Source organism: Coregonus lavaretus (genome assembly GCF_964263955.1).
Source record: "Coregonus lavaretus genome assembly, chromosome: 23".
Classification (NCBI taxonomy): domain Eukaryota; kingdom Metazoa; phylum Chordata; class Actinopteri; order Salmoniformes; family Salmonidae; genus Coregonus; species Coregonus lavaretus.
Window position 1 is genome coordinate 37,662,094 of NC_140010.1, and position 72,089 is coordinate 37,734,182.

A 72,089-nucleotide genomic window follows, 5' to 3' on the forward strand; every position below is an offset into this window, starting at 1 on the left:
CGGTCCAGACGGAGGGGTAGGGGTCTCCAGTACCTCATTGACTGGGAGGGCTATGGACCTGAGGAGAGGACCTGGGTGCCAGCTAGTCGGATTGTGGATAGGACTCTCATCACCGCCTTCCACCAACGGCATCCTGATCAACCTGCAATCCGTAGGGGCCGCCCCAGAGGGGTCCCTAACCGTCCTGCCCGCTCGGCTTCCTGTCCTGTGCCTGATCCTGTCTCGGGACCTGTCCCATCTCCCGACCACGGCCCTCCGGCTTCCTCCGAGGATGAGGACGTTCACTCGGACCGTTCGGAGGAGTTCTAGCCCTCCTCCGGCTCCCCTCCTCCCGCCCGGCGTGGTGTTGCTCTTGGGACTTCTGGGGCCGTCCCTTGGGGGGGGGGTTCTGTCATGAGCCCTCTCACTCCACCGGGTTACCACCTTAATTTGTTTCCACTATCTTCCACTCTGCTCACCACTCTCTCTACTCAGCCTAACTAGCTCCACCTGTCCCTGCTCTGCTCTGCTCTAATTACTCTGCCAGCTGCGCTGCATTACCCACTACCTCTCCCAGTATTTAAAGCCCTGTCTTTCAGCTCTCCTTTGTCAGATCGTCTGCAAAGCTCACACCCGGAACCTGTTTGCTCGCGCTTCTGGCTCACCCTTGTTTTGTGACCCCGGACCTGCCTGATTCTTGGATACTCTTCTGCCCCAGGAAAACCAGACCTGCTTTCTGCCATAACGACTCCTGACTACTCTTCGATCCCGGTAACTCTGACCAGCCTTCTGCCTTGCTACAACGTATTTTGGATTTCCCTTGAACTGTACTTCTGCCTTGTTTCATCCGCCCCGTTGTGTCTGTGTTTCCCCCCCCCAGGATTTCTGGACCACCCACCACCAGCGTCATAGGACGCATCGCTGCCACTGGGGGGGGCACAGACCCAGCACATTGGACGGAATCCCTGTTATTCCCAGTAACCTCTGGAGCCTTCACTCACTCCCTACTTCCCTTTTCCCTTAAGTTTTAATAAACTTTCTGGTGTGACGCAATTGTGGTCCTCTGGTCGTCTGTCTGAACCGTGACAGTACGATCTGACCATCATGGACTCAGCGCACACTTCCCCCGACATGGAAACCGACGAACCTGAGCAACCCACCGCCATGCTACGCCTGGAACACACTGAGAGAGGGCTAGCCCGCATGAGCGGCGACATCACCTCTCTGCTTCAGGTCGGCCACCAACAGCATCAGCAGTTCCAGCAGCACCAGCAGCAGTTCCAGCAGCAGCAACAACAACTCGCCATGATCATCCAACTCCTCACCAACCTTACCCCAGCCAGTCTGCCCACCAGCCCTGCCCCCGAGTTACCTGCCCCGGTCATTGCAGCCGCTGCTCCGGAACCCAAGATTGGAAACCCCGAGCGGTTCAACGGCGATTCAACCCAGGTCCGGCCATTCCTGACTAGCTGCCGACTTCAGTTCTCCTTGCAGCCAAGGACCTTCGCCACGGAGGGGGCTAAAGTTGGGTATGCCATCACTCACCTGACGGGCCGAGCTCGACTCTGGGGAACAGCAGAGTTCGAACGTCAAAACCCCGCATGTGCAACCTTCGACCTGTTTGCTGAGGAGATGCTGAAGGTGTTTGACCTGGATTCACCAACCGCAGAGGCGTCTCGTGAACTGTTCAGTATTCGACAAGGCAGACGTACAGTCGCAGACCATTCCATCGACTTCCGAACCCTGGCAAGACGAAGTTCTTGGAACACACCATCGTTGGTGGACGCGTTCTTCCATAGCTTGGCTGACTATATCAAGGACGAGTTGGTCTCCCATGAACTGCCTTCCACTCTTGATGAAGCCATCGCACTGACTGTCCGGATCGACAGAAGGATACAGACCCGTCGTCGTGAGAGGGGGCGCCAAGGTCCACCAACTACCGGCATTCGGAGAGATCCGACTGGGCTCCTGTCATCTACTGCCACTCACCCAAGTCAGCTTGATCAGTCTGAGCCTATGGAGATTGGGCGAGCCTCTCTCACTCCTGCAGAGCGCCAGCGCCGCTTCACCTCAAACCTCTGCCTCTATTGTGGAGGTGATGGACATCGTGTGGTAACCTGCCCTTTAAAAGCCGAAGCTCACCGGGCATAGGGGGAGTCCGGTTGAGCTCAATGACCATCCAGTCCTCCGACCGCAAACCCCTGCTGCAAGTTCACCTCCGCCTCTCTGACTCAACTCACACCCTGGCTGCTCTGGTGGATTCTGGCGCCGAAGCCAACATAATGGACATCAAGCTGGCACGCCAACTGGGACTGGAGAACCTCCGTTTGACACCTCCTATTCCTGCCCGGGCACTGGACGGACACTTACTCGGATCGGTCACTCATGTCACGGCCCCGGTCTCGATGGGTCTGTCCGGAAACCATCAAGAAACTATCCAGTTTCACCTGCTCCCCTCTCCAGGCCAACCCCTCATCCTGGGTTACCCATGGCTCCGCCGGCACAACCCTCAGCTCGACTGGGTGACCGGGGTGATCAGGGAGTGGGGAGAGGACTGCCACCGAACCTGCCTGCTTGCTGCCGCACTACCCCCTCGGCCAGTACCTACTAACTCCGCTCCTGACCTCTCCAATGTCCCAGAATGCTACCATGGTCTCAGAGAAGTGTTTAACAAAGCAAGAGCCACATCTCTGCCCCCTCACCGACCGTACGACTGTGCCATCGACCTCCTCCCTGGAACAGCCCCTCCAAAGGGCCGTCTTTATTCGTTGTCTGCTCCTGAAAGAAAGTCCATGGAGGACTACATCAATGACTCTCTGTCCGCAGGATTAATCCGTTCATCTTCATCTCCTGCTGGTGCTGGCTTCTTCTTTGTGGGGAAGAGGGACGGATCTCTTCGCCCCTGCATCGACTACAGGGGACTCAACGACATCACAGTGAAAAACCGTTACCCTCTGCCTCTGCTCACCTCTGCTTTTGAGTTGCTCCAGGGAGCCACTGTTTTTACCAAGTTGGATCTCAGAAACGCTTACCACCTAGTGCGGATCCGGGAGGGAGATGAATGGAAAACCGCATTCAATACACCAACAGGCCACTACGAGTATCTGGTTATGCCTTTTGGCCTCACCAATGCTCCTGCTGTGTTCCAGGCTCTAGTGAATGATGTACTGCGGGACATGTTAAACAAGTTTGTCTTCGTTTACCTGGATGACATCTTAATCTACTCCAGAAACCTGTCTGAACACACCCGCCATGTCCAGCAAGTCCTTCATCGTCTTCTGGAGAATTCCCTCTACGCCAAGGCAGAGAAATGTGAGTTTCACGTCAAGACAGTGGCCTTCCTGGGGTACATAGTGGCAGAGGGAAGTATCCAAATGGATCCTGCCAAAGTATCAGCAGTCACTTCATGGCCAGTTCCGGAGAACAGAAAGAAGCTGCAACAGTTTCTGGGGTTTGCTAACTTCTATAGAAAGTTTATCCGGAACTACAGTACCGTTGCTGCCCCTCTCACTGCTCTAACCAGCACCAAGCAACCCTTCACCTGGACCCCAGCAGCCGACAAAGCCTTCAGTACCCTCAAGGTAAGGTTCACCTCCGCTCCCATCCTCCAGATGCCTGATGTGGACCGGCAATTCATTGTGGAGGTGGACGCCTCGGATGTGGGAGTTGGTGCTGTGATTTCTCAGTGGGCTGCGGAGGATAGGAAGCTCCATCCCTGTGCCTTTTTCTCACGTCGGTTGTCCCCCTCTGAGTGCAATTACGACATAGGGAACCGAGAGCTGCTGGCTGTGAAGCTTGCCTTGGAGGAGTGGCGTCACTGGCTGGAGGGGTCCACCATTCCATTTCTCGTTTGGACCGATCATAAGAACTTGGAGTACATCCGCACGGCCAAACGGTTGAACTCCAGGCAGTCCCGCTGGGCCCTGTTCTTCACCAGGTTTAATTGTGGTCCTCTGGTCGTCTGTCTGAACCGTGACATATGCAGATATGCTTGAGTTGTCTAACTTTGTAAGTGCAACAAAATGTAGAGTTCGGGGGGCCCTAATTCACAAGGCATTTGCACCTGTTGCTTTCATTGGGAAATGAGACATAAAAAGTTGGGGAAAGGACAAACGTTGCTATAAATGAGGGAAGATTAAAACCATTAAATTAAGTGAGAAGTAGATCACAATCTGGTGGTAGACTATTGGTAGATTGTTTGCTTTTCAATAGGCAATATGAAACATGTTAGAGTTCCTCTTGTGTTTTTGGCCTTTATCAAAGAAGCTCAGACGTTAACTCAGGCTATTTCGTCATCAGGTTGAGAATCCAGTTCAATCAGGTCAAGAATGTTCTTTAAATAGACTGTTTTAGGGGTTAAAAATAAACTTCAATGGATGAAGGCTATTTCATCATCAGGTTGAGAATCCAGTTCAATCAGGTCAAGAATGTTCTTTAAATAGACTGTTTTAGGGGTTAAAAATAAACTTCAATGGATGAAGGCTATTTCATCATCAGGTTGAGAATCCAGTTCAATCAGGTCACGAATGTTCTTTAAAGAGACTGTTTTAGGGGTTAAAAATAAACCTCAATGGATGAAGGTTTGGTGAGAAATGTCTGGAATGTAATATATGCCGTTTAGCAGATGCTTTGTACTCTGTTGTGTGACATGATGTAGAACAGACATTCAAATTATGTAAACTGTAAATGAACAGAACTATACAGAGGTGTATGTTTGCAAATTGTAGGCAATAAGCAACCTACACTTTGAAACTGCATAAGGAAAGGATGGTGCATTAACTGCATGAAAAGCAGAGTTTCTGGGTGAAATCAGAGCTGCTATATTCCCATTAAATTTGAGGTGTACGGTTGTGGGTGGCTTCCTGTAGACTTCCGTGCATCCCCGAACACTTGCGTGATACGGGAATTTCTGTGACAGTAAATTCCCAACTATGCATTAATACGTTTCTGGACATTTCCAGACCGTGCATGTCACACGTATCTCATGTGTCGGAAGAGAAGCCCAGTGAAAAGAAGCCAACTCTCCATGTCTCCTTATTTATCCTGTTTTTAGGTTTGTAACAATTATAAGCACGGTTTCAAAATCTAGAGATAACATGTTTATCTAAACTTTGATGAGTCTTCTGGTCATTTTTATGTATCATTTAAGTGTTTTGACGGAATGAAAAACATGCAAGATTTTCTCATCAAATTGTTCTGTCAGTAAAGAATTTGGAAATGTAAGAAATATTAATGTGTGTGTGCACGTGCGCGTATGTGTGTTAATGTTCTGAAGGTACAATGTAACTAGTGGGTTTAATGTAGAGTAGGCAAAACAAAGTAGGTCCAAAATAGAATTGTTTTATTATGGCAAAGTACAGTGGGGAAAAAAAGTATTTAGTCAGCCACCAATTGTGCAAGTTCTCCCACTTAAAAAGATGAGAGAGGCCTGTAATTTTCATCATAGGTAAACGTCAACTATGACAGACAAAATTAGAAAAAAAAATCCAGAAAATCACATTGTAGGATTTTTAATGAATTTATTTGCAAATTATGGTGGAAAATAAGTATTTGGTCAATAACACAAGTTTCTCAATACTTTGTTATATACCCTTTGTTGGCAATGACACAGGTCAAACGTTTTCTGTAAGTCTTCACAAGGTTTTCACACACTGTTGCTGGTATTTTGGCCCATTCCTCCATGCAGATCTCCTCTAGAGCAGTGATGTTTTGGGGCTGTCGCTGGGCAACACGGACTTTCAACTCCCTCCAAAGATTTTCTATGGGGTTGAGATCTGGAGACTGGCTAGGCCACTCCAGGACCTTGAAATGCTTCTTACGAAGCCACTCCTTCATTGCCCGGGCGGTGTGTTTGGGATCATTGTCATGCTGAAAGACCCAGCCACGTTTCACAATTGGTGGCTGACTAAATACTTTTTTCCCCACTGTACATCATAGTTTACTCAATACCTGCAGTGCTAGCATTTAATTAATCTTTCAACCTCCCTGCAAAACTGATACATTCTGTAACTTTGTAGTCAAGTCAAACACTTCTCTTTGACAATATGTCGTCAGCAAGCATGAATTGCTATTCGTTACTGCTAATAAAAGCATAATAGTATGGCACTTGCTTCATAATCATTGTCTAAGGACCAAGAGGTTTTGCACATGTATATGTAGTAGCCTATGTATGAAATATACAAAAGGTTGCAGTCTGGCTGCAGTCTGAAATGTGGTCTGTTCTCTTGTGATATTCCTCTTAAATTCAAGTATAAGTTATCTCTGATCCAAAAGCAGTTAGCCTATATATGCCGACTGGAAAGAGTGTGTGTGTCTTCAATCCAGATTCCAGATCTCCACTTTTGTTTAACCAGACACATACTTTTCCCAACACAATGACATTCAATGTCAATGTCTCTTATCCCAGGTCTCGCACTATGTTTCAGTCACTGTCTGGTATCACTTTTGGGAGTGATACGTCTCTGAATCTCAGCTGCGATAGCTGGCTTTGACTGTGTGTCTCAGACCTCCAGCAGCAGTAGAACACAGGTCCTTGTAGTAGTCAGACTGAATGAATCGAGGGTACGCATCATATTCCATAAGGCTATAGGCCTTCCTCTTGGCGCCGTCAAAACAAGATGGCATTGGCTGGTGGAGATTCTGAGCAATGGTGTCTCTTGTGTAGAAATCAATGTTGACTTGATAGAGAATAAAATGCTACGATCACAATCTACACAACCTTTAATAACACTATTATCATACATGTCAGTCATTCTTCATCTAATTTGGTTAACATTTAGGTTATATTTATACACTTTTAAATCTATTATATGTTTTTTCATGTCATCCTGGAAGGCTCAAAGATTTCATTCTCTCACTGTGCGGTAATTACAGAGTTACTCATGGTGAATTTCTAAATATTATTCTTATGGATCTGTATAACTTGCAAAAAAAGTCATTCATCTATTATCACTGTAAGGAAAATAAAGTAATATAATGTTATTGTCATAATGATAACTTTATGTGTGTTTACCTCCATGGGGGAGTCATTTTGGATGAATTCTTCATAAATGCTGGTAGCTCTATAGGCAAGCTTCTCTGGACTGGTGATGGACTTGAACTCTTCACAGGCGAGCCAAAACTCCAGATTCTCCTCACAGAACTCAGACTTCAGGAAGACCTGAAACGCCGCTTGGCCACCTAGAAGTGATATGGAGGGAAAATATTTGAGTCAACTTGGGTGAACTATGCAGACTGGTAAAGTGTGTTTTATATACAGTACCAGTCAAAAGTTAGGACACACCTACTAATTCCAGGGTTTTTCTTTATTTTTACTATTTTCTACATTGTAGAATAATTGTGAAGACACCAAAACTATGAAATAACACATATGGAATCATGTAGTAACCAAAAAAGTGTTATTTTATATTTGAGATTCTTCTTTGATGACAGCTTTGCACACTCTTGGCATTATCTCAACCAGCTTCATGAGGAATGCTTTTCCAACAGTCTTGATGGAGTTCCCACATATGCTGAGCACTTGTTGACTGCTTTTCCTTCACTCTGCAGTCCAACTCATCCCAAACCATCTCAATTGGGTTGAGGTCGGGTGATTGTGGAGGCCAGGTCATCAGATGCAGCACTCCATCACTCTCCTTGGTCAAATAGCCCTTACACAGCCTGGAGTTGTGTTTTGGGTCATTGTCCTGTTGAAAAACAAAAGATAGTCCCACTAAGCGCAAACCAGATGGGATGGCGTATCGCTGCAGAATGCTGTGGTAGCCATGCTGGTTAAGTGTTTCTTGAATAATAAATAAATCACTGACGGTGTAACCAGCAAAGCACCATCACACCTCCTCCTCCATGCTTCACGGTGGGAACCACACATGCGGAGATCATCCGTTCACCTACTCTCCGTCTCACAAAGACACGGCGGTTGGAACCAAAAATCTCAAATTTGGACTCATCAGACCAAAGGACAGATTTATACCGGTCTAATGTCCATTGCTTGTGTTTCTTGGCCCAAGCAAGTCTCTTCTTATTATTGGTGTCCTTTAGTAGTGGTTTCTTTGCAGCAATTCAACCATGAAGGCCTGATTCACGCGGTCTCCTCTGAACAGTTGATGTTGAGATGTGTCTGTTACTTGAACTCTGTGAAACATTTATTTGGGCTGCAATCTGAGGTGCAGTTAACTCTAATGAACTTATCCTCTGTGGCGGGCCTCATGAGAGCCAGTTTCATCATAGCGCTTGATGGTTTTTGCGACTGCACTTGAAGAAACTTTCAAATTTACCGGATTGACTGATCTTCATGTCTTAAAGTAATGATGGACTGTGTCTCTTTGCTTATTTGAGCTGTTCGTGCCATAATATTGGCTTGGTCCAAATAGGGCTATCTTCTGTATACCACCCCTACCTTGTCACAACACAACTGATTGGCTCAAACATTAAGAAGGAAAGAAATTCCACAAATTAACTTTTAACAAGGCACACCTGTTAATTGAAATGCATTCCAGGTGACTACCTCATGAAGCTGGTTGAGAGAATGCCAAGAGTGTTCAAAGCTGTCATCAAGGCAAAGGGTGGCTACTATAAAATATATTTTGATTTGTTTAACACTTTTTTGGTTACTGCATGATTCCATATGTGTTATTTCATAGTTCTGATGTCTTCACTCTTATTCTACAATTTAGAAAATAGTAAAAAATAAAGAAAAACACTTGAATAAGTAGGTGTGTCCAAACTTTTGACTGGTACTGTATTTACTACAATATTTAGAATATATGTTATATATTTACTGTATATAAACAGTTTTTCTATTTACATTTATGAGTGAGGAGTTTCTCTAAGGATTGTCCCTACTGTTCCGCCCCATCAACAGATTGTCTGCAAAGAAAGAAAATAACAACAAAAAAGTTTGAAAGCTGGGAATAGTGTAATTGAATATACATACCAGAACAAATCATAACAAATCATTTCAGTATCACATACCTGTGCATTTTCTTCCTTGAGGTAGGTGAGGGACTATGGATGGAAGTTGTGGAGTCTGGATTTCCAGGGTTTATGCCTGCAGAATAAATTAGAAGAACACATGAAGAATGTTCACAATGTTCTTTTTAAAAAGTAATTATAGCTAGGGTTGCAAAGGGAGGTTATATTACTGGAAATGTTTAGCAGTAAACTACCAGCATTTTGATATCTTTCAAGGATGTTATGCTATCTATCACAATACCTTTAGTGGTCCTTTTGGGTACTTCAGATTATCACAGGTGTCTGTAATTATCTCTGGCCCTCTGTGTGGCCTTATCACATGTCAAATATATGAAATAATTCAATAAGATGATTTTAAAATAAGTTGTGGCAGTTGTGAAAAAGAAAAGTAAATAGTGATGAGTGGCAGATGTAACTGAAAATAATGCCATTGTTGATTAGAGTCTTTTTTCATTAATAAGGCTATTTTCTCTTTAACCATATGGTCTATCTACTAGAAACTCGTGGACAATATGGACACAGATTATTTAAAAGTTACTTAAGTATAAATTATCAAAGTTACGATAGATTGCCTTAGATTTTCTCTGGTAAATTACTGGTAGCTTTGCAACCCTAATTATAGCAAACTTAAAGAACAGTGACATAATCTTTTTCCAAATATGTGCTGAAATTATGCAAATATAATACAAATAGAAAACATTTGAACAAATACGGTATGTGCTCATAAAGCCTATAAGAACTTTTTATTTATTGGTGAAGCCATCTCACAGCAAATATCCATTTTTGATAATTTTTGTTCAGTGGCTAAGTACTATGTACATAGCACCCTCTCATCCCTGTTCCTCGAGTTTACGGACCCAATTCTCAAGGAAGCTCGGTGGACTCTTTATGCTCTCGGATACAGCCAATAATACCCAAGCTCCACCTGCATCTCAATCCTGATTGGCTCTTCTGCATAATCAGGGTCAAATCTACCATTCCTAAACTGGCGGCCTCCTCATAACACTTATAACAGTTTCCCTTTCTCTGCATGGGCCGCGGCTTTTGTGGAGCGATGGGTAACGGTGCTTCGAGGGTGACTGTTTTCGATGTGTGCAGAGGGTCCATGGTTCAAGCCCAGGTAGGGGCAAGGAGAGGGACGGAAGCGACACTGTTACATTGATGCTGTTGACCCGGATCACTGGTTGCTGCGGAAAAGGAGGAGGTCAAAGGGGGGTGAGTGTAACCGGTGTGAAATGGCTAGCTAGTTAGCGGTGCGTTCTAGTAGCGTTTCAATCGGTGACGTCACTCGCTCTGATACCTTGAAGTAGTTGTTTCCCTTGCTCTGCAAGGGCCGTGGCTTTTGTGGAGCGACGAGTAACGGTGCTTCGAGGGCGACTGTTGTCGATGTGTGCAGAGGAGCACATGGAGGCTCGCCCTTGGCCAAGCTGGATGTCTCCTGTCAGTACTGTGCCTTATTGTTTTGAAAACACTATTGTTGATCTTTGAATTTTGAATAGGCTTGTTCATTTTCCTCCAAATGAGATATACCCCCCCCCCACACCCCTTTAACCCATGTGTGCAGAGGGTCCCTGGTTCAAGCCCAGGTAGGGGCGAGGAGAGGGACGGAAGCAAAACTGTTACACATGGCCCCAAGCTGTAGCGATTGCTCAACAGAGGAGTGCTTTTATCTCACAAGCATTACTCCAATTCCTCGCATTTTTAAACCCGTGTTTCGCTTTAACCTGTGTTTACTTGCAAGGCCTTTTGTGGTATTAATAGTTGGGGGCACATGAGCGCAAAGTGTGTCAGAACTCATGCTCCTCTTTATTATTAGCTAATTACATAACAATGCATTACATTCTTCTCTACTGTGTAAGACTGGATATCAGCTGACTTGATTGTCATTGATCAAGCTGAACTAGAAGCGATAACAACTTTATTAAAAGAAACACAAGGGTATCAACATTTGTATTTGCCACATGCTTCGTAAACAACAGGTACAGACTAACAGTGAAATTCTTACTTACGGGTCCTTTTCCAACAATTGCAGAGTTAAAGATAAAGCTACAAAATGAAAATGTATAAATAGAAATAGTGACACGAGGCAAAGGAAATTATCAAAGGAGTTGTGGTTATGTCACCATTTTATTTGTGTGTGACTTTTAGATTTAGATATTAAGGTAAATGGGAGAAAGATAAAATAGAAGTGGATGGACATACTTGAAAGTTGCAGATCAGGATTCAAACCAGACCCACTGGGCACAGACGTCAATTTAATGTCTATTCCACGTTGGTTCAATATAATTTCATTGAAATGACGTGGAAACAACGTTGATTCAACCAGTGAGTGCCCAGTGGCGTTGGCCATGCATGGTCCAGAGTTGGTTGTGTAGAGTAGACCACCATTCCAAACTCCAGCACATCCAACGATTGTTGAGCGAATACGTGTGTATCTGCATGTTCCCTTTAGGATTGCAAATGCTCCCTATGCAGATATGCTTGAGTTGTCTAACTTTGTAAGTGCAACAAAATGTAGAGTTCAGGGGGTCCTAATTCACAAGGCATTTGCACCTGTTGCTTTCATTGGGAAATTAGACATAAAAAGTTGGGGAAAGGACAAACGTTGCTATAAATGAGGGAAGATTAAAACCATTAAATTAAGTGAGAAGTAGATCACAATCTGGTGGTAGACTATTGGTAGATTGTTTGCTTTTCAATAGGCAATATGAAACATGTTAGAGTTCCTCTTGTGTTTTTGGCCTTTATCAAAGAAGCTCAGACGTTAACTCAGGCTATTTCGTCATCAGGTTGAGAATCCAGTTCAATCAGGTCAAGAATGTTCTTTAAATAGACTGTTTTAGGGGTTAAAAATAAACTTCAATGGATGAAGGCTATTTCATCATCAGGTTGAGAATCCAGTTCAATCAGGTCAAGAATGTTCTTTAAATAGACTGTTTTAGGGGTTAAAAATAAACTTCAATGGATGAAGGCTATTTCATCATCAGGTTGAGAATCCAGTTCAATCAGGTCACGAATGTTCTTTAAAGAGACTGTTTTAGGGGTTAAAAATAAACCTCAATGGATGAAGGTTTGGTGAGAAATGTCTGGAATGTAATATATGCCGTTTAGCAGATGCTTTGTACTCTGTTGTGTGACATGATGTAGAACAGACATTCAAATTATGTAAACTGTAAATGAACAGAACTATACAGAGGTGTATGTTTGTAAATTGTAGGCAATAAGCAACCTACAATTTGAAACTGCATAAGGAAAGGATGGTGCATTAACTGCATGAAAAGCAGAGTTTCTGGGTGAAATCAGAGCTGCTATATTCCCATTAAATTTGAGGTGTACGGTTGTGGGTGGCTTCCTGTAGACTTCCGTGCATCCCCGAACACGTGATACGGGAATTTCTGTGACAGTAAATTCCCAACTATGCATTAATACGTTTCTGGACATTTCCAGACCGTGCATGTCACACGTATCTCATGTGTCGGAAGAGAAGCCCAGTGAAAAGAAGCCAACTCTCCATGTCTCCTTATTTATCCTGTTTTTAGGTTTGTAACAATTATAAGAACGGTTTCAAAATCTAGAGATAACATGTTTATCTAAACTTTGATGAGTCTTCTGGTCATTTTTATGTATCATTTAAGTGTTTTGACGGAATGAAAAACATGCAAGATTTTCTCATTCATATGAGTGTAGCCAAGCTAAGCTAGCTAACTTTGTATGTAAGTTAATGAGAACAAAATGGCATCTCAGATTATTTTTATTTCTCTTATAAACGTTTGTACATATGAACAACACTAATGCTATGTATTTTAGAAGTTTACTTCTTATGAAATTTGTATCTAACGGTTGCATGCTAATTGTTAACCTCTAACGCTAGCTAGCGCAGCGCTAGGTGCTAGCTAGCCTACCATTTCTCCCTACTAGCTAGCTATTTTTAGCTTATGTTGTTGTTGTTGGCTAGCTGTTCATGGGTTTTTGTTACATTTAATACACAGGCCTCTTCTATAATTTGTTTGTACTGTTGTTCATGTCTGGGGAGTTTTCATCAAGGCAACCTATATCACACGGACCAATCAACACTATAGCACCCCCAATGGAGGCTCGCCCTTGGCCAAGCTGGATGACTCCTGTCAGTACTGTGCTTAATTCTTTTGAAAACACTATTGTTGATCTTTGAATTTTGAATAGGCTCATTCATATTCCTCCAAATGAGATATACCCCCCCACACCCCTTTAACCCATGTAAGCAGGTAAGCACCACATTTGAAATTCAAAGATTAATTGAAGTGTTTTCAAAAAAATTGAGCAGAGTACTGGCAGGAGTCATCCAGTTTGGCCCAGGGCTAGCCTCCATGGGGGTTACTTTAGTTTCAGGCCCTGCTTAGCCTAAATGCAGATGCTATTAACCACTTTCTCCTGCTCTACTGAAATTAATTGTCATCATTCAAGAAGTGTATTTGTGTGTTTTATTCAAGGAACTAAGAGTTGTTTCAGTATAGTGATGTCTTGAGGTGCTGGAAAAACCTTGATAGTGGTGCTTGAATTTTATTTCTGAAAAGGTGTAGGAACCCTGATGTATAATATTAATAATAATACAAATAATTTATTCATTCCTAATTCACTGTAATTCATTCATTAATTGAATAATTAATTGTGTTTTTAATATATCAGTGACAGTCACTAACGCAAGCTAGCAATGACTAGCATTAGCATTCAGTGGGGTGAATAAGCTTGCACAACCTTGAGCAAGTTCACAGCCATTTACTGACATTTATGGGAGAGACGGGGCGGACGTGGAGGGAGACGTTAAAGGTGTGCACTGGAATTTCAAGATGTGTCCTGGTAAGTGGGTGGACGTGTGTGGTGGTTTACTGAACCGTTTCTGGACATACTGTATACACGTCCGTGAATGTCAGAGCACAAAAATTGTCAGTTATCTGAGGTTTATGGGACGTATGCAGGGCCGAACACTGTTGGACATGTGCCCGCAAATGTCCAGAAACGGTACATCTTCGTACTTGTGCACTGGAGTGTTTGACCTGTAAATTTGCCTTTTCATACAGTGATAGGGCATTAGAATTAAGGAAAACTATCTTGTGATGCAGAAATAATTATCGTGGTTGGTTTCATAATCGTCAGTCAGTATATTGAAAACATAACTTCATGATGTAGTAGTAAAATAACCTAACATCACCATACTCCATATTATAAAATGGGTTGTTTGGATCCTGAATGCTGATTGGTTTATAGCAGGGAGTTATAGCACCACAATCCCTGCATTCCACGGTTAATGCCTGTTAACATTTCCATTAGATTTATCAATGCGCATCCACGGTTCCACAGACCAGCCAGTCAATTGATAAACCTAATCTCTCCTGGAAAAAAGTGTCTAGACAATATTTCCCCATGCTACTAGCCTAGCATTTGGTTTGGTACAGCGGGGGTTAATATAAGCCTTGCTATGTGCCTATCCGACCTGTGCAACATCTCACTGGGCAAAAACATTGTTTCCACGTCATTTCAACCCAAAAAACCAATGTGATGACGTTGACAGAACGTGGAAAACGTAAAAAGTCATCATCAATGTAAGGGAATTTCGTCTTTTTTTTAACCCAAATTTTAACCTAAATCCAATGACATGGTGACATTTATGGTTGAATTCACGTTAGTTGACAACTCAACCAAATGTAAATCAAAACTAGACGTTGAACTGATGTCTGTGCTTAGTGCAATGCATATGAACGTAACGAGACTGACAGCTACTCTGATCTAGGCAAATTCATTTATCAGGATCATTATACTGGATATATCCAAAGAATTGGCAATATAAAAAACAAGGTAAAACAAACAAAAATGCACATAGTTTGATGTCATTTCAGCTCCTTGATGTTATTGTGTGTTCGCTGTAGTTGGCTAGCTAGATGGCAAAGGAGAAGTAACATTAGCCTAGCTATCCGCCATAACGATCTTATTGACTTGACTCGATCAGCTGGTTGTTGCCTATTTATAAATGATTTATTAAATCAGTTATTGTCTCTCTTGTAATCATTGAACTTCTGCTAGCTAGCTACATGCGTATGATTTGTTTAGCATAGCAACATGGAATGAATAGAATGAACAACAGGGTCAAAACATGAGAATAGAATTAACAACCACCTGTTTGGTTAGCAACTTCAGAACCTCAGAACTAACAACTGGCTTTTGCCCGGACTACAGTTGAAGTCGGAAGTTTACATAAACTTAGGTTGGAGTCATTAAAACTCGTTTTTCAACCACCACAAATTTCTTGTTAACAAACTATAGTTTTGGCAAGTCGGTTAGGACATCTACTTTGTGCATGACACAAGTAATGTTTCCAACAATTGTTTACAGACAGATTATTTAACTTATAATTCACTGTATCACAATTCCAGTGGGTCAGAAGTTTACATACACTAAGTTGACTGTGCCTTTAAACAGCGTGGAAAATTCCAGAAAATGACGTCATGGCTTTAGAAGCTTCTGATAGGCTAATTGACATCATTTGAGTCAATTGGAGGTGTACCTGTAGATGTATTTCAAGGCCTACCTTCAAACTCAGTGCCTCTTTGCTTGACATCATGGGAAAATCAAAAGAAATCAGCCAAGACCTCAGAAAAGAAATTGTAGACCTCCACAAGTCTGGTTCATCCTTGGGAGTAATTTCCAAACGCCCGAAGGTACCACGTTATTCTGTACAAACAATAGTACGCAAGTATAAACACCATGGGACCACACAGCCGTTATACCGCTCAGGATGAGACGCCTTCTGTCTCCTAGAGATGAACGTACTTTGGTGCGAAAAGTGCAGATCAATCCCAGAACAACAGCAAAGGACCTTTTGAAGATGCTGGAGGAAACAGGGACAAAAGTATCTATATCCACAGTAAAACGAGTCCTATATCGACATAACATGAAAGGCCAAAACCACCATAAAAAAGCCAGACTATGGTTTGCAACTGCACATGGGGACAAAGATTGTACTTTTTGGAGAAATGTCCTCTGGTCTGATGAAACAAAAATAGAACTGTTTGGCCATAATGACCATCGTTATGTTTGGAGGAAAAAGGGGAGGCTTGCAAGCCGAAGAACACCATCCCAACCATGAAGCATGGGGGTGGCAGCATCATGCTGTGGGGGTGCTTTGCTGCAGGAGGGACTGATGCACTTCACAAAATAGATGGCATCATGAGGAAGGAAAATTATGTGGATATTGAAGCAACATCTCAAGACGTCAGTCAGGAAGTTAAAGCTTGGTCGCAAATGGGTCTTCCAAATGGACAATGACCCCAAGCATACTTCCAAAGTTGTGGCAAAATGGCTTAAGGACAACAAAGTCAAGGTATTGGAGTGACCATCACAAAGCCCTGACCTCAATTCTATAGAACATTTGTGGGCAGAACTGAAAAAGCGTGTGCGAGCAAGGAGGCCTACAAACCTGACTTAGTTATACCAGCTCTGTCAGGAGGAATGGGCCAAAATACTAATTGTGGGAAGCTTGTGGAAGGCTACCCGAAACGTTTGATCTAATGCTACCAATGCTACCAAATACTAATTGAGTGTATGTAAACTTCTGACCCACTGGGAATGTGATGAAAGAAATAAAAGCTGAAATAAATCATTCTCTCTACTATTATTCGGACATTTCACATTCTTAAAATAAAGTGGTGATCCTAACTGACCTAAGACAGGGAATTTTTACTAGGAATAAATGTCAGGAATTGTGAAAAGCTGAGTTTAAATGTATTTGCTAAGGTGTATGTAAACTTCTGACTTCAACTGTATATCGTCTGGTGGAAGGATACAAACGTTTTTAATGAAAATATGTTCTTTTTATAAAAGCAATTAGTTATCATGTGATAACTCCCTCCTGTTTCCTGGACTTTGGCTTCGCCTCTGGCCTAAGAACAGTTATCACACGATAATCCCCGGGTTCTCATGCTTTATTGCTGAAATAACTTAATTGTCTATTGTCCTCAGATGGAAAATTTTGGCCTCAGCTTTAACGTTATTATGATGCTACTTAGCTTTAGGGAACTGTGTGACTGCCTGAGGTTTGTGTTTATTGGATCATGTGGTACAGTAAATGAGTGTCACAGAAACATTGGGGTGGTAGTCTGGGTACCTATCTATTTTAGCCATCGTCTTGTCCTTTTCGTCTTGTTTTGTTTGGCCATACATGATGTAATGTTGTTGAGTGGAAAACCAGTCAAGTATCTATGGGCTCTGTGTGTGGACGTCAAACTAGTAAATCGACCAACTCAGCATAGAGGATTCGTTGTTTCGAATTTGCATTGGCTAACTACTGTATAAGCTCAGGGAATGGAAAAAGTATATATTTGCATAGAGCAGCATATTCATACAGCAATACAAATAAGAGATGTGTGATGGCTCAGATATTCAGAGGTTATACTGACAAAATTTAAAATTTTAAATGATTTACGAAGATTATAGCCAACAGTAAGTGTATTCAGCCTTGGAATAGTCTAACACCAGGGACTGTATTCACAAAGCGTCTCAGAGTAGAAGTGCTGATATAGGGTCAGGTCCTTTCTCCTATTCATTATGATTTAAAAGCCAAAACTGATCCTAGTTCAGCACTGGTCTGAGACTCTTTGTGAATACAGGCCGAGAAATGTAGCCAAAACATAGACATTACTTCATTTGTCCTCATGTTCTGAAGGGCCTGACTTTTCTTTTTTTCCACTGTTACATATGCGGAACATTAATAAGTAGGTTACTGTGCATATACTGTAGGTAGATAGCTATGTAGTCAATGGCAATGTAAGAAAAAGTATAATTTGTGTGATGACCCAGTTGTCTCCAACACAGAGGAGGTGAGAACCTGCTGATCGAAACAGATTACAATCAATGGAAACACTCACATTGTTTTCCTTCAATGAAGCAAGCATTTTCACCTTTTTTTGGTTTAACATACTGTACAAGGCTTCCCTTATGCATTGTGTGGTAAGTTAACATGGTAAGTTAACCTAGAATCACACAGTGTTTGTCTATAGATTCCCATATGATTAGAAAATAGTGATGTTCGTCTCATGACTTGGACTGAAGCAATGCATTCTTGATTTGGTCTGTGGTTTTGTTCTGAACCAGACCATAGATATAGTGATACATGGAGACTATAGACATCATAGATAGGTAATAAATATGCACAGGTGTCCAAGTGAGTTCCATTTGCATGTACTGATGCAGTGTATTGTGTATAAGCAATACAAGGGATCTTGCTTTGTCACTTTGGGTTATTCGTGCATGAAAAGGAAAATGTTTTCGGTAACACTTTACATGAAGTTATGCTTTAATAAGTATTGAACAGTAGTTTTTATAGGAATTTTGTAACTGCTTATTATTAGCTTGTATGTTGTTTATTCATCTATACAAAGCAGCTATAACACATATGCATATTTTTCTTCTGACGAGACAGAAACACTGACACGACTGTCATAAGGCTTCTGACTGTCACATAACCCAGAAGCTAGTTAGTAATATACAGCGTTGTCCAAACAAGGAAAATATGACTGGTTGTCATGATGTGGTTTTGTCTCACTGCCTCAATCAACAACCAAACCTATCCGAAACAGGAAACTGGTTTAGGAGGTGACAAACAGGCACTGTAAAGTGAGATTCTCTCCCACCAAAATCCTCTGCTGATAACACTTAACTTAAAGTATCCAGCTGTAATGCTTTATAACTTGTTTTAAGCATGTAAGATTCTTTTAATGTCTTATAACAAGGCTTACAATATCTTATCTCTCTTTGCACAACATTTTCAACTGTCTTAAACTGTCTGTTATTTTGTCAGGATACATAATGCATTATATCTGGATGATTTAAGTAAAGTGTTACTGTCACATTAGTGACAGCCAAGCCTGTCAAGATCACGGTGCGGAAATGGACCGACGAGGACATCCGGAGTGCGTTAAAGCACTGGCCCACAGATTGGGAAATATTCAAGCAAGACAATGCAAACATTCACCAACTACAAACAAAAGGCACCTAATGCAGCAGACAAGCCCATACTGCCGAATATACCAGTTCGACTGCAGATTTGAATCACAAAGGACCCACATCCACAAGGAACCAGGACACCCCCCCCCCCCCCCCCCCCAGAGTTTCATTTTACTGTAAATGTTTATATTGTATATTCTGTATGTTGACTTTGTGTCTGTATTCTGTTTGTACATTGTCAATTGCTGGCAGCACCTATTCACTAAGTCAAATTCTGGGTATGTGTAAATGTAATCAATGAGATTACAACCTATTTTCACCCACTCAAAAAGACAAACGTTTGTTGAATTCCCAATGTTTTATCACTAAGCTTTCATCCATCTAAAGCAGGGATGGGCAACTGGGGGGCCCCCTTTTGTAGACCAGTGGATAAATGTCCACAATGTTTTAGGAACTCAATAGTAGAATATAGGTGCAATTTAAAAATGTGGTTGTGCATCAGCAGTTTTCCTCTTGTTTTGTCAGTCACTGACAGTCACTCAATTAGCCCATGTCAGCTAACATTTTTTTGATTGGTAAGTTAGCCTAGCCAGCAGTCTTGTAGTAAATGTACCAGTATCGAGACCAGGGGCGGACTGGGACAACAATTATTATTTCCTGGCATTCGAGCCACAACAGGCAACACACAGGCTGACACATAACATAGGTAACTATAGTACAGCGTTTCTCAACTTTTACTGTAGCAGTGACCGGTGAAACATAATCCTCCTTTTTTTAGCCATGTCACAAGCTGGGCTTGAACTCAGGTCTCAGATGTGGAGAGTTGGGTGTTCTACCCCTAAGCCACAGAGGAGGTATAGTAGGACCCAAACGAAACACCCAAGGCAATACTCCAGGCAAAGTAGATTTAATATAAAAAAAGGTATCTTTTTGCACTTCAAAAATAATCCAACAAAAGTTATTCTCAGAAAGAGGTATACTAACAGAGGTACAGTAAACAAAACAGGAGGACAAAACAAAATAACTCCACGAGGGGAGAAAAACAAAATAAAGATAACTTAGAAAAGCTTACTCGGAAAGACTCTGTGGGACACAGCAGGAGACACATAGCCAGGACTCAAAAACCAAGTGAGGAACAAGGGGAAAAAACACACCTAAAATACTCTAGGGGAAACAAGGCACAGGTGACCTGGATAAAGCTAATAAAGACACACGAGGAAGAACTAAGGCAGAGGGGAACACAGATGACCTCTAGAGGCCCGGAGACAAACAGGAGGCAGGAAGCTGACAGGACCCCCTCCTCTAGGAACGACTCCTGACGTTCCTTCCAGAACACCCTGGCCTCAGGGTGCGAAACTCTTGGATCAAACCTGGGTCCAGGATGTCCTTGGCTGGAACCCAAGAGCGCTCCTCTGGCCCGTAGCCCTCCCAGTCCACCAGATACTGCAGAGAGTTCTGGACCCTCCGGGAGTCCAGTATCCGGCGCACTGTGTAGGCTGGCTGGCCGTCAATGATCCTGGGAGGTGGCGGGGGTCTGCGTGGGGGGGCAAAGGGAGAAGACAAGACAGGTTTTAGTAGTGAAACATGGAAAGTGGGGTTAATTCTAAGGGAGCGAGGGAGAACCAAACGATAAGAAACAGGGTTAACTTTCCTTGCTATGCGGAAAGGGCCGATGTATTTCTGGGAAAGCTTCTTGGATTCGACCCGGAGGGGCAGGTTCTTGGTGGCCAACCAAACTCTCTGACCAGCTCGGAAACTAGGGGCCGTCCGGCGGCGGCGATTAGCCTGACTTTGGTATCTCTGGGAGGTCCGAAGGAGGGTACGCCTGGCCTTCTTCCAGGTCCGCCTACAGCGTTGGACAAAGCGCTGGGCCGAGGGAACACCAACTTGCGCCTCTTCTTCTGGAAATAATGGAGGGGTGTATCCGAACTGGCATTCGAAGGGGGACAATCCGGTGGCTGAGGACTGGAGGGTGTTGTGGGCATATTCCGCCCAAATGACATAGGTGGCCCAAGACGTGGGATTACTGGCCGCCATACACCGCAGGGTGGTCTCCAGATCCTGATTAATCCGTTCCGTTTGGCCATTAGACTCTGGATGGAACCCAGACGATAGGCTGGCTGTGGCCCCAATAAGCCTGCAGAAGGCCCCCCAAAACCGGGACGAGAATTGGGGACCTCGGTCGGAGACAACGTCTAGGGGAATTCCAAATATCCGGAAGACATGGTTCATGAGGAGCTCAGCAGTCTCCTTGGCCGAGGGCAGCTTGGGCAGGGGAATAAACCGGGCAGCCTTAGAGAACCGGTCTACAACCACTAGGATGACTGTGTTGCCCTGGGATGGAGGAAGTCCCGTAACAAAGTCCAGAGAAAGGTGTGACCATGGCCTGCGAGGAACAGGTAAGGGATGGAGCAGTCCCTGGGGTCGCTGACGTGTCGACTTTCCCTGGTTGCACACAGGGCAGGCCTCAACATAGACCTGCACGTCCTTCTTGATGGACGGCCACCAAAACCGCCGCTGGAGGAATTCCAGTGTGCGAGCACTACCCGGATGGCATGTCAAGGGCGACTCATGACCCCACTGCAAGACGCGGGCCCGAACAGAGAGAGGAACGTACAGGCGTCCGGCAGGACCACCGCCTGGATCGGGCTCATGGACAAGGGCCTCTCGTACCCCTCTTTCTAGTTCCCACTGAAGAGGTGCGACGATCCTAGACCTCGGAATAATCGATGCCAAGGGCTTCTCTTGTATCTCGGGAGAATAGGCTCGAGACAGGGCATCCGGCTTGACGTTCTTGGTGCCAGGTCTGTAAGACAGGAGAAACTGGAATCGATTAAAAAAAAGGGACCATCGTGCTTGCCGAGGGTTCATCCGCTTTGCCTGTTGGAGATATTCCAGGTTCTTGTGGTCTGTGAGAACCTGGAAAGGATGCTGAGCCCCCTCAAGCCAATGGCGCCACTCTTCCAAGGCCAGTTTTACCGCAAGCAACTCTCGATCCCCCACGTGGTAGTTGCGCTCGGCCTCAGACAGGCGACGAGACATGAAGGCACAAGGGTGTAATCTCCCATCCTCACCCCTCTGTGACAGGACGGCTCCCACCCCCACCTCTGAGGCGTCCACCTCCACCACGAAAGGTCTTTCTGGGTCAGGGATCACCAGAATCGGAGCAGAAGTGAAGCGGCGCTTGAGATCCTCGAAGGCCCCTGCTGCTTCCGGACCCCAGTGAATCTTGGTCCCTCCTCCCTTGGTAAGCGTCGTCAAGGGGGCTACCACAGAGCTGAAATTCTTAATGAACTTCCGATAGAAGTTAGAAAAGCCAATGAACCGTTGAACCTCCTTGACCGTGGCAGGTGTGGGCCAGCTGTGGACCGCTTTGACCTTCTTGGGATCCATCTCTAGGTGGCCGGGAGTGACAATAAACCCGAGAAACTGAGTCTGGGAAACATGAAATTCACACTTCTCAGGTTTAACGTAGAGGTGATTGTCAAGGAGCCTCTGGAGAACCCTGCTAACATGCCCCTCATGCTCCTTCAGTGACCTCGAGAAGATGAGGATATCGTCCAGGTACACGAAGACGAACAGATTAAGCATATCCCGGAGAACATCATTAATCAGGGCTTGGAATACTGCGGGGGCATTGGTGAGCCCGAACGGCATCACCCGATATTCATAGTGCCCCGTGGGCGTGTTGAATGCCGTCTTCCATTCGTCTCCTGGCCGGATCCGCACGAGATGGTAAGCATTGCGGAGATCCAGTTTAGTAAAAATGGAAGCCCCTTGAAGCAGCTCAAAAGCAGTGGCCATGAGAGGAAGGGGGTATCGATTCCGAACCGTGATCTTGTTGAGTCCCCGGTAATCAATACAAGGCCTAAGACCCCCGTCTTTCTTTTCAACAAAAAAGAAGCCCGCCCCAGCCGGGGAAGTAGAGGCACAGATGATGCCGGCTGCCAAGGACTCCTTAATGTAGGTGTCCATAGCTGAGTGCTCGAGGGAGGATAAGGAAAAGATCCGACCTCTAGGAGGGCAGCAACCAGGGAGTAGATCAATGGCACAGTCATACGTGCGGTGAGGCGGTAAGGAAGTAGCCCGGGACTTGCTGAACACTGCCTTGAACCGATGGTAAACACTGGGGACTCGGGAGACGTCAACAGACTCTTGAAACTGGGTACTAGGGGCTGAGGGACTCTGAAGCATGCAGGTGAGTTGGCAAGTGGGACCCCAGCTTAGAATGGTGCCAGTAGGCCAGTCGATCTGGGGATTATGTCTGCATAGCCAAGGGTGACCCAGGATAATAGGATACTCGGGGGAGTCAATGAGATAGAAGGTCTCCTCCTGCTGGTGTTGAAAGATGGTAAGTCGCAGGGACTGAGTCGCCTCTGTAACCTTTCCTGGTTCCAGAGGTCTGCCATCTAAGGCTGTAACTGCCTGGGGTTGAGGAAGTAGTTGGGTAGGGATCTTAAGTTCCTTAGCCAAGGTTAAATCCAGGAAATCACCTGCGGCACCGGAATCGATCATAGCCTGGACCCGATGCTGGTGGCCCTTCCAGGACAGAGTGGCTGGAATAGCTAAGACAGCGTTAGTAGGAGGAGCTCTAATTTTCCCCATCACAGCCCTCCTGTAGCTAGGCGGGGACAGGCGTTTCCCGAAAGCTCGGGGCAAGTGGAGCGGAAGTGGCCGGCAACCCCGCAGTAGAGGCACCGACGCTCCCTCATGCGACGTTCCCTTTCGTTGGGAGAAAGCCTGGAACGGCCTAACTGCATGTTCTCCGGGGAATCCTGGAGCAGTTCAGGAGCCGGGGAAGCTCTGAATGACGGAGCCCAAACAGGAGAAACAGAGCTGCTCAGAGGAACTTGGGACTGAGACACCTGGCGGCGAGCCGTTCTCCGCTCTCTTAGACGATTGTCCAGGCGGATGGCCAAGGCTATGAGGGACTTGAGATCCCCAGCTGGTTCTCGGGTGGCTAACTCATCTTGAAGGGGCTCAGATAACCCTCCCTGAAAACAGACCCTCAGCGCTTCATCATTCCATCCGCTCCTTGCTGCTATGGTCCGGAATTCAATGGCAAAATCTGCCGTGCTTTGGGGACCCTGACGGAGAGACAGTAGGCGCTTGGAAGCTTCCCGCCCACTGACAGGATGATCGAACACCCGCTTGAACTCTTCTACAAATGCAGCGTAGGAGTCACAACAGGCCTCCTGGGACTGCCACACCGCAGAGGCCCAGGAGAGCGCCTTGTCTGAAAGAAGGGTAATGATGTAGGCAATCTTGGAACGGTCTGTGGGAAAACTTGAGGGTTGGAGCTCGAAGGTGAGGGAGCATTGGGTGAGGAAACCCTGGCAAGAGCTTGGATCCCCAGAAAAGGGCTTGGGAGGTGGTAGTCGGGGCTCCGCCAATGGAGAAGGCCTGTCGTCACTGGGGGGTGACCTGGAGTAAGGGGAAGGACCAGGGAGGCGTTCAAAGAGCTGGCGGAGGGAACTCATCATATCGGCCAGGAGTTGAGAATGACTAGCCATCAGCTCTTCCTGTCGGCTGAGAACGGCTTCATGGCGCTGGAAAGATGCCTCATGTCGAGCGATCACCGCCAACAGGTCCTTGGAACTGAGTGTTTCTGAGTCCATGATTGACTTGGTTTTTCTGTCACAAGCTGGGCTTGAACTCAGGTCTCAGATGTGGAGAGTTGGGTGTTCTACCCCTAAGCCACAGAGGAGGTATAGTAGGACCCAAACGAAACACCCAAGGCAATACTCCAGGCAAAGTAGATTTAATATAAAAAAAGGTATCTTTTTGCACTTCAAAAATAATCCTACAAAAGTTCTTCTCAGAAAGAGGTATACTAACAGAGGTACAGTAAACAAAACAGGAGGACAAAACAAAATAACTCCACGAGGGGAGAAAAACAAAATAAAGATAACTTAGAAAAGCTTACTCGGAAAGACTCTGTGGGACACAGCAGGAGACACATAGCCAGGACTCAAAAACCAAGTGAGGAACAAGGGGAAAAAACACAGCTAAAATACTCTAGGGGAAACAAGGCACAGGTGACCTGGATAAAGCTAATAAGGACACACGAGGAAGAACTAAGGCAGAGGGGAACACAGATGACCTCTAGAGGCCCGGAGACAAACAGGAGGCAGGAAGCTGACAAGCCAGTTATTTTTTAACCAGCTCATGTTCAAGACAAATACAATACAGTGGCTTGCGAAAGTATTCACCCCCATTGGCATTTTTCCTATTTTGTTGCCTTACAACCTGGAATTAAAATGGATTTGTACATTTGATTTACACAACATGCCTACCACTTTGAAGATGCAAAATAATTTTTTTGGTGAAACAAACAAGAAATAAGACAAAAAAACTGAAAACTTGAGCGTGCATAACTATTCACCCCCCCCAAAGTCAATACTTTGTAGAGCCAGCTTTTGCAGCAATTACAGCTGCAAGTCTCTTGGGGTATGTCTCTATAATCCAGGCTCTGTCGCAGCCGGCCGTGACCGGGAGACTCATGGGCGGCGCACAATTGGCCCAGCGTCGTCCAGGGTAGGGGAGGGAATGGCTGGCAGGGATGTAGCTCAGTTGATAGAGCATGGCGTTTGCAATGCCAGGGTTGTGGGTTCGATTCCCACAGGGGGGCCAGTATAAAAAAATATGTATTCACTAAACTGTAAATCGCTCTGGATAAGAGCGTCTGCTAAATGACTAAAATGTAAAATGTAAATGTATAAGCTTGGCACATCTAGCCACTGGGATTTTTACCCATTCTTCAAGGCAAAACTGCTCCAGCTCCTTCAAGTTGGATGGGTTCCGCTGGTGTACAGCAATCTTTAAGTCATACCACAGATTCTCAATTGGATTGAGGTCTGGGCTTTGACTAGGCCATTGCTTTAGCAATATGCTTAGGGTCATTGTCCTGCTGGAAGGTGAACCTCCGTCCCAGTCTCAAATCTCTGGAAGACTGAAACAGGTTTCCCTCAAGAATTTCCCTGTATTTAGCGCCATCCATCATTCCTTCAATTCTGACCAGTTTCCCAGTCCCTGCCGATGGAAAAACCTCCCCACAGCATGATTCTGCCACCACCATGAATTTCCTTCAATTCTGACCAGTTTCCCAGTCCCTGCCAATGGAAAACATGGGATGGTGTTCTCGGGGTGATGAGAGGTGTTGGGTTTGCGCCAGACATAGCGTTTTCCTTGATAGCCAAAAAGCTCAATTTTAGTCTCATCTGACCAGAGTACCTTCTTCCATATGTCTGGGGAGTCTCCCACATGCCTTTTGGCGAACATCAAACGTGTTTAAAAATAATAATAATTAAGCAATGGCTTTTTTCTGGCCACTCTTCGGTAAAGCCCAGCTCTGTGGAGTGTATGGCTTAAAGTGGTCCTATGGACAGATACTCCAATCTCCGCTGTGGAGCTTTGCAGCTCCTTCAGGGTTATCTTTGGTCTCTTTGTTGCCTCTCTGATTAATGCCCTCCTTGCCTGGTCTGTGAGTTTTGGTGGGTGGCCCTCTCTTGGCAGGTTTGTTGTGGTGCCTTATTATTTCAATTTTTTTATAATGGATTTAATGGCGCTCTGTGGGATGTTCAAAGTTTCAGATATTTTTTTATAACCCAACCCTGATCTGTACTTCTCCACAACTTTGTCCCTGACCTGTTTGGAGAGCTCCTTGGTCTTCATGGTGCCGCTTGCTTGGTGGTGCCCCTTGCTTAGTGGTGTTGCAGACTCTGGCGCCTTTCAGAACAGGTGTATATATAGTGAAATCATGTGACAGATCATGTGACACTTAGATTGCACACAGGTGGACTTTATTTAACTAATTATGTGACTTCTGAAGGTAATTGGTTGCACCAGATCTTTTTAGGGGCTTCATAGCAAAGGGGTTGAATACATATGAACACACCACTCGTCGTTATATATTTTTTTGAATTTTTTGAAACAAGTTATAAAATAACTGTGCAGCGATGCTCCCCATCCAACCTGACAGAGCTTGAGAGGATCTGCAGAGAAGAATGGGAGAAACTCCCCATATACAGGCGTGCCAAGCTTGTAGCGTCATACCCAATAATACTTGAGGCTGTAACTGCTGCCAAAGGGGAAAAAAATATGTAATCCATTTTAGAGGAAGGCTGTAACGTAACAAAATGTTGAAAAAGTCAAGGGGTGTGAATATTTTCCGAATGCACTGTATGTACATGTAGGCAGGGGTAAAAGTTACTAGGCAATCAGGATAGATCATAAATAGAGTAGCAGCGTGTGGCGTCAATGTGCTTGAGTCTGTATTTTTGTGTGTGTGTGGGAGAGTCCAGTGAGTGTGCATAGAACCCGTGCAAGAATGTCAGTGCCAAATAAAAGTGGGTCAATGCAAATAGTCCAGGTAGCTATTTGAATAACTGTTCAGCAGTCTTATGGCTTGAGGGTAGAAGCTACTCTGTAGGCTTTTGGTCCCAGACTCGCTCTCGTACCAGTACCAAGAGAACAGTCTATGACTTGGGCGGCTGGAGTCTTTGACCATTTTTAGGGCAGCTGTAGAACCTTTTGAGGATCTGAGGGCCCATGCCTTTTCAGCCTCCTAAGGGGGAAGAGGCGTTGTTTTGCCCTCTTCACGACTATGTGTGTTTGGACCATGATAGGTCCTTACGGATGTGGACACCGAGGAACTTGAGGCTCTCGACCCGCTCCACTACAACCCCGTGGATGTGAATGGGGGCGTGGTCGGCCCTCCGTTTTGTTAGTCACTCTCACTCAGATATCATATTAAAAACCGAAAACATTCGTCTCCACCCTATGGCAAAATGTGTAGAATTGCAGGAAATTAGCTGTAAAACGGAACAGTTTTCTCTCCGTCCCATGGCAAAATGAGTAGAATTGCATGAAATGTGTTATAAAATTGCAAAATCTTTTCTCCGCCAATGGTGACATGTAGAATTCCAGCAAACTTGCCTTAAAACTGCAAAATTTTCTCTACGCCCCATGGCAAAATGTATCGAATTTAAGGAACTTTACTCTAAAACGTATATTTTTACTCTCCGCTGTCAAGAGGGGTGCCGCTAAAATGTTTTGCTTGCTAGGGCTCTGACTGCATGTGTGGGTATGGATGTCGGTATGCAGACCCGCGATCCACCGTGGCCCTTCCTTCCTTTGTGGTCCCCACCCCCATCAAATTTGCCCATTCCTGATCTAAAAGCACAACCAAATTCCAATGGAAAATGTAAATGTCCGATTTTTCGTTTAGTTTTCACCTTAAATGTGTTATCACTGCGCTTTTAACCATTTAAAAGCACAACAAAGCTCAAATGGGTATACAATGTGAGATATTTTGAATATTTGTACGACACCTTTATATGTTATCACTGTGCTTCATCTAATAGCACAACCAAATGACCTGGATTGCAGTTGAGATTACATTAAAGTACATGGTGCAAGTGATCAATGCCGTTGCAGATTATTATAGCATTTGTGAAGATTTCCACAGACCTGCAACCTTTGCATGCTATCTTGAACATGCATGCTTTCTATGACAAAATGTGGCCATGATGTGTTACTAATTTTAAGGTTGAATAAATACTGTTACATTACTTTGTAAGATAGCCTTAACTATAGGCTATTTACTGTATTACAATGGTAATATTGAGTTTGGTTGTATTTGGTTGACAACACAAACAAATATCAATATTTAAAGAAGATGTATCTACTGCTTGGATAGTTCCATCTGATCCACTGGCTTAATCCTATTCTTGAACTTTTCTTTTTGGTTGAGATGGAGAAGTGAATCCAACATATAATTTGTTAACTTGTTAACTGGCTATTTACTGCATTGTAAAAGTGATAATGAATATTGTTTTGTTGTCAACGCAACCAAATATCAACATTTGAAGGAGATGTACATGTTCCATCTGTGCCACTGAGTCTGGCTTTAATTCTAGTTTGTCTACAAATTAATAGTTGATATGTTGGATTCACTTCTCCATCTCAACCAAACATCTAAGTTAAAGAATGGGACTAAGTCAAATTTGAAATGCACTTTAAATACAGTTTGATTTAATTTAGTCCTATTCTTTAACTTAGATTTTTGGTTGAGGTGAAGAGGTGAATCCAAAATATGTATTATTAACTTGTAAATTCCATTTGAAATCAACCAAAGCTTGAAACAGTGGGCCTACAGTGAGGGAAAAAAGTATTTGATCCCCTGCTGATTTAGTATGTTTGCCCACTGACAAAGAGTAGGTTTATTTGAACAGTGAGAGACAGAATAACAACAACAAAATCCAGAAAAACGCATGTCAAAAATGTTATAAATTGATTTGCATTTTAACGAGGGAAATAAGTATTTGACCCCCTCTCAGTCAGAAAGAATTCTGGCTCCCAGGTGTCTTTTATACAGGTAACAAGCTGAGATTAAGAGCACACTCTTAAAGGGAGTGCTCCTAATCTCAGCTTGTTACCTGTATAAAAGACACCTGTCCATAGAAGCAATCAATCAATCAGATTCCAAACTCTCCACCATGGCCAAGACCAAAGAGCTCTCCAAGGATGTCAGGGACAAGATTGTAGACCTACACAAGGCTGGAATGGGCTACAAGACCATCGCCAAGCAGCTTGGTGAGAAGGTGACAACAGTTGGTGCGATTATTCGCAAATGGAAGAAACACAAAAGAACTGTCAATCTCCAACGGCCTGGGGCTCCATGCAAGATCTCACCTCGTGGAGTTGCAATGGTCATGAGAACGGTGAGGAATCAGCCCAGAACTACACGGGAGGACCTTGTCAATGATCTCAAGGCAGCTGGGACCATAGTCACCAAGAAAACAATTGGTAAAACACTACGCCGTGAAGGACTGAAATCCTGCAGTGCCCGCAAGGTCCCCCCGCTCAAGAAAGCACATATACATGCCCGTCTGAAGTTTGCCAATGAACATCTGAATGATTCAGAGGAGAACTGGGTGAAAGTGTTGTGGTCAGATGAGACCAAAATTGAGCTCTTTGGCATCAACTCAACTCGCCATGTTTGGAGGAGGAGGAATGCTGCCTAAGACCCCAAGAACACCATCCCCACCGTCAAACATGGAGGTGGAAACATTATGCTTTGGGGGTGTTTTTCTGCTAAGGGGACAGGACAACTTCACCGCATCAAAGGGACGATGGACGGGGCCATGTACCGTCAAATCTTGGGTGAGAACCTCCTTCCCTCAGCCAGGGCATTGAAAATGGGTCGTGGATGGGTATTCCAGCATGACAATGACCCAAAACACACGGCCAAGGCAACAAAGGAGTGGCTCAAGAAGTAGCACATTAAGGTCCTGGAGTGGCCTAGCCAGTCTTCAGACCTTAATCCCATAGGAAATCTGTGGAGGGAGCTGAAGGTTCGAGTTGCCAAACGTCAGCCTCGAAACCTTAATGACTTGGAGAAGATCTGCAAAGAGGAGTGGGACAAAATCCCTCCTGAGATGTGTGCAAACCTGGTGGCCAACTACAAGAAACGTCTGACCTCTGTGATTGCCAACAAGGGTTTTGCCACCAAGTACTAAGTCATGTTTTGCAGAGGGGTCAAATACTTATTTCCCTCATTAAAATGCAAATCAATTTATAACATTTTTGACATGCGTTTTTCTGGATTTTTTTGTTGTTATTCTGTCTCTCACTGTTCAAATAAACCTACCATTAAAATTATAGACTGATCATTTCTTTGTCAGTGGGCAAACGTACAAAATCAGCAGGGGATCAAATACTTTTTTCCCTCACTGTATATGTATTGTCTATTTTTAGTTCAATCCTGGGATGAATTTAAACAATAGCTGTTGATGACTTCCTGCTATATAGGCCTAAATAGCATCATTGATGATATATGATTGAAAAAGTATGGTTACATTTAATTTGCTCTGTTAAACCTACCCTTTGGAATGACTTTGATAGCAACAGTGAATCTATTAAGTGGAGATTTCTCAACAATCCTTCTCACGATAGCACATCGGTAGTAAGTAGTCAGTGGCAAATATCTAAAGAGGGCTTGTTTAAAACCCTGGATGGGAGACCAAAATGATAGTTGTAGATAGATCAACTCTCCAGTAGGAGGTGCTGCCCAACCTATATTTTGTTTTTCTGATAGTGGATATTAGGTTGATGATCTGACGTTGTTTCAATGGTACAAATTCAACATATTTTATATAAGGTTTGTCTATGTTGAAAATTGATTACCATGATGACATAATCCTGTGGTAGAAATTTCACAAAACAACAGTTTGTTTGAATCAAATGTATTTTCCATGTAGATTCCACATCACAATAAGTTGACAAATTACGTTGAAACAACTTTGATTCAACCAGTTTGTGCCCAGTGGGATGGTGGTTTCATGGAGGGGAAATTGATTATTTTGAGTTTGAAGGAAACAAGATGGACGCCTGCCTCCTGGACTGCACCACCTCCTGTGCCTTTTGGTTACTTTGATTGTTAGTGTCATTTTAAATTGCATGGTTTGTAAAAGTTCCTGGGCCATGAGAAAGTCCACTGCTGAAAAGGTAAACTTGTAAACCCTGACCTATTATTTATTAAATGGTGAAACTAGTCCCTTGTTGTCTGCTTCTACTTCACTCTTCCTGCTCAACCCAGATCCAAAATAACCTGTCATATTTCCACCTCGTGACATTACCCTTTCAGTAAAGTTTGGGAAGCGTCTTAACAAAGGCAGTAAAATATTAGTATATTTTAAAAGAGCTTTGAAGGATTAAAGCATTTACATTTTTGTGAATTTATGTGTTTTTATTAAATGTATGATTTAGCAGTTCTAATTTGGAAACCATGTGCCATTTTATAAATACACCTATAGAAATCTTCATATTTACACATTTCCAGTGTAACAACAGCATTCTCCAACATCTTATTTTTGAAAGCTTACATCACAAACATGCCTCATGGTGTTAGAGTAACAAAAATAACCCATTCTAAAATTGTCTTGGTTTTAAAAAGTCAAATTTAGTAGATTATCTTATCAAATGCCTTAGAAAATAACTCTACTGGTGACCTGCAGATAATGTGCAACTGCAGATACCTTCTCATACAGTTACAGCCCTGACTGTTTAGTTCCTACATAATACATCATTGTAAACATCCCTGGAACTTTGACACAGAAAGTCCCTAACAATCACATACTATGCAAGGTAATCCCCCGACACCACCAGCACAATGTCTCTCGTAGAAATATAATCAACATTATATTTCTATGGTCTCTTTAGTCCCCTTCTATGTGCCGTATGTTCCTCTTTAAAGTGAAAGTACATAGACTAGGCACAAATGTCAAAAAGGCTTGCCAGCACAGTCGCTTCTGTATGTTCCTCCCAGCATTCCCTTAGGCCTCTTACCTCTGTACCCAGTATAATTCACATTCGGAAGCATCTTCTTATGAATCCTGTTTGTAGACGCTCCCTGGCTGTTAAACATTGCAGTCCATTTCTATCATCTGTATTCAATCACATCTTCACATAGTCTGATGCGGAGTCCAGTAGGGTCCTGTAGATGTTGGATCTGAGGAACCTGGGGTAGGAATCTTTCTCCATCAGGCTGTACACAATCCTCTGGGCCTCGTCAAAGCAAACTGTGGAGGGTGTCTTCACATTCTGCGCGATGAGATCTCTGGTCTTGTGGTCAATGTTGATCTGGAGCGATATAGAGGGAATTGATGAGACTTAGTGGATACAAGAAGTAGATGTGCCCGTACAAAGCAAATGTGGCCATACAAAGTAGATACATACATGATCAAAGATCTACATGTTTTTGTGAAGTAATATACTATGTTTGTGAGTACATACCTCTTTTGGAGCCTCAGCTTCAATGTATGTCTTGTAGATCTTCTTGGCCCTGGAGGACAGCCTGAAGGAGGACTTGATCTTCTTGTAGTCTTCACAGATCAGCCAGAATTCAATGTTCTCATCGCTGAACTCCGATTTCAGAAAGGCCTGAAATGTTGCCATGCCATCTAAAGGGGGCGTGAGAAGACACACTTACAGTGGGGAGAACAAGTATTTGATACACTGCCGATTTTGCAGGTTTTCCTACTTATAAAGCATGTAGAGGTCTGTAATTTTTATCATAGGTACACTTCAACTGTGAGAGACGGAATCTAAAAAATCCAGAAAATCACATTGTATGATTTTTAAGTAATTAATTTGCATTTTATTGCATGACATAAGTATTTGATACATCAGAAAAGCAGAACTTAATATTTGGTACAGAAACCTTTGTTTGCAATTACAGAGATCATATGTTTCCTGTAGGTCTTGACCAGGTTTGCACACACTGCAGCAGGGATTTTGGCCCACTCCTCCATACAGACTTTCTCCAGATCCTTCAGGTTTCGGGGCTGTCGCTGGGCAATACGGAGTTTCAGCTCCCTCCAAAGATGTTCTATTGGGTTCAGGTCTGGAGGCTGGCTAGGCCACTCCAGGACCTTGAGATGCTTCTTACGGAGCCACGACCCATCTTCAATGCTCTTACTGAGGGAAGAAGGTTGTTGGCCAAGATCTCGCGATACATGGCCCCATCCATCCTCCCCTCAATACGGTGCAGTCGTCCTGTCCCCTTTGCAGAAAAGCATCCCCAAAGAATGATGTTTCCACCTCCATGCTTCACAGTTGGGATGGTGTTCTTGGGGTTGTACTCATCCTTCTTCTTCCTCCAAACACGGCGAGTGGAGTTTAGACCAGAAAGCTCTATTTTTGTCTCATCGGACCACATGACCTTCTCCCATTCCTCCTCTGGATCATCCAGATGGTCATTGGCAAACTTCAGACGGGCCTGGACATGCGCTGGCTTGAGCAGGGGGACCTTGCGTGCGCTGCAGGATTTTAATCCATGACGGCGTAGTGTGTTACTAATGGTTTTCTTTGAGACTGTGGTCCCAGCTCTCTTCAGGTCATTGACCAGGTCCTTCCGTGTAGTTCTGGGCTGATCCCTCACCTTCCTCATGATCATTGATGCCCCACGAGGTGAGATCTTGCATGGAGCCCCAGACCGAGGGTGATTGACCGTCATCTTGAACTTCTTCCATTTTCTAATAATTGCGCCAACAGTTGTTGCCTTCTCACCAAGCTGCTTGCCTATTGTCCTGTAGCCCATCCCAGCCTTGTGCAGGTCTACAATTGTATCCCTGATGTCCTTACACAGCTCTCTGGTCTTGGCCATTGTGGAGAGGTTGGAGTCTGTTTGATTGAGTGTGTGGACAGGTGTCTTTTATACAGGTAACGAGTTCAAACAGGTGCAGTTAATACAGGTCATGAGCGGAGAACAGGAGGGCTTCTTAAAGAAAAACTAACAGGTCTGTGAGAGCCGGAATTCTTACTGGTTGGTAGGTGATCAAATACTTATGTCATGCAATAAAATGCAAATTAATTACTTAAAAATCATACAATGTGATTTTCTGGATTTTTGTTTTAGATTCCGTCTCTCACAGTTGAAGTGTACCTATGATAAAAATTACAGACCTCTACATGCTTTGTAAGTATCAAAACCTGCAAAATCGGCAGTGTATCAAATACTTGTTCTCCCCACTGTAGCTAGGCTTTAAAACCTGAAAACCTACGAAAATGGACATATGATGATCATATCTTCAATGGTTCAACGTCCTTTTGTATGTTTAAAAATTGTTTTGAAGAACATGAAATGCTTACATTTTGATGCGAGAAGTCTCTCCAAAGACTGGGACCACAGGATAATTTCCTCAGGACTAAGTCTGTAAAGGTGGAGGACAGTTACTTTCAGATCAATACACTGGATGTTAATGTGGTTCATGGATGGGTCCTGATAGGAAAGGCTCATGGACATGGAGAGTCTATCCTTAGGCTATATACCGTTCAGCGTTGGGGGCATGGGAAGGTCTGCGTTGTAGTCGGGACCTCAAGTCGCTTCCTCTGAAACACAAAGTAAATAGGTAAATACACAAGCATACACACAAAACGTGCACATGCACAGAAAACCTCAAAGTTATCTTGCTCCTATGTGCAAAGGCAACCAGCAACATAATTGAGTGTTTTTAAAGAACAATTGTTTTTAAGAATCTGCAATTGTGCAGAATGACCAATAAACCAAACCAATAAATCAATGTGGATTGTAAGCAATACTTTATCAGCGAATACTCACTTTGTCTGCTTTCTTCTGTTGTCCTCCATGTCAATGTTGAGTGGATGCAGTTCCCTTGATGGTGATGTGACTAAGATAAGCATGTTTGGGGGAACACGATCATTGGGTTCTGTGTATGTATTACTCAGTGTTGGAGTTCTCTGCTAGCTGTCAAATTGCGTCTGTTTTGACGGTCCCCCCAACACCCTCCTTTATACAAGCGATTGCTGCTGTGAGGATAGTGTGTGTAGCGTCACCCATTTCGTTGGCCTCTAACCGCAGAAATAGAGGAAGTAGAGGATGACGCTAGCTTGTTCACACCACTGCAATGCAGCTGCCTGTCTGTGCATTCAGAAACCTGCACAGGTCATTGCCTGCCGATATTAAGGCCTGGGGATGCAAATGTAACATGGAAAATTAAACAACATATAAGCAAATTCTTACCTTTACTCTGTGGGTTGGTTCAAGTAAAGAACAAGGTCCTTTGTTGAATTTTTAAACACATTTGTCAGGTGGAAGTGATACTTTCATTAGAAGGTCTTCTGCTTTCATGTGTCATGATAGTGGAACTGCTGCTGTTTTTTACCAATATAAACTCTTGTCTTTTCAAAAGTATAACCCTAATCATTTTATCTGGAGTTTTTGGCAGAGGAAGAGAACAATTGAAATAGGTCAAACCATGCAAGTAGAGGATTTTACCGGATTCATCAGTGAAAATCCCACTGTCCACCTTTTAGGCTCACTTCTCCTTTAGTACACTTCACCTTACTGTATGACATCAGTAGTGGCCTCTGACATTTATTTTCCTGTCACAGAGAACCAATCATATACAGTGTGTTAGATAGACAGATAGATTGTGGCCTGATCACAATAGATACAAAGAAACATTTGTCTTGACTAGATGACTAGACATCATGCTGTTAGTTTACTTCCATTTTCAAAATGGCAGATCTTTATCAGATGACAACTAAGCAGACAAAACCAGCAGTCACAGTGTTGCTTACAGTTAACGTCACTGTGATGAACAAGTCAGGATATATGTAAAATGGTCAGATGGGTATGAGAAATCATATTCTCATGCACAGGTTGACCTGCAGCATATAAAATAATACTTCCGATATAGTCCTCATGAATACATTGTTTCATGCTATACATTATGATATACATTATCTAAAATAAATAGATAATATTAACATTGTATATCCATATAAATCAATATTCAAATTGAATATTGACCAAAGCAATGCATTTTTCAACTGCGTGCGTGGGTGCGTGGGTGGGCATACGTGCGTGCTTGTGTGTCACTTGCGTAGTGCAGTTTTGAAACAAACCACCTCTACTTCCACTTCCTCTTTCCTAAGCAGCCAACTGAAATGTGTTCTATAATGACCTGATGACTTGCATGAAAATAAATACATAAAATATCCTATAAATGAAATATATGGGAGGCAGTGCATTCGACATGAGGTACAGTTGAAGTCGGAAGTTTACATACATTTAGGATGGAGTCATTAAAACTTGTTTTTCAACCACTCCACAAATTTCTTGTTAACAAACTATAGTTTTGGCAAGTCGGTTAGGACATCTACTTTGTGCATGAGTAATTTTTCCAACAATTGTTTACAGACAGATTATTTCACTTATAATTCACTGTATCACAATTCCAGTGGGTCAGAAATTTACATACACTAAGTTGACTGTGCCTTTAAACAGCTTGGAAAATTCCAGAAAATGATGTCATGGCTTTAGAAGCTTCTGATAGGCTAATTTACATAATTTGAGTCAATCGGAGGTGTACCTGTGGATGTATTTCAAGGCCTACCTTCAAACTCACTGCCTCTTTGCTTGACATCATGGGAAAATCAAAAGAAATCAACCAAGACCTCAGAAAAAAAATTGTAGACCTCCACAAGTCTGGTTCATCCTTGGGAGCAATTTCCAAATGCCTGAAGGTACCACGATCATCTGTACAAACAATAGTATGCAAGTATAAACACCATGGGACCACGCAGCCATCATACCGCTCAGGAAGGAGATGCGTTCTGTCTCCTAGAGATGAACGTACTTTGGTTGCAAAAAGTGCAACTCAATCCCAGAACAACAGCAATGGACCTTGTGAAGATGCTAGAGGAAACAGGTACAAAAGTATCTATATCCACAGAAAAACGAGTCCTATATCGACATAACCTGAAAGGCCGCTCAGCAAGGAAGATGCCACTGCTCCAAAACCGCCATAAAAAAGCCAGACTACGGTTTGCAACTGCACATGGGGACAAATATCGTACTTTTTGGAGAAATGTCCTCTGGTCTGATGAAACAAAAATAGAACTGTTTGGCCATAATGACCATCGTTATGTTTGGAGGAAAAAGGGGAGGCCTTGCAAGCCGAAGAACACCATCCCAACCGTGAAGCATGGGGGTGGCAGCATCATGCTGTGGGGGTGCTTTGCTGCAGGAGGGACTGGTGCACTTCACAAAAAGATGGCATCATGAGGAAGGAAAATTATGTGGATATATTGAAGCAACATCTCAAGACATCAGTCAGGAAGTTAAAGCTTGGTCGCAAATGGGTCTTCCAAATGGACAATGACCCAAATCATACTTCCAAAGTTGAGGCAAAATGGCTTAAGGACAACAAAGTCAAGGTATTGGAGTGGCCATCACAAAGCTCTGACCTCAATCCTATAGAACATTTGTGGGAAGAACTGAAAAAGCGTGTGTGAGCAAGGAGGCCTACAAACCTGACTCAGTTACACCAGCTCTGTCAGGAGGAATGGGCCAAAATTCACCCAACTTATTGTGGGAAGCTTGTGGAAGGCTACCCGAAACGTTTCACCCAAGTTAAACAATTTAAAGGCAATGCTACCAAATACTAATTGAGTGTATGTAAACCTCTGACCCACTGGGAATGTGATGAAAGAAATAAAAGCTGAAATAAATCATTCTCTCTACTATTATTCTGACATTTCATATTCTTAAAATAAAGTGGTGATCCTAAATGACCTAAGACAGGGAATTTTTACTAGGAATAAATGTCAGGAATTGTGAAAAACTGAGTTGAAATTTATTTGGTGAGGTGTATGTAAACTTCCGACTTCAACTCTATGTAGCCAGTGAATTTCACTGACAGGATTGGCATATTAACATATTGGACATATATATATTTTTTAAGTATATTTTGGAAAGAAATCATACTAATACATTGTGATAGTGTGGTACACCTAACATACCACCTAACTGCAGCCCATGCAGAGCCTGCGGGGTCGTTACACCACAAAAAGCACAAGAAAGAGGATTTCGATACCCACCATCTCAGATTGTTCTGAAATCGTTTATGTTGTTAGAAACAGATAAGATTAGCATTCTTGCAACATTACTTTGTTGAAATAGAATTTGATCTCAGAAATATTTTGCTAATTGATTGCATCCAAATTGGCCATTTTAATTCATAGGATTCATATAATATTCAATAAATATAGTACCTAAAATCAGATTTGAACCAAACGTTTTACTAACAATGAGTTAGACATTAGGAATGGACAAAAGCCACCCACAGACCCGCACCCCACACCAATCCCACCCCAACAAGTATACACCGAGTATACAAAACATTAAGAACACCTGCTCTCTGGCTGCTGCCTCATCTTCACACAGTTGATTGAAGTGCTGATCCTGCTGCTGACGCTGGCCTGAAGTGTTTCCAGGTATGAGGCCTCGGTCTTCCTCATGAAGTTCAGGTATTCGCTGGTTGTGCTCGCAGTGTTGTCCCTTCCCTGGGAAAATATATAGGCAAAAGTAATGAAATATACAGTACAGGAATTATAAGGTACGGACTCCATAGCAAACCTGAGGTCAACCAGTGTGAGTGCAGTTTTGTTATCCAACCATGTATTATCTCATTACATGTATTACATTTTATCCAGCAAAGGCCAGTGTGCAACAAATCAGATCTAACAAGCAGATACACCAAGATGCAAATAATAAGGGTCTTGGGTCTCCTTGAATAATGTTTAGGAACATAACCCTGCCATGACAAACGCCCTCTGTAGATGAGATTGCCTGTTGAAGACAGCTAAATTGTGTGATTAGGGCTAAACAAGTGAGCATGACAATCAATTGATATTGAACTGTTTACCAACTGAGAATGAAACCTGGGGGTTTGTGGGTGCAGGGTTCAGGGTTCAGGGGTTGTGGCTTTACCATTCGAGCATGCAGCTTCTTCTGAGTCTGTAGGTTCAGGAATGTCCTCTGAAAATACATTTTTGCAAATTTATTGAGAATGAAATACAGAAATATCTAATTTACATAAGTATTCACACCCCTGAATCAATACTTTGTAGAAGCACCTTTGGCAGTGATTACAGCTGTGAGTCTTTCTGGGTAAGTTACTAAGAGCTTTCCACACCTGGATTTTGCAACATTTGCCCAGTATTCTTTAAAAAATTATTCAAGCTCTGTCAAATTGGTTGTTAATCATTGCTAGACAACCATTTTCAGGCCTTGCCATAGATTGTCAAGTAGATTTAAGTAAAAACTGAAACTCGGCCACTCAGGAACATTCACTGTCTTCTTGGTAAGCAACTCCAGTGTAGATTTGGCCTTGTGCTTTAGGTTATTCTCCTGCTGAAAGGTGAATTAGTTTCCCAGTGTCTGGTGGAAAGCAGACTAAACCAGGTTTTCCTCTAGGATTTTGCCTGTGCTCCCCAGTCATTAACGATTACAAGCATACCCATAACATGATGCAGCTACCACTATGCTTGAAAATATGGAGAGTGGTACTCAGAAATATGTTTTATTGGATTTTCCCCAAACATAATACTTTGTATTCAGGACAGAAAGTTAATTGCTTTGCCAAATGTTTTGCAGTGTTACTTTAGTGCCTTTTTGCAAACAGGATGCATGTTTTGGAATATTTGTATTCTGTACAGGCTTCCTTATTTTCACTCTGTCATTTCGGTTAGTATTGTGGAGTAACTATAATGTTGTTGATCCATTCTCAGTTTTCTCCTATCACAGCCATTAAATAAATATTGGCCTCATGATGAAATCCCTGAGTGGTTTGCTTCCTGTCTGGCAACTGAGTTCGGAAGGACGCCTGTATCTTTGTGGTGACCGGGTGTTTTGATACACCATCCAAAGTGTAATTAAAAACTTCACCATGCTCAAAGGGATAGTCAATGTCTGCTTTTTTATTGTTACCCATCTACCAATAGGTCCCCTTCTTTGCGAGGCATTGGAAAAACTCCCTGGTCTTTGTGGTTGAATCTGTGTTTGAAATTAACTGCTCGACCAACAGATAATTGTATGTGTGGGGTACAGAGCTGAGATAGTCATTCAAAAATCATGTTAAACACTATTATTGCACACAGCCCATGCAAGTTATTAAGTGACTTGTTAAGCAAATTTTTACTCCTGAACTTATTTAGGCTTGCCATAACAAAGGGGTTGAATCTTTATTGACTCAAGACATTTCCGTTTTTTAAATTGTTGTATACATAATTCCACTTTGACATTATGGGGTATTATGTGTAGGCCAGTGACCAAAAATCTCAATTTAATACATTTTATATTCAGGCTGTAACACAACAAAATTTGGGAAAAGTAAAGGGGTGTGAATACTTTCTGAAAGCACTGTAAGTATGTTTGTTTGTATAATGTAAAGTCGGATGCTCTTGCTAATGTCAAACATGTAGCTAAGTCCTCGGCGTTGGCCTTCCATGGATGTTTATATGACAAGTTATTGACCTTGGTTTACATCTCGCACAGTGGTCACTCTGACATGCTACAGCTAGCTATGCTGAAGACATTGGTAGCTAGCTAGATAGTAATTTGGCTAAAACAATGTATTACCGTGCTGATCATTGCTGCCCGGCATCATGGCTTCAAATATCGCTGTCGGTGGTGTCAAAACCAGTGTCCCCCGACTAGACATACCTGGTCTGCATCCAGCACAGCGTCAATGGTGTTGAACCACAGGTGTGTTTTGCGTTGTGATCCACTTTTGTTGTCAATAGAAAGAAATAGACAAAAGTGCCAATAGAGAACTGATACTGTATACTGGGTTGGGATTGGTGTGGGGTGTGGGGGCGTCTGTGGGTGGCTTTTGACCATTTCTTTGGATTCCTCATGAGTCAAGTCCTACTCATTGTTAGAAAAAAGTTTGTTCCAAATCAGATGTAAGGTACTATATTTATTGAATGTTACAGTGCCTTCGGGAAAGTATTCTGACCCCTTGACCTTTTCCACATTTTGTTACGTTACAGCCTTATTCTAAAATTGATTAAATAAATAAAAATCCTCAGCAATCTACACACAATACCCCATATTGATAAAGCGAAAACAGGTTTTTAAATTTTTTTGCAAATGTATTACAAATACAAAACAGAAATACCTTATTTACATAAGTATTCAGACCCTTTGCTATGAGACTCGAAATTGAGCTCAGGTGCATCCTGTTTCCATTGATCATCCTTGAGATGTTTCCACAACTTGATTGGATTCCACCTGTGGTAAATTCAATTGATTGGGCATGATTTGGAAAGGCACTCACCTGTCTATATAAGGTCCCACAGTTGACAGTGCATGTCAGAGCAAAAACCAAGCCATGAGGTCGAAGGAATTGTCCATAGAGCTCCGAGACAGGATTGTGTTGAGGCACAGATCTGGGAAAGGGTACCAAAAACATTCTGCAGCATTGAAGGTCCCCAAGAACACAGTGGCCTCCATCATTCTTAAATGGAAGAAGTTTGGAACCACCAAGACTCTTCCTAGAGCTGGTCACCCGGCCAAACTGAGCAATCAGGGGAGAACGGTCTTGGTCAGGGAGGTGACCAAGAACGTGATGGTCACTCTGACAGAGCTCTAGAGTTCCTCTGTGGAGATGGGAGAAACTTCCAGAAGGACAACCATCCCTGCAGCACTCCACCAATCAGGCCTTTATGGTAGAGTGACCAGACGGAAGCCACTCCTCAGTAAAAGGCACATGACAGCCCACTTGGAGTATGCCAAAAGGCACCTAAAGACTCTCAGACAATGAGAAACAAGATTCTCTGGTCTGATGAAACCAAGATTGAACACTTTGGCCTGAATGCCAAGCGTCACGTCTGGAGAAAATCTGGCACCATCCCTACAGTGAAGCATGGTGGTGGCAGCATCATGCTGTGGGGATGTTTTTCAGCGCCAGGGACTGGGCGACTAGTCAGGATCGAGGCAAAGATGAACGGAGAAAAGTACAGAGAGATCCTTGATGAAAACCTGCTCCAAAGCGCTCAAGACCTCAGGCTGGGGCGAAGATTCACCTTCCAACAGGACAACAACCCTAAGCACACAGCCAAGACAACACAGGAGGGGCTTCGGGACAAGTCTCTGAATGTCCTTGAGTGGCCCATTCACAGCCCGGACAGAGAAGAATGGGAGAAACTCTCCAAATACAGTTGTGCCAAGCTTGTAGTGTCATACCCAAGAAGACTCGAGGCTGTAATCGCTGCCAAAGGTGCTTCAACAAAGTACTGAGTAAAGGGTCTGAATACTTATGTAAATGTGATATTTATAAATTAGCAAAGATTTCTAAAAACCAGTTATTGCTTTGTCATTATGGGGTATTGTGTGTAGATTGATGCGGGGGAAAAAACGATTTAATCAATTTTAGAATAAAGCTGTAACCTAACAAAATGTGGAAAAAGTCAAGGGGTCTTAATACTTTCCGAAGGCACTGTATATGAATCCTATAAATGTAAATGGCCAATTTGGGTGCAATCAATTAGCTTAATTTCTCAGAGATCAAATTATATTTCAACAAAATCATGTTGCAGAAATGCTAATCTTATCTGTTTCTAACTACAGAAACAATTTCAGAACAATCTGAGACGGTGGGTGTCATGAAATGACATGGAACGACCCTGCATTAAGATTTGATTATTCTGAATTGTGTCCATGATTACAACCAATTTTACATAACTAGAAAATATACATTTCCAGAATAATATTTGTGTGCTTGCTCAAGCTGTCCAAAATTATTTTTATGGTCGTAGGAGGAGTTGAAATTGTTAGAGGCCAGTGTAGAATTCAAGCCGAACAGAAGATATAGCAGTTGTAAGAAGACATTGGAGACTTTCGATGATACCAGATGTACTATTTTTGGGACAACATGCCCTCTCTGTCTACCTAGGCTTACTTTGCATTCCTTCACCATGGTTACGTAAGATATGCAAAGGTACATCAATCAGGCCAAGGCTCAGTAATGCACCTTTGGCCCTACGCACAATGAACTAACATTGTCAGTGCATCTAAACATTCCATTAGATGAGTGTTGATCGTATGAAATGGGTATTCTCAGTGTATACAATATTGTTCATTACTGCATTTCTCTTTGCACTTCAAAGATGTTGACAAGCTCTCACAGTCTCACTGCAGAATTAGAGGTTCATCCACGTTCTCCAAAAGTGTTTTTGTTGCTCCTGCTGCTCTGTACGGTTTTATTTCTTCAAACATACATTTTCGAGGTTAAGGGTTAAGTTTAGGCACTAATTCCGAACAGTTAAGGTAAGGATTAAGGTTTGAGATAGGGTTAAAACCAAAAAGAAAAGTAAATGACTGGGATTGAACAATCAACCTTCTGATCAAGAGTCATGGAATTACACCCAACAACAAAACCCAAGCCTACTTGATGGTAATAGTGCTCACTGTTGCCCCTAGTGTCCTGTTTTGAAGGCATTTCGCAACGTCCTCAGGAGATGGATAGATCTCCAATTTCGATGTCAAATTTGAATCCCCTGGCTGGAGCACAATCTAACATACATGGAAGTTCGACAAAAAATGTCCACACAAATTGTCTGCCACAGTGTGGTGGTATAGGCTAAGTCATGACAGTCACCATGAAACCTGTGCAGCTTCTGTTTTATCTATACATACCATTTACTGTAGGAGGAAGCTGCTCCTGAAGTTTGACATTTTAATCATTTAGCAGACGCTTATCCAGAGCGACTTACAGGAGAATGTAAGCGCTTTGCTCAACGGGCACATCGACAGATTTTTCACCTAGTCAGCTCAGGGATTCGAATCAGTGACTTTTCAGTTACTGGCCTAACGCTCTTAACCGCTAGTCTGGCCCAACCACTAGGCTTCCTGCCACCCAAGTTCTGGTGTAGGGCCAGTTTCATTTGTTTACAAAATAGTCTCCGCTCTACGAGAACATAAGTCAATCTGTGAGCTTTGCTCCCATCTGGAGTTGGAAAGTTGTATACACTTCACCGACCACTCTGTTCCGACACCCTTCTGCAGCATTGAAGGGTGTTGTGGTCCTCTGTAGCTCAGCTGGTAGAGCACGGCGCTTGTAACGCCAAGGTAGTGGGTTCGATCCCCGGGACCACCCATACACAAAAAAAAATGTATGCACGCATGACTGTAAGTCGCTTTGGATAAAAGCGTCTGCTAAATGGCATATTCTTTCTTATTCTTCTTCTAACCCTTCTCCTTAAAGTGTTCATAATTGTTTTTTGAAGTATTGGATTGATGCCCGCTTGGGCTAGAGGGAGTTTCCATCATATTTCTGATTCCATTCATATTTATCCATGGATGGGGAGTGAACGTGTACACTCTTCGGGGAGAAGGGAAGTTAATCGGATCACAATCACGGTCAATCAAAACAATCAGGGGATGTTTTGCATCAAATTCAAAATGACAGCACGGCCACACCCTGACTGCACTACGCACAATTTATATGAGAGCCAAATTGCTGTTGATTAAAGGTTTTCTTCAAAAGAGATCTCTGATTTTAAGTACATACATATACACAGACCAAAGAAACAAATGACAATAGAGTTTTCAGATAATTCTCATTCATCACCTGACTGCCAAAGTTTTCCACCACATGTTATCCACCATTCACAAAAATGTCTGGGAACTTAAAAGGTTACAATGCACTGTAAATGTTTGTATGACAAAGATGCATACAACCTTGAATTGCAGTAGCCAGTGCACCTGTAAACAGCAGGCACATAAAGCTTGCATTTTTCATCTGGCTTTCCAAAAAATTATCAACACAGAACAGGGATAGGAGCTTGGCAACTCATTTGTATAGTTTTTTATTTCAAATTTGATGCTTGATTCATTCAGATCATTTTCATTTCAATTTGAGACAGTATCTGATTACATACAGAAGTGATAATACTATTGATACAAATTAAGAACTTATTCGTCATCAGATCTATGGTCAAAGGGGCAACATTTAGGCATTTTAGTCTCTACAAATAACTTAGTTAAATACAACAACATTGCACACATTATACTATATACATTAATTGAGAATGGAATCAATCCATGAAATGTAGTCACCAGTTTAAGAAAAGCTATCTCTGATATCGTTTTGACATGGATTGCAATAACATGTTAAGCATAAGTAGATGAAAGAGGTGAAAGAATGTACTTTACATCATCTTTTAGAGCAGTGTTTCTCAACCTATGGGTTGTTCTTGACCAGTTCCTTGTTAGATGGTTAGCTGACAGCCATTTAGTCAGTTTTCAGGTGCTAGTTTTAAGGAATGAAAACATTCAAACCAGGAGATTCTGGATGTTGCTAAACTAAACCCTAGGTAACAACACCTTAGGTAAGTCGAAAGTAAGGTTAAAAACAAAAAAAAACAAGTGAACCATCCCTTTATTCAAAGTGGTCCTCCATGGATGGAGGGACTATAGCTTGCCAGTGTCTGGTAAATAAAAGGTTGAGAAACACTTAGAGCGTTTGTCATTTGAGAGAGTCACCTTGCATCTGCTCTCCTCAGCAAATCCTGGTAGATGTCTGACTTGAGGAATCGTGGGTAACAATCCCTGGCCATCAGACTGTAGATCAGCTTCTGTGCCGCGTCAAAGGAAGTCAGGCTTGGCTGGGAGATGTTCTTGGTGATATTTTCTCTGGTTCCACAATCAATGTTGATCTTCAACCAAGATATATGCCCAGTAAATACATGTGTTTGGTTTTTTCCAGATACATTTCTACATCTTATGTCTACTGAATGTAAAAAGGCAGATACAAGTATAAACAGGTCTAGATCCAACCAGGTCCTTATTAATTAATTTGTTAATTCTGAGTTGTTATAAATACAGCAGATTGTGATCAGCGGTTGTATGTGTTGAGTGTATCAGAGTAGGGGTGCTGATCTAGGATCAGGTATCTGTTGTCCATATAATCGTATTCATTATGATCTTAAAGACTAAGCTGATCAGCCTAGATCAGCACTCCTACTCTGAGAAGCTTGATACATACGGCCCCAGGTAGCTACTTACCTGTCTGGGTGCTTCACATTCCACAAACTCGGAGTAGATCCTGTTTGCAGAGGAGATCATCTCTGGAAGAGACTTGATCTTCTTGTAGTCCTCACAGGCCAACCAAAACAGCATATTCTCCTCGCTATACTCTGACTTCAGGAATTGTCTGAAAGCTGCCTGCCCAGCTGGACATAAAAAAAATAGGAAAAGAAGGGAACATTTGGGAATTGTTGGAAATGAGATTTCTCAATGTTTGTTATTGTATGAAAGCATATGAGCATGAGTTCTGTCACAAGACAAAGGCAGTAATACTAACTTGATACATTTTAGTTACTTGTAACAGACAATCGTAATTTGCCTGTGATTTTCTAAATCAGATATCCTGAGGATGCCATAATCAGTTTAGCACTCTTGGTGATGCCTTCCAGACAGGCAGTATATTAAAAGGATATAACGTTGTCCTTACATTTACAACACAGGAGTTTGTCCACAGACTCTCCCCAAGTCTCAGCCTCTTCAAGTGGGTCCTTGAGAAAGCAACAAAATCTACCCTTGAAAAGAGCGTTGAGATCCATCACTAGTGCAGTAATCAGTGATTTTCAAAACACAATATCAAATCTGCCTCACACCTGGAAAGAAAATAGATGAATATGGTTCATCAATGGTTTTGCATTAAAAAATATATATTTTATAGTCCAGTGAAAAGATCTTAAACATTTTCCAATAACCTGTTATCCAATACATTATATTAACTTAAATGCATTCTTGTAATAAGTTGTAACTTGTATTGAAACATAGCGGCATTCATCTACAGAATCAGAGATAAAGGAACTCACTTTATTGCCATGGCTGCGTTGTCTGTCTGGGAGAGAGAAAACTGTTCCTACCAATGTGAGGCTAAGATTTTGATTGTTTCGAGGTGAGGGAGTTGAGTTGCAGGTAATGATCTAAACAAAGCTTCCTCCATGAATTGAACACATGAAAATCAGTATGCAAAGTGTTTGGAGATAGGGTATCCTTCCTTCCAACGTCTCTCTGACCTCTGAGAGAGTAGACACCTGGGTTTCAAGGAGTGGTCCTCATGCCTTCTTTGATATCCTGTCCACCTCAGTTTCAATCATAGATATGAAGATGAAATACAGAGTATATAATCCTAATATAACCCTAAAGTCAAAAGAGCGTACACATAAATGACGTCACCATCGATGAATGGCACTTTTGAAGAATTCGAAATAACTAGTACTACTTGGTAACAAATGGTGCCCAGTAGAGCTTGTTTCAAGTGATTATTAGAATGTTATCATAGAGATATAGCTTTTTACATGTTATTACTCTGTAATTGCCATTTCACCTGATCATTTCTCAGTGGATTAATACTCTACAGTAAAACAAAGTGCAACCAAATTCTATTTCAGATAGTCATTCATAGTCAGCAACAGAAACATAAGATAAACATGCCTGGCCATATGCTATAGTATCACAACAAAATAGTCACCTAAAATACATAATACACATATCGAAGTATGTATTTTTATACTTTTGAAGTACAGGTATGTGTATTTATGCTTTTGAACAGCCTAAACAGCTACACATGGAATACATCATAAGCTATTCAATTATAACAAAATAGTCAACCACAGCATCAATACTCATTGAAGTATTTGTTAAGGCTTTTGAAATACTGGTATCTGTATTTATGCCTTAGAACAGCCTAAGAAGCTACATATGGAAAATGAAATGAGGTAAAATGAGTGAGGTAAAATGCAAAATAGAAAATGAATTATAAACAGATGATGAAGTGCTGATGAAGCCACTCGATGGGAGGCTGACCATGAACAAATAGAGCATGAAGGGAATTCCGCATCCTGGTATTACGCTGATTTGCATATCGGTTGTGGAATATCTTCCACATTAATTACAATGACACATCAACAATAATATTCTATGCTATGCACTGTGCATGATATCTTCGGTCATTCTCTCTTATGTCTGTCAAATCTAACCCTGCACTAAAGCACATCATATGTTTAGGCTTTGTAGACTCTATTTTGACTTGTGTGAAAGTTTGAGTGGTGTATCTGAGTGTTAAGAATACTGGCCTTTGTGAATAACGTAGTTAAAGTACAAAATAGTCCATGTTTGCTTGAAAAGTGCTACTTATATATAATATTGTGCTGGTTATATTTCCCTTCTCTGATCCTTTTACGGTATTGAATATCTACGGCCTAGATGGAGGGTCAAAGGTTATCCACAGATGCTGTCAGTGCAAGGTATGCTCTTTCTGCATATAGGAAACCCATCCTCATGTGTCAGCTAAGTGATGCATTGTGGGATAGGGGTAATGGAATATTCCCAATGTATACAGTAACTGCAAATGTGTAGTCATTAACGTACTAATGATGGCGGGTCATGGTGTACGAGGACAGTCCTGCCTGGGGTGCACACATATCCTGATCCCCATTATCCTCCAGCCCAGGACATTATGTGCTTCCCAAACAAAACCAGGAATGTAAATCTCACCAGGTGATGGAAAACACCACGGCGATCCCGATTTGCATCCGTGTGGACACACCAAGACTGGGAAATTTGATTTTCAAAAGAGGTGCCTGTCTCGCATGTGCACAGTGCTGAGAAGTGTTTCCATTGGTGCAGTGCAGACTCTGAAACACTGTCTATTGCTGGTGGGGTTGCTATACATCCCAAAACTACATAGTTGGTGGATTCTGATTGAAGTGAACCCAGAGGAGTTTACTATCAAAGCATTCCTACCCACACACAAAACATAAATAAAACAGTTTTTCCCCCGTTTGTTGTTTCCCTTGTTCCCCTAGCTGCCATGAAGACATTGCATTGTGGAATGTTTAATATAATGTGCAGATTTTATACAAACACTCATTTATTCCTCTTCCAACACCCTGTCATCTAGCTGTCATGGCTAGGGCCAGGAGTTTTCCCTAGTAACCAGACCACATGGTCACGAGCCATGAATTATAACAAGGGCCAATAGTTCCTGGTCAATAGACTTGACCAGGAAGTACTCTTGGCCCACACTGGCTCTTGTGAGCCACAGTGAGGCGCTGTGTGTCCTCGACCAGCACCTTCAGCAGCCTGCAAATAAAGACACCGCCAAGATAGATTCAGTGGAATCACTGGCAGCTTAGAATGATTACATATTTTTCTTTGTAAGGAATACAATGATGTGAATCTTTCTAATCATAGAGTGGTTACTCACTTGCTCAGTGAGGTTTATACATTTTTTAGTGATTCGGTAGGGGTTCCTTCCAAATACTTCCCCTTCTGATTGTGTAATGCACTAACATCATAGTCGCTATTTGTGATGTTTTTGTTTGTCTCTTTTGACATAATTGAACAGTTATAAACATTAGAAAAAGCTTTCAAAGTACGTTGTTTATTCCAATAATTACTCTCCAGACAATATATACAATTTACAACTAAAAGCCAACATAACAGATTATTATCATAAATTATTGAATTAATACAAGCAGTGGCAATGCATTTAACGGTAATCAAGATGAATATTGCATATTAGTATTCAAACACAGTATTATGTGCATGTTTGCTGTCTAGATGGGGAACACTTTAACAGGTAGCTGTAAAGTCAAATCTCTTCAGAAAGTCTCATTAAAAAGACACAACGTTCCACAGTCACACAGCTAGTCAGAAACAGGCATTGCACTGCAAGGGAAATTAGAAGGGTGTGTGTGTGGTGTGTGTGCGGGTGTTTGTGTGTGTGTGTGTTTGTGTGTGTTGTGCTACTCTCTGCTTAAGATGCTACAACCAGGCAGAGGAGTCGCCCGTGGCCTCCCCTCGCGGCTCATTGAAAACACAGGACCGTGACCTCCGGCGGTACATGGTGGTCCCGGGGCCTTTTCTCTTGGTGAGGCGCAGGTAGATGTCGGAAGTGAGGAACCTCGGGTAGCAGTCTTTTTTCATCAGGCTGTAGACTTTGCTCTGTGCCGCATCGAAGCAGGTATTCGTCGGCGTGGCGATGTTCTTCCGGATGGCCACCTTTGTGGCGTAGTCGATGTTGACCTAAAAGTAAAGTGACACTATCATGAGTATGTTAAATGGATGTGGCTCAATCTCAAATTGAACCTTAGATATGGTAATATGGTAATAGCTCCACCTTGCCCTTTGATTTATTTCAAAAGGAAAGCAATGCGCATTCCAACTGTTGCTTGTACAAAGCACATCTCCCCATTGATTTTCCGATCACTGAAACGCCTGTTATGACTGCTCAAACAAATGCCAGCTCCCTTCAAAATGTCAACAATGGAACATGTGTTTTTTTATTTGCATCTACACTATATATACAAAAGTATGTGGACACCCCTTCAAAATAGTGGATTTCAGCCACATCGGTTGCTGACAGGTGTATAAAATCGAGCACACAGCCATGCAATCTCCATAGACAAACATTGGCAGTAGAATGGCCTTACTGAAGAGCTCAGTGACTTTCAACGTGGCACCGTCATAGGATGCCACCTTTACAACAAGTCAGTTTGTCAAATTCTTGCCCTGCTAGAGCTGCCCCGGTCAACTGTAAGTGCTGTTATTGTGAAGTGGAAACGTCTACGAGCAACAACGGCTCAGCGTGAAGCAGTAGGCCACACAAGCTCACAGAACGGGACCGCCAAGTGCTGAAGTGCAACACTCACTACCGAGTTACAAACTGCTACTGGAAGCAACGTCAGCACAATAACTGTTTGTCAGGAGCTTCATAAAATGGGTTTCCATGGCCGAGCAGCCGCACACAAGCCTAAGATCACCATGCGCAATGCCAAGCGTCGGCTGGAGTTGTGTAAAGCTCGCCGGTATTGGACTCTGGAGCAGGGAAAACGCGTTCTCTGGGGTGATGAATCACGCTTCACCATCTGGCAGTCCAACGGATGAATCTGGGTTTGGAATTCTACCTGCCGAATGCATAGTGCCAACTGTAAAGTTTGGTGGAGGAGGAATAATGGTCTGGGGCAAATGCAAACAGCAAATGCATCCAACAAGTTTGTAGAGTCACAAGCTTGATGTAATCATTGTGTGCTAGGAATATGGGACCAAATACTAAACTTTTGACTACTTTAATACACATATAAATGAATTTGTCCTATTGGAGCTCACTGTAGTCTCCACCTAATGTTGAATATGCAAGAGGATTTGACAAAAACAATCATGAATTTGAGTGAAATCCATGGTGAAAGCTACTGGAGATTGTGAGATTATGAGGGGGCGGTACCTTAGTAAAATGCTGGTTGGATAGAGAGTAATTTCTTGCAAATGTTATAATTATGCCCACGGGTATATGCAAATGAGATGTTATTTCAGCTGAACACCCAATCCTTTATATTGGCAAGTGCGACTTGTTTTAGATCAGTGGGTGAGAGGTCAATATACTGTAAACAGCTACAGTTCATGACTGGCCCAAGACACCTAGAGGCATTCTTCCTAGTTTATGGAGCCCTCCATGTAAGTACACTTCTGTGACACATTACATGTCCCTGTACTTGGTTTGGAAGTCCTGCTCACTTATTCTTCAACTGAGCTTAGAAGGCGCTAACGTCTTCATATCAAACTGAAAGTGTGTGGGTAATTATTCCACTGGCTCAGTTGCTGCTAGTTGCAGAGAAGGAAAACCACACGCTCACGTCTGTCTGCGTCCAATGGTGCCTGAGGTTATAACGCTCCTAAACCACACAGTTCTATAATGGTCATATCTGTCTCACTAGGCGTATAGAGCATATTCTCAACCACAGGGTGCTCATGCACTCAGAGCTTTGTTCATGCATCATACTCATTGTAACCTCTGCATAGTTCCTGTGCATAGTTTATAAAAGTCAAAGTATGTATAGTGGTGAATGTTGATGCATTGCATCAGTCTCCTTTTGAATTAGATAAAGACCATAGAAGAGCAACAAAGATGAGATTTGATCTTTCTGTGAATAGTTGAATGAGATGCCCGTTGACCAACCACCAGCTTTAGGGAAGTTCCATTGGTGTTGCCCACAGATTTCCTATTGCCATTGATAGGGCCCACATGGTCAGGAAAACCTGTAGACCCTATACGGCTCATAAAGCTCCAGCAAGGCCCATTTGGTTTCATTTCTCAAGCACCATATATACCTCCTTTGGGGCCTCGGCTTCAATGAAGACAGCATACATCTGCTTGGCTTTGGTGATGAGCCTGGAATCCGAGTTGATGGTCTTGTATTCCTCACAGGCCAACCAGAACTCAATGTTCTCCTCACTGAACTCTGTTCTGAGGAACTGAGAGAACGTCTCCACTCCATCTACCCGGGGGAGAAGAACATACTCTTTAATGATCCATTGGATTCATTGGATTCAATCATGAGGCTTATATGGATAAAAACAGCATGTACTGCTCCAGAATAATGGTGACAAAGGGATCTGCACTGTGCCCACTTGAGGCTGAAACTGTAGATGAGTTACTTTGTAACTTACACTTGATTGAATTTCAGACTATGTTAATTGAGATTTGGCTTATTTTTGTTTATTCATATTCAAAATAGAGATGGTCAAACTCTGTAGATTCTCAACCTGCTCTCTATGAAAAGTGGGAAAGATTCTCAATGACTCATAGAGCAAACCCTGCAAAATGATTTACAGCTGTAATGAAACACTCTTCAATAGACATCTCAGGAAGTTAGACAGGTTTGATAGTCTTACCTAACACCGAAAACATGTAGTGAAACTCCATTGTTCTCTCCTCTAACCTTTAATTTCCCTAAAGACAATGTGGCTTCCCATTAAAGTTGTGCTTTGAACAAAAATAGACTCGCAATTTGTGACTAAATGAGACATCGCTGGCTTCAATCTAACCTGAATGTCTGAGCAGCTCTTCAAAGGTGTCGCTCCATCTCAAAGCTGCCTCCGGTGAGATGCTGCGAAAAAAGAGTCAGAGATACCATTTAAGGCCCGCACAGACTGTACGGTTTTAGCCATCTTATGCCACGATTTTGCCGTCCAAGACAACATTTCCAAGTTGTGGGCAAATTCTTAGGTCGTAAACGATTGTCGGACGTCTCAGTGTGACAGGGTCTAGGTCTGCCCATTAAGCACGACTATGTGCGGTCGTAGGCTCCAACAAAGTTCTGGCAGCGTCAGAAATGTCGTGTAGTGTGGCATGCATTTGTTTATTCAAAATTAGACTGTAGAATTCACACATTGTATAATGAAAACTTGGTGCAAGTAATGGCCTGTGTGTAGTTGCTAATAACATAAACACACCTCGAATGTCAAAATGTCAATGAATGTATTGAGAAATGGCAATGATTATGTGGAGGCGCACATCACATTTGAGCTATGGGCCTTATATCCGGTGTTAGCCTTTTCCATGTTGTGATGTGCCTCTTCAATTTGAGAGTTGAGCTTTTCATTACGAGGAGCTTGTTGTTGTTCTTTCGATGCCATGCTTGATACGCCCAGTTGACGTAGCCTACGTCGGCTGAACTAGCCTCGCAAGCCAATTGCAGAATGTGACGACAGAACTGAAGCAAATCATACAATCTGGCCAGGTTGATATCAATATTCAAATTTGGTCACATCGCACAGTGTGACATGTAATAATCTTAAAAGACTGAAACCGACGTACAGTGTGGAATGCCCTTAAGATTGAAAATGCTCTTCAATACAAATTGGGTAACTGGGGCAATTAAACATGTTATGTTATTCTGCAGGGCAATCTCTTTCCATTGCTTTGCCACTATACTTGACTGAGGTCTTACTTGCTGGTTGCGGTGGTGGTCTTCTTTTCTGGACCGATGTTTTCATGGGAGCCTGACTTGGTCAGCAGAAGGCTCAGTCGGCTCCTCTTGTCTTTCAATCTGCAACCGAAGTTTATGGAACACTTTACATAATGATACATTCCGGTTTATTGTACAGCAGTTGAATCATAATGTACGAAATCACTAGCCTGGTCCCAGATCTGTTTGTGCTGTCTTGCCAACTCCTATGGTTATTGTCACGCTAAACATTGTTTCAGTCGGCAAGACAGCGCAAGCATATCTGGGAACCAGGCTACAAAAACAACAACAGAGGAGTAAACCGGCCATTGTTTACTCAAGCCGAGGACCTTCAACATGGACGTTCACATGACAACTGAAATAAATAGGCCCTCTTCTTTCTTTCCACCTGGGTCACATGACGTAAAGGTCAACAGAGCATGCAGTGTTTCACTGAAGGCAGCAGTGGCATCTCATTTGTGGCCAAGATGGTGTGGGGTGGACAGTGCCCTTGAGAATGCTAGCAAAACAAGATGGTGTCAGTGTGCTAAGCATCATTCTGAAACTAGGAACCAACCACACATATGCCCTGAAACACAGAACAAAGGCAAACCAAGGGGAAATGTACTTCTGCACTTCTACTCAACGAGCCACAGTATCTGCAGCACATTCAAGGGAATTTGCATGGACAGGAATTGACACAGACAGCAACTGAAACTGTGCTGCAAATCACTCAAAAGTTTTATTTCCCCTGTCTCCTCTCTACCTCCTGTCGAGGTTGTATCATTCAACTTTTGTATAGTTCATTGATGGATAGTTATGAAGAACAACTGTTTTACCATGTCACAATTCATCGCCATCGTGTAGTCATTTAATTTGCCTCACTGTTCTACATCAAAAGAATCAACATACCGAGACAGCCCCAAATGACTTCATACTCTCAAACAAACAACATCATGACACTTTAACACCTACTCTGTGTCTCCACTTGTCTTGTCAAATACTCAAAGATGCAAATAAATGAACCAAAGTACAGAACTCACAATTGTTAGTTCTAGGGTGTCACCTTAACGAATAAACATTTATTTTCTGATCTTCTGCTATTGAGATAATGGCAATGGCTCTCAGATACACATGTACACTCTCACTCTGTAGAAACAAGTCAAACATGGTGCCATGGCAGACCCCCTTACATGATGAAGTTAACAGCAACACTTAAAGAGTGGAAGAGTTGTGGAGGAGAAAGTCACAATATCAGAGAACATATTCATATTAGTGGTAAGGTTTTCTCTGTCTGTCTCCCATTATTGTTGTGCAATGCAAATTAAGGAAGTGGAATTATTACAAAATGTAATGAAAGAAGGACTTAGAAGCTTTATAGAATTGTTAAAATACACAAAAATCGAATTCTGCTTTCAAATAAAAAGGATATGAAGATTTTAAGTGCAAAAAACCTACCTGGAATTACTATCTTTCATTCTCGGTGCCTTCAAGTCCTCAGGACCGAGCATTTTGAAATATGCTTCCTCCTTTGGTGCCAAAAAGTTGAATTGAGGAAACAGAAAAACACATGCCTCCATGCTAGCTTCCTTATAATTTTAGCATTTGTGAAGGCAGACCACGAGCAGCTCTTAGCACTCGTTTAACCCCATTGTTTGTACCACATCTCTTTATAAAGCTTCACATAGCCAAAATATTTCCCCTGTACCTTTCACACTGCTTCCTGATCTAGGTGAACTCCTCAGTTTACCGCAGAATTAGTGACAGAGAAAATCCCCCCATGCTCAACATCCTGCTTTAAAACTATTAGCTATGAACTTCACAGAAAACAATAACTTCCTATTACCAGACAAATACTGCATTTACATTAGTAATACTGTACTAATATGGATTAGGCCTACAATATGACTCCATCAAGCTTCAATAAGCAATAGATTGATATGCAAAACTACTGTTGCAAATATTCAGTTCAAAGCAGTGTACTATGGTATATTGAAGTGCTTTGAACCCGTATTAAAAGTGTATTGAACTTAATTGAAGCGTGTTCAAACCCTCGCTTTGAACACGGCAGGTAGCCTAGCAGTTAGCACGTTGGGCCAGTAACCGAAGGTCACTGGTTTGAATACCCGTGCCGATAAGGTGAACAATCTGTTGATGTGCCCTTGAGCAAGACACTTAACCCTAATTTTCTCCAGGGGCGCCGTACTACTATGGCTGACCCTGTAAAACGACACATTTCACTAAACCTATTTGGTGTATCTGACAATAAAAAAAGACATACACTGAGTGTACAAAACATTAGGAACACCTGCTCTTTCCATGACATAGACTGACCAGGTGAAAGCTATGATCCCTTATTGATGTCAGGTTAATTACTGCAGTGGGCTAAATCAGGGTCACACAGAGTGGTTCTTGGTAGTCTTAAACAAATCTACTTTGAAACAAAAGTATACACCTCACACACATGGTTATGGGCTTAAACATTCCACCCATGACGCCACTAAAGGGCGATTTGGTCATTTGACTGCAGGAAAGAGCTACAGAAGGATTTTTAAGCCTTGAGACAATTGAGACATGGATAGTGTATGTGTGCCATTCAGAGGGTAAATGGGCAAGACAAAATGTAAGTGCCTTTGAACGGTGTATGGTAGTAGGTGCCAGGCGCACCAGTTTGAGTGTGTCAAGAACTGCAATGCTGCTGGGTTTTTCCCCCTTAAACAGTTTCCCGTATGTATCAAGAATGGTCCAACACCCAAAGGACATCCAGCCAACTTGACACAACTGTGGGCCAGCATCCCTGTAGAACGCTTTGCCCTGACGAATTGAGGGCAAAAGGGGGTGCAACTCAATATTAGGAAGGTGTTCCTAATGTTTGTACACTCAGTGTATATATACAGTATATTATATATTATAGTGAAAGGAAATGTGTCATGATAAGCAAGATCCCACTTTCATAAGCATGAAAGTGTAACGCCGTGGGTGCAAGTGTGACTTGACTGGGTATCAAGGTATTGTTCAAAACATGAAACGCTGTCAGTATTATGATAATATCAGATAATTATATGGGTAGTTGTCTGACAATGCATGATGTAACAGTGATTGATTGTGTTGCTGCGATTATGTTGTTGCACACTATAGGTGTCATGTCAGGCCATGTGTCTGCAAACTGCTAAAATTAACAGTGTTACATCATAACAACCAACACACAATTAACACATGCAATTAGCATTCTCCTCAAACGAAGCCATAGGTTTTTTAACACTACACGAGCGAAACAACATCCCCTCATATTCAGATAATACAAGGGATGGTGACTTTGCAACATATCGGCAAGATGTCCTCTCGAAATGCAAAGCACTGTCATTCCCTATGACAGAGTAATTCTGTGATTCCGCCGCGCTATCGGCAGCCAGCAAGTGCAGAGATAGAGGGGAATAAGATGGAATGAATAGTAAAATGGGTATGCATTAAGGCTAGGCTGGGTATAGAGGCCTGGCGGTTTCCAGGGCATCAATGGCTTAATGGAGATAGACAAACTCACTGTGACACGGCGGATAGCAACAGGTAATAGGTGCCCTCGCAGATAGACAGAGACAACTGTGATGTCTTTGTTTAAAGGAGAGTAGGAGGAACAACAACAACCAAAGCCCAGAGAAGAGAAAGGACATGTGAATGGGAACAATGCAGTTGTATGTTTAACCATAGCAAACACAGACCTTGGCCATGGTTCATAGTACTGCTTGATACTACACCAACTACGGATCCTATGGTACTGCAATGCATCATCAGTCCTCCTCTACTTATAGTGGATACGTTATCCTAATAATCACAAGACAACACAAGTTGAAAATGGCAACTTGCGGTTGTTGACATAACTGGACTTCAGCATTTACGAAATTCTTATGTACTACTTATGAATGATGTATGAATGAGTTATGAAGCCCTTATGTAGGGGCCCTTCAAATAAAGTTTTACCTAGAATACTATATAGATGCCATCCTAGACCTCTATACCAGGCGGTGTCAGAGGAAGGCCCTCAAAATTGTCAAAGACTCCAGCCACCCTAGTCATAGACTGTTCTCTCTGCTAAGACTTCTCAACAGCTTCTACCCCCAAGCCATAAGACTCCTGAACAGCTAATCACGGCTACCCGGACTATTTGCACTGCCCCCCCACCCCATCCCTTTTACGCTGCTGCTACTCTGTTAATTATTTATGCATAGTCACTTTAACTCTACCCACATGTACATATTACTTCAACTACCTCAACTAGCCGGTGCCCCCGCACAATGACTCTGCACCGGTACCCCCCTGTATATATAGCCTCCCTACTGTTATTTTATTTTACTTCTGCTCTTTTTTTTTCTCAACACTTTTTTTGTTGTTGTTTTATTTTTACTTTTTTAGTTAAAAATAAATGCAATGTTGGTTAAGGGCTGTAAGTAAGCATTTCACTGTAATGTCTGCACCTGTTGTATTCGGCGCATGTGACCAATACAATTTGATTTGATTTGAGATAGGTTTATTGTCACAGACACCAGACACGCAGATTTTTCACGTTGTCGGCTTGGGTATTCAAACCAGCGACCTTTCGGTTACTGGCCCAACACTTTTAAAGCTAGGCTACCTGCTACCCTAGCTACCTTATTCGCTAATAACAGTTCTGTAGCAATGAGGTTTGTGCAGTAGGCTATAGGCCCAATACATTATCACTGCATATTGGCTATGCTTGAATTGCCCTGACAAGGTTATTCTTCTCAGACCATTTTGAAATACATTTTTGGTATATGATAACACTGGTAATAGATAATTTGTTTTATTACTTGTGAGGCACAGCTGAGTGAACATAATAATTCGCTTTTTATTTTATTTTACTGGACTGACGGCCTGCATCTGATGGTCAGTCTGAGGGGAGGGAAGGAGAGAGCAGCGGTGAGGCTCACCCGTCCCTCCGCTCTCCCTCCCGCCGCTGAGAAAAGGGGACACAAGTCTTCCAGCTGATTGCGAAACTCAAGTCGCACTGCAATATTTCTGCCTCATGCACCAATTCATGTTGTTACTCCTATGACCAGAGAAAGTGAAATATTCCTCAATATTAAAAAAGACACAAGCCGCTAATAATAACAATTCATGCTTATCAAAACACTTTGCTATACTTATTCATTGCAGCTGCAGTGATGGTTGTAGCGTGAGTGGTAGTAGGGAGAATGCGCATTTTATGGCTTATAAAAGTGTTGAACAAAGTGTTGACAGTGCTGAATAACAACTTAAACATGAACTTACTAATAAAAACAGCAGCTCTTTGCTGTATTCATTAAGTCTCTCTCTAGTCATGCTTTTACAAGTTTTGAAATCTCACAGTATCAACTTTGCTATGCGTTCGGGCTTATTTTTTACAGCCTATGGCTTGAAGAAACTGTGCAGACACAGTGATCTGAGCTATTTGATTGTTCAGTGGTAGGCCTATAGGTGCACTTGATTCACTCTCTGGGCCTGCTGGGTAGGCGGAGTTCTATCTTCAGACACATGAAATGGTTCAAAATGGGAACACTTTGCCTTCCCGGCGCTATGGCTGCTGAATCAACTGCACCTACCGCCAATAGCAAAACAATTATAAAAGGAACGTTGTTGTTTTTTACAGAAATGTTTGGTGTTCGACTACGAATGCCTTGGAGACAGACCAGTTGACCACTGCTGTAAGTAGTTACTGCTTTGCACTTTAAGGTCCAATGCATCTTTTTTTATCTCAATATTAAATAATTTCTGGGTAACAATTAAGTACCTTACTGTGATTGTTTTCAATTAAAATGGTCAAAAATAAACAAAAATAGCTTATTAGCAAACAGCAATTTCTCAAGCAATAATTTAGCTAAGACTGTCTGGGAGTGGTCTGAGGGGGGAGGGGAAAACAAAAAATTTGCCGTTGTTGGCAGAGAAGTTTGGAACTCTCTTTTTTATTGGTCTATTAACTAATTTTCCCACCTGGTGATATCACCAGGCAGGTCAAAACTCCATCCCACCAAAACAGGCTGACATTTCTTTTCAAACAGCTCCCACACTAAAAGGGCATTTTCACAATTTCCCAGTATTATTCCAACTTCATAATATATATAAAACACAGGGGAATCACATTTTTGACTGCACAGGGCCTTTAAGGTGCATTACCTTTTGTTTTTCTTCAGTCTGCTCGACTGCGGCAACACTTGAGCGTCGTCCTGTAGTGGCAAGTTCATTACTAACAGTTGAATCATTACAACCAATTAAAATGAAAGTCTATGAAATTAGTTTGTTAGCCCAGGTGTGGTTAACTCATTAGGTATTCTGGGCCAAATGACTGGAGGATCGATGCGTCTGCAGAACCGAATAGATGCTGCCAGCTGGTCACCAATGATTTGATTTGTTTCATTATTCGAAATAATATTCAGAGAACCATTACAGTTTAATTATTTCACCACCAGCTCCTGCAATTCATTCCAAAGCAATATGGCCACACGTCGTTAGCATGAAAACTCAATGAGAGCAAAGGCTTCTCTTCTGTCTTTGTGGATTTCCATGATGCTTTAAAATGTTGATTTAGATGGAGTATAGTTGCTGGGGTGGATGAGTAGATTTAGTGTAGCTAAGACACTAGGGGATATGAAGGCACCATTTAAAAAACTGTGGGTTAAATTTTACTGGCAACATACATAACCACAGTGCAGAGATCAACACAAAGGGAGATAGAGTTACAGGTGCTGTGGTTTGTGGTTGTCTTGTCTTCCTTGGTTGAATGCACTTATTGTAAATCTGTCTGGATTCCCAGAAAACAGGGGACGTGCTACAGACATTCGGCTACATTCCTTTTGGGACACTTTAAGGGTTTCAGCGAGATGTTATATTACTCACATTCGGAAAACGTTCTAGGAACATTAAAACGTGACAGGACTATAAGAGGACGTTCAGTACAGATCCCAGTTTGGTCGCAGTATAACGTTATCATAAGGTATTTCATGTATATTAGGGAACGTTATGAAAAGGTTCGTATTTGGTTCCGATAGGACGTTCTCCATGGGACATTCAATGACCACAAGGGAACGATTCATGATGGTCAAGGGGATGTAGCATAATGGTCCCAAGGGAACGTTCTCTGGGGGACCTTTGTGTAGTTCCCTGTAAGGTACCAGGACATCACTGAGGACCATGTCAGGACCTTTTTAGGACGTTCTCAGGACTTTAATATTTACTAGTCATTACGATGTTGCGTGAGGGAACATCCCTGTATACAAAAAAATTGTCGTTAGGACGTCCCCAGAACATCACAAAATGGTTGCCTCAAGTGGTCAGGGCGTTGTGTCATGGTGCCCTGTCTAGTTCACATCACAGTTTGTCCCGGGGACAACACAGAGGACATTGTTAGGGCGCTCTTTGGACGTTGTGTCATTTTGAATGAGAAACCCTTTCTGCTTTGGTTGTCATCAAGGATTGACATATTGAGAGGATGGTTATGAGATATAGTGGTTGGTGCTACACTGACTGCAGCCCCCTTATGAAAAACATCAGGCCCTAGGGCCCTCATTCTCACAAAGGAGGGGGGTATGGCAGTAAAAGACGGACTCCCTGGTGGCACACTCTCTTCCTCTGCCTTTTCATCTTTCTCCCTATTAGGTATTCTGTTTCTGCTGCTTGGTGTCTTCCCCGAAACTGGGTTATAATTATTTAACAAGTGACATCAGCAAATATAAGGAAAATAAAATTAGTAGGCTAATCAATTTCAGTAGCATCATCGTACACTCTGTTACAGTATATCAATAATTTATTCCTAGAAAGAAGACAATATTTTGATATGTGCGTAGTCACTTTGACTCGATTTCCAATCATCCACTAAAAATATTGGAATTGACATTTCTCGTCTATGGGGAGCTGGTTTCAGCTGTTGTGTACATAGTCTATCAGCTCTGGTATTTCCCTTACTAATATACCTTACCAGAAAGCTACAGGCTTCCAGGAAGAGAAGCTCTCTCAGCTTTCAACTTGTTGGGTCTGACACAGGCAGACAATGACACCTAGATACCAAGATGGCTGATCTCAATTGACATAATTTCCTTTGAGAAACCACGCGGTTAGCAGCTAACCACAGCTCAGGGGCATTTACATACTGTGTAGGTCTCAAAGCAGGGCAGCAGCCAGTGTGTGTTTACATAGAACCAGAAGTGCAAATAGGGGATGTACATGGAGGAAGAGAAGAAGAAGAAAACAAGTTCAGTATATTTACAGAATGTGATATTATGGGAAATGGCTGTGGAAGAGAAATGCATCAAGGTCTCTCTAGCAGTAGCAGTGTCTCTGTAGGAGTATCTCTCAACTCTTCTCTTTTACTGTTGTGGCTGAGTCAGGCTAAAAAAAGTCAGGCTTACCATGGCCATCAGTATATTTAGTATTGGCCAGCAGACAAAGCTTGAAAGTTTCACAGACTCTGCCGGAAGGCTTTGTTATCACACTACACTCATACTAGCACACAGACCCGATGCTGCCACCTACTGCTGTGTAGACCAATGAGCCCACTGGGCACAGACGTCAATTCAACATCTATTCTACGTTGGTTCAACGTATTTTCATTGAAATGACGTGGAAACAACGTTGATTCAACCAGTATGTGCCCAGTGGGAGGCTTTCTACCCCAACCACAATATAGGGTATAGCCAGCTACAGTTGTCATTTGGAATCTAAACCTACACATTTCTGATCACAAGACGTTCAGTTCCTTTACTTCAACCCAAATTCCTACCTTTAAGAGAACTTAACTTTTCTTAAAAGTGACTTTAGTGGTGTTGCTCCCCCCATATTGAATCACAGACATGAAAGGATTTCATTTGGGCCTTTTTAGGCCCAGGACACAGGCTATAGTGGCTCAACGGGGGGCTAGCCTAAGTTAAGGTGACTGTGCCAAAAGGAGAGAGAGCAGGGTGATTTGTAGCGATGCACCGCCCCATCGTACAGACACTCTGAGTGATGCGCTAGTAAAGAGGGCCAGACAGAGTTCTTTATCATAGGTCTATGAGAGTTTCATAGTCTCTCTTGTAATCAAGTCCACATGCCAATAGTGATGGATTCCACTCTTCCAATTGCCCAGTCTGGACAGACAGCACCACACATACAAATAAGGATTTACATGCCAAGTCGCCTTGATCAATAAAAATGTTCTCCTTAAGAGAGATTTCTGTCTTCTCTCGGGGTAGGAAATAGAATACAACTTTTGGCTGAATTGTGGTCCTGACTGGGGACAGGGTTGGGGAGTAACCAATTACATAAAAACTCTAAATGTAATCCTTTACATTGCCAGCTAAAATAATGGTATCAGATTACTGATGCTGTTGAAAAACTAGATGATTACTTCTAGGATTACTTTGAAATTCAGAAAGGATACTTTGTGACACCTTTGTTTTCTCAATGACATTCAAATCAGCAATGAAAAAAGGTGCAAGTTTAAGTTTGTTCCGCCTGACGTATGATACAGATATCACTTAGGCCTATTGTTGATATCTATATAACAATTATGTGAATCACACTGCTGCTCTCTCAATTATTCGAGCCTTGCGGATTGTGGTTGTTGTGGATGGCTGTTCACAAATGTATAGGTGACTTTTACCGCAATAATGGTTGAATTGAAGAAGGGTAATCTAAGCTGCCTATCAATCACTGTTTATGATTTTTCACTAGCTGAGTCATTGACAGCCAGTGAAAAATGCACTCTTGCAACAGCTGCATAGTGCGAATCCCAGCCCATGGAATAAACATTTGAATGAGTTCCTCTCTTGTAAACTCCTCTGTGGTATTGTGCTCCACACATACTGTCAAAAACTAGTTTAATTTAAGAAGACCACAAGTATTGATTTAATTGCTCAATCTAATTTGTGCTGATAAAAACAAAATATATCGACATATCAAAGTGTCACCCATAGAGATCCTATTAAATTAAGTAACACTGAACAAAAATATAAACGCAACATGCAACAATTTCAACGATTTTACTGCGTTACAGTTCATTGAATTAAATTCAGTCAATTGAAATAAATTCATTAGGCCCTAACCTATGGATTTCACGTGACTGGGCAGGGGCGCAGCCATGGGTGAGCCTGGGAAGGCATAGGCCTACCCACTGAGAAGCCAGGCCCAGCAAATCAGAATGGGTTTTTCCCCACAAAAATGTTTAATTACAGACATAAATACTCCTCAGTTTCATCAGCTGTCCGGGTGGCTGGTGTCAGACAGTCCCGCAGGTGAAGAAGCCGGATGTGGTATGTTACACGTGGTCTGTGGTTGTGAGGCTGGTTGGACGTACTGCCAAATTCTCTAAAACGACGTTGGAGGCAGCTTATGGTAGAGAAAAAAACATTCAATTATCTGGCAACAGCTCTGGTGGATATTTCTGCACTCAGCATGTCAATTGCATGCTCAATCAAAACTTGAGACATCTGTAGCATTGTGTTGTGTAAGAAAACTGCACATTTTAGAGTGGCCTTTTATTGTCCCCAGCACAAGGTGCAGCTGTGTAATGATCATGCTGTTTAATCAGCTTCTTGATAAACCACGCCTGTCAGGTGGGTGGATTATCTTGGCAAAGGAGCAATGCCCACTAACAGGGATATAAACACATTTGTGCACCAAATTTGTGAGAAATAAGCTTTTTGTGCGTTTGGAAAATGTCTGGGAACATGAAACATGGGACCAACACTTTACATGTTGCGTTTATATTTTTGTTCAGTATAATTCCTAATTCTATGGTGTCACCAACAAAAACTTAAACAATAGGCCTATAGCAAATGCAGCATATGGCACAGATTTTTTATGTCATGCAAATAGCAATTTTTTAATGTATTTTAATTAACCTTTATTTTATCAGGGAGTCATACTGACACCAAGGTCTATTTTACAGATGAGCCCTGAATTACATAAATTACAGAAAATACACACATCAAAATATAAATACAAAATCCAAGCAGAAAGGAAAACACTATCATAAAAAAAAAAAAATAGTGAATTGGCCTAGAGGCACCAAAACATCGAACTTAAGAACATTTTGTAGATTGTTCCACAAATAAGGTGCAAAAAAACTACAAGCTGATATACCTAACTCAGTAGAGACCAAAGGAATTTCCAGAGTTAGCCATCCCTGAGACCAGGTGTGGTAACTCTAAAGTTTAGTAATGATGTTAGGTGCAGTGGGACTTTCTGTAAAAGGGCTTTGTAAATGAAAACATAGCAATGTATCAACCTACATGACATCAAAGAGGGCCAACCAACTTTCTGGTAGAGAATGCAGTGATGAGTATAAAAATTGTCGCTCATAATAAAGCGCAGTGCGCTATTGGTGGAAAAAGTACCCAATTGATATACTTGAGTTAAAGTAAAGATACTGTATCTTAATAGAAAATCACTCAAGTAAAAGTGAAAGCCACCCAGTAAAATACTACTTGAGTAAAAGTCAAAAAGTATTTGTTTTTAAATATACTTAAGTATCAAAAGTAAATGTAATTGCTAAAATATACTTAAGTATCAAAAGTAAATGTAATTGCTAAAATATACTTAAGTATCAAAAGTTAAAGTTAAAGTTTAAATAATTTCAAATTACTTATATTAAGCAAATAAGACAGCACCATTTTATTAATTTATTTTTTATTACGGGTAGCCAGGGGCACACTCCAACACTCAGACATAATTTACAAAAAATGATTTGTGTTTAGTGAGTCCGCCAGATCAGAGGCAGTAGGGATGACCAGGGAAGTTCTCTTGATAAATGTGTGAATTGGACCATTTTCCTGTCCTGCTGTGCATTCAAAATGTAACGAGTACTTTCAGGTGTCAGGGAAAATGTATGGAGTAAAAAGTACATTATTTTCTTTAGGAATGTAGAGAAGTAAAAGTAAAAGTTGTCAGAAATAAGTACAGATACCCCAAAAAACGACTTAAGTAGTATTTTTACTTAAGTACTTTACACCACTGATAAACAGCCTCTAATGGCTTTAATGAAGTGGCAGCTGCGTTCATATAGATGATGTCGCCATAGTCTAGGACCGATAGGAACGTCGACTGAATAATCTGCTTTCTACTATTTAGCTACCAAGTTACTTTCAGTTTTGGTCCACCAGCTTCAAACAGCTGTAGAAATGTTTTTTTTTTGCTATTGAAATAATATTTCACAGCGATTTAGATGGTACAATGATTCACTACACTATTCAGTGGTTGTTTTCTCACGTAAACTGAAATTGATAACACAGCCAAGAAGTCAGAACAGCATTACCAATTTGACAACAGATGCCGCACCGGAGGGAGAAGTTAATAGGGGAATATCCCAGCCAATCACAACACAGGCGGGTAAGTAATACTGTGAAACACTATCATACAATTTTGATTAATTTCTTGCTAACTTCCACTGTTAAACAAGTCCAGATTTAAGACTACATATTAATGTCTGTAAACTTCTAAAAAGGTTAATTTTACTAACAATAATGCTAGTTAAATCATAGCTAAGACATAGGAAAAAAACATGATTTAGTATGGTTTGTGGTGTTGAAATGTTGAACACTTATAGTGTTTGTGTATATTGACTTGTTTTTGTTATTAACAGATGTTTAAAAGCTTCAAGTGGCAGTATTACCACATGTTTGAAAAATGTATGCACTCACTAACTGTAAGTCGCTCTGGATAAGAGCGTCTGCTAAATCACTAAAATGTAAATGTAAAATATACTGTATTACACAATATGGAGATTTTCTGAAATTATACAAAATCCTATGTGTAGCAACTTTAAAGTCCGACACACTTTGGTTTTTAATTTATATATATACTATTTAAAAAATCCTGTAATTGTCACAGTAAAGTTGTCAGGACGTTGTGTCATGTTCCCCTGGAAGTTTTGTCTAGTTCCCGGTTGGTCCCGTGGATGTCCCCAAGGACATTTTTAGGATGTTCTTGGGACGTCAAGGGTTATGAATACTTTCTAAAGGCACTGTATGATCAGAATGATTGTCTTTATTATCTGTGGGGTTTATTTAGAGTAGATAATATTACAAATGTTCTGTTTTGTATATTACACTTGTTTGTCCAAAACTAATCACCTATGTAAATATGTTTGCAGGTGCAATTTTTTTTATTGTAATGTCTTGCCCACTCTCTAGTGATGCGTTTTACATCATTGAGGTAACAAATGATGAAAGTTAAGAATGATTTGTAGTAAAAAAATATACAGTATATGTGGTAGTTCCTAAATTTTGTCTGGTCTTCCTTACTTTTTGAAGTTAGGAGTACTAGTGCTACCAATGAATAATTCATTATAATTTAGAGCCCTGTGTGAATTTTCAAATGCACAACCCAAAATGTGTGCTTCCGTTATCTTGTTTACCAAGTTATATTTTACAGGATTTTCGGATGCTTGTTTTGAGTCCCATTTTTGGATGCCTGGGTTGAATGCATGGGAATGTATTTGAGTATTTCAAATACTTTCCAGGTGTATTTCCAGGTACATTGAAGTGTTCAATTATTTGTATTTTCAAGTGGAAGATGTCTGAATACTTGCTTCGAAGGTAATGTATGTGAAAGTGGTTGGGATATGTGGTTGGGATTTAGGTTGGGATATTTGGAATATAATTTGAACCCAGGAAGGGTTTTATGCAACAATAAATTATATGGAGGCTATGCTGTTGCTGGGTGTATATTGATGTATACAGTGCATTCGGAAAGTATTCAGACCCCTTCACTTTTTCCACATTTTGTTACGTTACAGCCTTATTCTAAAATGGATTAAATTAATTTGGTTGCTCATCAATCTACACACAATACCCCATAATGACAAAGCAAAACCAGGTTTTTAGAAACTTTTGCAAATGTATTAAAAATAGAAAACAGAAATACATTATTTACATAAGTATTCAGACCCTTTGCTATGAGACTCGAAATTGAGCTCAGGTGCATCCTGTTTCCATTGATCATCCTTGAGATGTTTCTACAACTTGATTGGAGTCCACCTGTGGTATATTCAATTGATTGGACATGATTTGGAAAGGAACACACCTGTCTATATAAGGTCCCAAAGTTGACAGTGCATGTCAGAGAAAAAACCAAGCCATGAGGTCGAAGGAATTGTCAGATGAGCTCTGAGACAGGATTGTGTCATGGCACAGATCTGGGGAAGGGTACAAAAAAATGTCTGCAGCATTGAAGGTTCCCAAGAACACAGTGGCCTCCATCATTTTTAAATGGAAGAAGTTTGGAACCACCAAGACTCTTCCAAGAGCTGACCGCCCGGCCAAACTGAGCAATCGGGGGAGAAGGGCCATGGTCAGGGAGGTGAACAAGAACCCAATGGTCACTCTGACAGAGCTCCAGAGTTCCTCTGTGGAGATGGGAGAACCTTCCAGAAGGACAACCATCTCTGCAACACTCCACCAATCAGGCCTTAATGATAGAGTGGCCAGACGGAAGCCACTCCTCAGTAAAAGTCACATGACAGCCCGCTTGGAGTTTGCCAAAAGGCACCTAAAGGACTCTCAGAGCATGAGAATCAAGATTCTCTGGTCTGATGAAACCAAGATTGAACTCTTTGGCCTGAATGCCAAGCATCAAGTCTGGAGGAAAACTGGCACCATCCCTACGGTGAAGCATGGTGGTGGCAGCATCATGCTGTGGGGATGTTTTTCAGTGGCAGGGACTGGGAGAGTAGTCAGGATCGAGGGAAAGATGAACAGAGCAAAGTACAGATATCCTTGATGAAAACCTGCTTGAGAGCGTTCAAGACCTCAGGCTGGGGTGAAGGGTCACCTTCCAACAGAGCAACGACCCTAAGCACACAGCCAAGACAACGCAGGAGTGGCTTCAGGACAAGTCTCTGAATGTCCTTGAGTGGCCTAGCCAGAGCCCTGACTTGAACCCGATTGAACATCTCTGGAGAGATCTCTGCAGCGACGCTTCCCATCCAGCCTGACAGAGCTTGAGAGGATCTGCAGAGAAGAATGGGAGAAACTCCCCAAATACAGGTGTGCCAAGCTTGTAGTGTCATACCCAAGAAGACTCGAGACTGCAATCGCTGCTAAAGGTGCTTCAACAAAGTACTGCGTAAAGGGTCTGAATACTTATGTAAATGTTAGATTTCAGTTTTTATTTATTTATACATTTTGCTAAAATATCTAAAAACCTGTTTTTGCTTTGTCATTATTAGGTATTGTGATTAGAATGATTAGGGAAAAATGCTATTTAATCAATTTTAGAATAAGGCTGTAACATAATAAAATGTGGAAAAAGTCAAGGGGTCTGAATACTTTCCGAATGCACTGTATGTGTGTGTTTGTTTACATTTTTGTTTCCAAACCTTTCCCTTAAAAAATAATTAATAATAATGTTGACTGGGATATGTATGAATTGGAAGATCTTTCCTGCTAAAGTAAAATATCATAGACAATTCCATTGGTTGTGTAGATCCAGTTATGTATATACAGTAAACCCTAAAAGAATTGAATAAATCATGTGCTTGCTTTTAGGTCATTGGCTGAAACAACTATATCGGTTTTTCTCTGTACACATACACTATACACTATATATACACTATACATACAGTATATATACACTATACATACAGTATACATACACTGTACATACACTATATATACACTATACATACACTATACATACACTATACATACAGTATACATACACTACATACAGTATATATACACTATACATACACTATACATACAGTATATATACATTATATATACACTATACATACACCATACATACCCTATACATACACAATATTTACACTATACAGTGTCTTGCAAAATTATTCATCCCCCTTGGCTTTTTTCCTATTTTGTTGCATTACAACCTGTATTTTAAATTGATTTTTATTTGGATTTCATGTAATGGATATACACAAAATAGTCCAAATTGGTGAAGTGAAATGTTTCAAAAAATTCTAAAACATAAATAACGGAAATGTGGTGCGTGCATATGTATTCACCCCGTTTGCTATGAAGCCCCTAAATAAGATCTGGTGCAACCAATTACCTTCAGAAGTTACATAATTAGTTAAATTAAGTCCACCTGTGTGCAATCTAAGTGTCACATCATCTGTCACATGATCTTAGTATATATACACCTGTTCTGAAAGGCCCCAGAGTCTGCAACACCACTAAGCAAGGGGCACCACCAAGCAAGTGGCACCATGAAGACCAAGGAGCTCTCCAAACAGGTCAGGGACAAAGTTGGGGAGAAGTACAGATCAGGGTTCGGTTATAAAACAATATCAGAAACTTTGAACATCCCACGGAGCACCATTAAATCCATTATTAAAAAAAGGAAAGAATATGTCACCACAACAAACCTGCCAAGAGAGGGCCGCCCACCAAAACTCACAGACCAGGCAAGGAGGGCATTAATCAGAGAGGCAACAAAGAGACCACAGATAACCCTGAAGGAGCTGCAAAGCTCCACAGCGGAGATTAGAGTATCTGTCCATAGGACCACTTTAAGCCGTACACTCCACAGAGCTGGGCTTTACGGAAGAGTGGCCAGAAAAAAGCCATTGCTTAAAGAGAAAAATAAACAAAAACGTTTGGTGCTCGCCAAAAGGCATGTGGGAGACTCCCCAAACATATGGAAGAAGGTACTCTGGTCAGGTGAAACTAAAATTGAGCTTTTTGGCCATCAAGGAAAACACTATGTCTGGCGCAAACCCAACACCTCTCATCACCCCGAGAACACCATCCCATGTTTTCCATTGGCAGGGACTGGGAAACTGGTCAGAATTGAAGGAAATTCTTGTGGGAAACCCTTTTCAGTCTTCCAGATATTTGAGACTGGGACGGAGGTTCACCTTCCAGCAGGACAATGACCCTAAGCATACTGCTAAAGCAACACTTGAGTGGTTTAAGGGGAAACATTTAAATGTCTTGGAATGGCCTAGTCAAAGCCCAGACCTCAATCCAATTGAGAATCTGTGGTATGACTTAAAGATTGCTGTACACCAGCAAGGGATTGCTGTACACTCTTAAAGGGAGTGCTCCTAATCTCAATTTGTTACCTGTATAAAAGACACCTGTCCACAGAAGCAATCAATCAATCAGATTCCAAACTCTCCACCATGGCCAAGACCAAAGAGCTCTCCAAGGATGTCAGGGACAAGATTGTAGACCTACACAAGGCTGGAATGGGCTACAAGACCATCGCCAAGCAGCTTGGTGAAAAGATGACAACAGTTGGTGCGATTATTCGCAAATGGAAGAAACACAAAATAACTGTCAATCTCCCTCGGCCTGGGGCTCCATGCAAGATATCACCTTGTGGAGTTGCAATGATCATGAGAACGGTGAGGAATCAGCCCAGAACTACACGGGAGGATCTTGTCAATGATCTCAAGGCAGCTGGGACCATAGTCACCAAGAAAACAATTGGTAACACACTACGCCGTGAAGGACTGAAATCCTGCAGCGCCCGCAAGGTCCCCTTGCTCAAGAAAGCACATATACAGGCCCGTCTGAAGTTTGCCAATGAACATCTGAATGATTCAGAAGAGAACTGGGTGAAAGTGTTGTGGTCAGATGAGACCAAAATGGAGCTCTTTGGCATCAACTCAACTCGCCGTGTTTGGAGGAGGAGGAATGCTGCCTATGACCCCAAGAACATCATTCCCACTGTCCAACATGGAGGTGGAAACATTATGCTTTGGGGGTGTTTTTCTGCTAAGGGGACAGGACAACTTCACCGCGTCAAAGGGACGATGGACGGGGCCATGTACCGTCAAATCTTGGGTGAGAACCTCCTTCCATCAGCCAGGGCATTGAAAATGGGTCGTGGATGGGTATTCCAGCATGACAATGACCCAAAACACACGGCCAAGGCAACAAAGGAGTTGCTCAAGAAGAAGCACATTAAGGTCCTGGAGTGGCCTAGCCAGTCTCCAGACCTTAATCCCATAGAAAATCTGTGGAGGGAGCTGAAGGTTTGAGTTGCCAAACGTCAGCCTCGAAACCTTAATGACTTGGAGAAGATCTGCAAAGAGGAGTGGGACAAAATCC

At 42.2% G+C, this 72,089-nt stretch overlaps 4 protein-coding genes across 4 annotated transcripts; all 4 read right to left on the reverse strand.

Moving 5' to 3' along the window:
* Positions 1–6,447: 6,447 nt before the first annotated feature.
* LOC311150513 (regulator of G-protein signaling 2-like) lies at positions 6,448–9,730 on the reverse strand (the record flags this gene model as incomplete). The annotated part of the gene is made up of 3 exons (XM_084188001.1): positions 6,448–6,675; positions 6,992–7,158; positions 9,718–9,730. The coding sequence occupies 3 exons, from the start codon at positions 9,728–9,730 to the stop codon at positions 6,448–6,450; spliced, it is 408 nt and encodes a 135-aa protein (XP_084044127.1).
* Positions 9,731–31,163: 21,433 nt separating this feature from the next.
* LOC311099207 (regulator of G-protein signaling 21-like) lies at positions 31,164–35,210 on the reverse strand. The gene is made up of 5 exons (XM_084139888.1): positions 35,048–35,210; positions 34,759–34,818; positions 34,579–34,640; positions 32,722–32,888; positions 31,164–32,568 (listed from the first exon to the last, which is right to left on the reverse strand). Exons 1-5 carry the CDS (start codon positions 35,128–35,130, stop codon positions 32,383–32,385), a joined length of 558 nt encoding a protein of 185 aa, XP_083996014.1. The 5' UTR covers positions 35,131–35,210; the 3' UTR covers positions 31,164–32,382.
* Positions 35,211–45,780: 10,570 nt separating this feature from the next.
* Positions 45,781–46,863, reverse strand: rgs1 (regulator of G protein signaling 1; the record flags this gene model as incomplete). Its single annotated transcript, XM_084188002.1, has 3 exons — positions 45,781–45,957; positions 46,307–46,473; positions 46,755–46,863. The coding sequence occupies 3 exons, from the start codon at positions 46,861–46,863 to the stop codon at positions 45,781–45,783; spliced, it is 453 nt and encodes a 150-aa protein (XP_084044128.1).
* A 2,821-nt stretch (positions 46,864–49,684) lies between these two features.
* rgs18 (regulator of G protein signaling 18) lies at positions 49,685–55,748 on the reverse strand. Its single transcript, XM_084188323.1, has 5 exons — positions 55,501–55,748; positions 54,046–54,144; positions 53,141–53,202; positions 52,424–52,590; positions 49,685–50,341 (listed from the first exon to the last, which is right to left on the reverse strand). The coding sequence occupies exons 1-5, from the start codon at positions 55,620–55,622 to the stop codon at positions 50,081–50,083; spliced, it is 711 nt and encodes a 236-aa protein (XP_084044449.1). The 5' UTR covers positions 55,623–55,748; the 3' UTR covers positions 49,685–50,080.
* Between the last annotated feature and the right edge of the window lie 16,341 nt (positions 55,749–72,089).

What these genes read in the sequence shown, in the direction of transcription:
- LOC311099207 (XM_084139888.1), bottom strand. Translation starts at nt 35,130, where the DNA reads ATGCTTATCTTAGTCACATCACCATCAAGGGAACTGCATCCACTCAAC. An exon ending in CATGCCCCCAACGCTGAACG is followed by an intron (nt 34,641 to 34,758) that starts GTATATAGCCTA and finishes CCACCTTTACAG; the next exon opens with ACTTAGTCCTGAGGAAATTA. An exon ending in AAGCTGAGGCTCCAAAAGAG is followed by an intron (nt 32,569 to 32,721) that starts GTATGTACTCAC and finishes ATATCGCTCCAG; the next exon opens with ATCAACATTGACCACAAGAC.
- rgs18 (XM_084188323.1), bottom strand. Translation starts at nt 55,622, where the DNA reads ATGGAGGCATGTGTTTTTCTGTTTCCTCAATTCAACTTTTTGGCACCA. An exon ending in ATGAAAGATAGTAATTCCAG is followed by an intron (nt 54,145 to 55,500) that starts GTAGGTTTTTTG and finishes CTTCGGTTGCAG; the next exon opens with ATTGAAAGACAAGAGGAGCC. An exon ending in ACCACCACCGCAACCAGCAA is followed by an intron (nt 53,203 to 54,045) that starts GTAAGACCTCAG and finishes CTTTTTTCGCAG; the next exon opens with CATCTCACCGGAGGCAGCTT.